The sequence below is a fragment of the Acromyrmex echinatior genome, chromosome 10 (assembly GCF_024713525.1).
Source record: "Acromyrmex echinatior isolate Ae372 chromosome 10, ASM2471352v2, whole genome shotgun sequence".
In the NCBI taxonomy this organism is placed as follows: domain Eukaryota; kingdom Metazoa; phylum Arthropoda; class Insecta; order Hymenoptera; family Formicidae; genus Acromyrmex; species Acromyrmex echinatior.
This window is the reverse complement of record NC_141861.1, coordinates 14,181,738-14,253,826: the sequence shown is the minus strand read 5'-3', so window position 1 is coordinate 14,253,826 and position 72,089 is coordinate 14,181,738. Positions and strand designations below refer to the sequence as shown.

Genomic DNA, 72,089 nt, shown 5'->3' with positions numbered 1-72,089 from the left:
AAGATCAGAATATTGGAGATCTTATGTTCGATTCTGCTTTTTCCTTTTTTCATAATTTTTATTTAATAAATAACGTTATGAATAAACATATTACTTCAAATATACTTTTTATAAAATTTCAGAAATTATATACGTGTACTTCAATGTGCTCGAAATTAGTTGCGCATTTCGAGCCGATTTCTGAAATGCTACTTTTCCTTCACAACCGTTCGACGCTTGACGGCCGAACCGCTCACGCGTGGACGTGTATCTCAAGAGTGTCATAGTATAAGAAACATGCTGCGACCATACATACCTTCCAGCAAATTGTCATGAAAATATTTTCCTTCCTACATAATATTGTATTTTCTTAATAATGGTGATTGAACATCATATTAATAATTTAATGCATTTTACTAAATGTAATGTACTTTTAAAATATTACTTTGTTATTTTTATGATACATTCAATTTCAAAGAGTTACTGATCACGTTTTTGTGTCACAGAATGTAATATAAAATTTTACTTTACTGCATCATACATCTGATCATCTATATGCATTTTTTTTTAGTGAAATAAACCTGGAGAATACACTTAAATGACGTATCAATAATAGAATTTCAAAGATAATAGAGTTTTTTTACAATAACGTGGATTTAGATACGGTGAACGCCTTTTCTTAATTAGTCGCTAAGGAAAAGATAATGTGACCATGATATCGATTATATATCTTTTTTCTTAGAGTGAAAAATAAAAATTTTTTGTATGTATATATATATATATATACAGGGTGATCCAAAAGTATGGAAACGGCCAAATAACAGTGGAGGAATGCACTTTGGGGAAAAAAGTTTCAGACAAAAGTCTTAGGTTTTTTTCCTGGCTATTCAATCGTGACCTGAGATTTGACCTTGATCGTGACCTTGAATGTCATTTCAAAGTCAAATTTACTTTTTTAAATAGGAACACATATTTTTGACCACAGGAATGGAAACAGCGGAAAATTTTACGTCCGCCTGTGACTTTGATCATGACCTTGACCATGCCCTTGAAGGTCAGTTCAACGTCAAGTTGACATTGTCAATGGAAATTCCTGTAAATTGGTATCTAGGAGTTTTCGGGGTCGCTGATTACGATTTTGAAGTCGATTTTCAAAAATTCAAGATGGTGGATCCAATATGGCTGACGAAATTTGAAAAAACTATTGAATTTTTCTGCAAATTGGTATCTGGGGGTTTTCGTGGTCACTGATTACAAATCTGAAGTCCGTTTTCAAAAATTGAAGATGGCGGATCCAATATGGACGAATTAAAAAAAAATTATTGAATTTTTCTTTAATTTGAATCTAGGAATGTTTTGTGTTGCTGATAACGTCTAGGATCTGCTATACCTGAAAAAGTAAGGTACACCCAGGATGTGCCACGGGGAGACTCCTAAGTACGATTTACATCCCATTTTTTTTTAACTTTTTTTATTTTATTGTTTTTTTTTGGTTTTAAAAATTTTTTTGTGTTTTTTCTTTTTATTTTTTATGATGAAGTGAGCACCCAGCCAACTAAGGCAAGATGAATTGAGCACCCAGCCAACTAAGACAAGATGAAGTGAGCACCCAGCCAACTAAGGTAAGTGTTAATGTAGCGGGTTAAGATGATCTTTGAACACAAGCTTTGAAGAGAGTAATTTTAAGATGACACACTTACCAAAATTCAATAATTTTTTTTTAATTCGTCCACCATATTGGATCCGCCATCTTCAATTTTTGAAAACGGACTTCAGATTCGTAATCAGTGACCACGAAAACCCCCAGATACCAATTTGCAGAAAAATTCAATAGTTTTTTCAAATTTCGTCAGCCATATTAGATCCACCATCTTGAATTTTTGAAAATCGACTTCAAAATCGTAATCAGCGACCCTGAAAACCCCTAGATATCAATTTACAGGAATTTCCATTGACAATGTCAACTTGACGTTGAACTGACCTTCAAGAGCATGGTCAAGGTCATGATCAAAGTCACAGGCGGACGTAAAATTTTCCGCTGTTTCCATTCCTGTGGTCAAAAATATGTGTTCCTATTTAAAAAAGTAAATTTGACTTTGAAATGATATTCAAGGTCACGGTCAAGGTCAAATCTCAGGTCACTATTGAATAGCCAGGAAAAAAACCTAAGACTTTTGTCTGAAACTTTTTTCCTCAAAGTGCATTCCTCCACAGTTATTTGGCCGTTTCCATACTTTTGGATCACCCTTATATATATGCATACATATATCGTTTTGCGTGACGCTGTATGTGTAGAAAACAACGGCGTTATACGAGTCAATCATCTGTAACCAGTATGACCCACGTTCATAGTATCATTGCCGTGCAACAGTACTGTCAATGTAGTGTAGTGTAGTAGTGTTCTACACACAACCGTGTGTGTGTGTGTGTGTGTGTGTGTGTGTGTGTGTGTGTGTGTATACATATATATATATATATATATATATATTTATTTATTTATATAGTGTTTTGTGTCCACAAAATAGAAAATTGTAATAGCAGAATATTGTCTGCCTTTGATAAGAGAAGGTTATGGGTGCTTTCTAACAAGCGATTCAGTATAATACAGTACAATATCTCAGCCTTGTATTAGCGAACAAGATTGTAATGATGCACCATGTCGCATTGTATCTCTTGTTGGAAGGCACTTTAGAAAGCCAAAATTGATTATTGTGATGTGTGTTTCTTGTTGGTACCCTGTAAAGCCAGAATGAGAAAGGTTAGCATCTTTATGTTATTCGTGAAAATATCACTTTTATTTATCATAGAAGTGATATAATTAAATTTATTGTTATAACAATAAATTGCGCTTTGCCTAATTATGATCCAATGTCAGAAGCGTTCATCGTGGGCTGACTATTTTTAATTTACTGCCAGAGGCGTTAATCGTGAGCTGGCTAGCTATAATAAAATGTCACAGCCATAAATCATATTTTGACTAGTTATAGACAAATGTCAGAAGCGTTCATCGTGGGCTGACTATTTTTAATTTACTTCCAGAGGCGTTAATTGTGAGCTGGCTAGCTATAACAAAATGCCACAGCCGTAAATCGTGTTTTGGCACGAGATAAATAATTAGTTACAGATAAATGTCAGAGGCGTTTATCGTGGACCGACTATTTTTAATTTATTTATTGGCAGAGGCATTCGATTATCAAATTTGATGAAATACAATTACGGAATCAATTTGTAGAATTTTGCGTCTGCAATTAAAGAAATATGAATAGATGTATTGTCATGATGGAATCAAAAACTGATTGCTTGACATGATCGAAACAAAGAAACTAATGAAGAAAAAAATTGGATATCAGTAAACAGTTTCCTTGAAACTTTACAACTTTTGTCTGAAACGTTTTTTCTAAAAACGTTATGTAATGGCCTTATAGCACAAGAATGGCCGTAATTCAATCATAGAAGAGAACGTGAATCATAGGTCAACGTATTATATTTTGGCGTACTATGCCGATAATTTACATTCCTTTACGATTATAGTTATAGTCACCTTTATGTTCAGCTCCTAAATCCGGGGTCTTTTTGGACATATATATATATATATATATGTCATATATATATATATGTCATATATATATATATATATATATATATATATATATATATATATAAAACATACATTACACAGTCAATAATCACATGCATAATTTTCGTATGATGCTGTACATTTATAAAATGTATATAAGTATATCATATTCAAAGCAAAATGTTTTAGCAAATTTGTACACTTATAGATCAATGTGTACGTTGACTAACAGCAAGTTACAATAAGTATATTTTTACTAAATACATTCTGACTGTGACTTAGATGTATCTTCGGATGTAACCATGTATTTGAAATATATGTGTACACGTGTAATGTAACAGCACTTTTCCTTTATTCTCAATACCATTTTAACTTAGGATGTAACATGTATTGTCAGTATATATATGTAAATACGTTACATATATATATATATATATATTGTATATATGTAGCTATTCCATCTCTTTTTATTATGTTTAATGGGCCTTTTACATTTATAAGCCATAAATCAGCCATAAATAAGAAGTCAAAAAAATTGACTGTGATTGATCAATTTTTAACTTCTGACTGATTTGTAACTAATGCCTTATTGTAGAAGGCCCATAAAAGAGAGATAGAAGTTACTCATACTTAGCTTTTCATGCAGATATAATATAGACACATTAGTGAATATTAAAATTATATTTTATGTGCATTATGATTTACACACATTACATAAAATATATTTCTAATTCATATTCATATACGTGTGTAGCTGCTTCATCTCTTTTTTTTACGTGTAACAAAAAGGTGTACTGATGTCCTCTTTTTTCTAGGTTTAATAAAAAGAGATATGTTTTTTTATGATCAAGTATACAGATATTAGTGATATATGCTTTTATATTTTCAATATCAGACTATACATACAACTAATATAAATCAAAGCTAACGAGAGTCAAACACAGATGATCAGACATAACATCTTTAAAAAAATGATCAAATTACGAATTCTCTAATAAATCCTCATTTTATGTGTACATATATACGCATTATATATATGTGTGTGTGTGTGTGTGTGTGTGTGTGTGTGTGTGTGTGTAATATATGTATACAATTTTAATATTGCATATTTAAACATAGGGAATGCATAAATAGCTTAGCACATAACTTCTATCTGCAACGTATGTATATTCACACATTATAGTATACATATATGCAATATTGTATAATATTGCCTATATGTGTATTATATTTAAGTACATACACCACTAATATTTTAACATGATTAACTTCTACATCTTTTTATTAACGTAGCAAAATATGGTATAGCTATGTATATCATATGTGTAATATATCTATGTATAGCTAATACATATCGCATTTTTTTTTTACTTAAAATGACATTGTAAATGTTATTAGGCTCATGTGTCAATGTACACTCAATATTGAAAATCTATAATTACGTATTTTCAGTACTCGCAGTGAATATCGATATACAGTTGTAGTATCACTTTTTCCTATGATCAATATCATTTAGGGTTTAGTCAAGATGTAACATATATTATTGTCAATATGTGGACACGTGTTTCATATATATATTGTGGGATTGGTGACAGCGCGTGACATATTCGTCGGAGCGCGGCGCTCGCGTGCGCGAATTGAATTGTTCTAGAACTTTCGATTGTCCGTTGCCGGTGCCCGTTTGCGTGTACCGAATTGTTTTAAAAAGACCAAAGGACGACGAATCCCTGACTTTGACGAGGATTAAGGTCAGCTCGAGATGAAATCACGAGCTCACCTTATGCGTGCGTTCAATAACAATTACTGTCGGTCGATCGAAAGAGTTCTTACTTTTTTTTCCGAATTACCGATCTCAAACAATTACACACATTATAATATAAAATTTTAATATTGCATAAAAATTAGACAGAGTAAAAAGAGTTACATTATGTATGTGCAATGTCGTATTCATTTATGATAATATATTATCGTAACCTAAAATGGCATTGGATGTAAGAAAAAAGTGCTATTACGGCTTTGTATCGATATAACTAGTAATTAAAAATCTGTATTTTATGTATATTACAGACTTTTAGTACTGGTGATATATATTGGAACACATTGCATGTGTATATAATACAACTAAATTTCTAAGGTCCGATTCTACAAATATAAGATTAACTTCAATTATGTTTATTTTTTCTCAATTCTAAAATTGGAAAAAAAAAAATTTTCCAAAATAAATCTTACATTTGTGGAACCGACCCTAATACACGTCCCTGTTAAGATGGTAATGTAGGAAATAAAAATATCGATAATTAATCGATCGAATTTCCTGCATGATTATATTAACTCAGAGGGCGTAAGCATCTTATACATTGGAAATGAAAACCTGTAATATCGACCTTGATTAACTTCGGCCTTCGCTCCAGCATTCCTTTAACTATATAATATTTCCATCGTTTTTGTTTACATTGATAATGATCCAACAGGGATCGAAACGTTTGTTGTTTTGTTTGTTACCGACAAATTAAAGTTTATATTTTAACTAGATGACATGTTTTATTTATTAATGTTTAAAAATTTTTTATTTTATAACGATTGTTTTAGGCTCGTAGCCCTTTTTCTTTCTGTTTTTTAAATTTATTGAGCCTTATTACTATTATAGTTTAATATTATTAATTATATAATATTCTTGAGGCCTTCACGGATGCTTTCTATATGAAGATTATGCGTTTCGAATTTCCTCCGTGTCCAGATCTAATCCAAATGTCGAGGGCATTCCAAGAATGGACACGGAGAAAACCCGCGAAATGCATAATCTTCATATATTAATTATATGTTTATTTAGTGACATCTAAAAATCCGATTGCATTATTTTTAAAATTGACAATAAAAGAAAACAGCACTCCAAAAAAAGATGGTAAATTGCTTACAATTAATATGATTTTATTTTAATTAATATATATATATTAATTTGTCTGTTTATTTTAGTAACCTCTTAAAATAGTGCTCGCAAAGATTTGTACATTTCAGGCTAATTCTGGCGAGCGATCCCCACCACCGCTCGAGATTCGGCGGCCAAGCCGCCGAGCGTTCACATAACGTTCTAGCTCAGGAGCGTCTCTATACCAGAAATATACTGGGAGTGCACCTTCCGTCAAATTATTATTTTATTTCTATTAATAAAAAAATTTCTATTGTAATTTATTGATCCTTAATGATGTACATAGTGCGTCACCAAAATCCGGACAAATTGAACAATTTCCTTAAATCAAATGTTTTTAATGAAAAATTAAATATTACCAAAAATTCTTTACTATTTGATACTTGGGAGATCCCTGTGGGAGCACAATTATTCGATATATCCCCCATTAGCTTGAATGATGGCCTCTATTCTCGGTCTGAAGTATTCGTACGTATATTGTAATGTAGCACTGTCCATGCCGACGAGACGGATTTTTAGAGGTCACTAAAATAAACAGAAAATAAATATGTATAAATAAATGAAAATATAATCATAATAGCGCCAACGGTAATTAGACTATTATATTATATATGAGCGTTTCTTTTGCGTTGATTTAGCTCTGAATTCCAAAGGGTCCAAATAATCTTAAAATAAATAATATGCAGAGAATATTAAGATATCTTATTGTAAAAAATAAATATAGTATATGTAAGTATAATATAATACGTGCGTGTTAATAAATAAAATTTTTATCATTATTTTTGTTACGCCTACAGAGCTTTTTGCCGTAATCATTTAATCATCCGAAGATGTATTAGACCCTTCATAAGAATTTACAAAAGCTAAAATGCATAAAAAAAATATTTAAAAACTGTTAGTTAGAAAAAATATTGCATTGAAAACAAAACTGAACAATTATTATTGTAATTAGTAACACTTACAGTCAGTCATTTCACTACAGTCACTGTTGTTATTTGATTCACTGTCTAATGACGGAACATTCAATAGTTTCTTTTCAAGTTCTTTATTGGGTTTCACCGTTTTTAAATGATAGTTTTTTTATCGGCAAGTGACCTTATTTTATTCATGATCACTGCTGATTGAACATGCATACTCTTTCGAAGCATTCTTTAGCAGTTTTAATTTACAGCCGATTAGTAATTCTCTAAAAAAAAAACATTAATTTTCAAATTATTAGTTTTTATACTCGTATGACATATAGGATTAGTCGAAATACAATATGAACTTACTAGCATCACTTACGAGATTTATTTTATATGACGGCCAAGAAGACGATGGATTTGACTTGGATTTAACAAGGCAATAAAGAATCTCAGCTGACTCTGTTGTATACGATGATGGCATAAAGATCGTCATCAAATGATCAGCCATAACATCATATGTTGTCCACGAATTTAGCACGATGTCAATATATCGTTCGTTCTCGTATCCTTCTACAAACTATACGAGTTTGTACACATTCTTATATTTCTCTTCATTCTGCGTAAAAATATATATTATACACATAATAATTATGTATAGCTGAGGAAGTGTATGCTAATGACATTATCATTAGCAAAAATTTCCATTGCGAATAGAAAATCAATTAAGAGAAAAAAAAGTTAAAATTCATCTTTAATAAAATAATAGTTATTATAATAATATTTACAAAATTCTCATACTTTTATACAGCTTTAACGTTTTTTTTTTAGCCGATTTGTCACAATGTAAATTTTTGCTGAAAAGTAATACATAGCTAAACGTATCAATATAGGTTTGTTCACGTCGCATGCTCCAACATGTTCCAATATGCTTCTACCATAATTCTCACTCACTCGGATGTCCTTGTGTGTCAGAGTGAGTAAGAGCTATATATGCTATAATAATAGTGACGTTGGAGCATGTTGAAGCATATTGAAGCATGTTGGAGCATACAATCCCCCTCGTGGATTGCCATCTTGTCGTGATGAGGGGGCTCCCTCCTGGGACGCCTTGCGGCAGCGCAATCATAACGAGGAGCAATCCTGCTCGACGGAAGAATCGAGCAGCGAGATAGAGGACGGTCGCAGTATAGAGAGATCGGACACCGAGTTAGGCTCCGTCCCGCTGGAAAGGGACAGCGAGAGAAAGAACCTTTTGGAGGGTCCCGATAGGGCTATTTACGCCCTGAAGAAACCGGAAAGAGGAAGAGGAATTCCTCTACCATGAAGAGGAGGAGGATTCTGCGCCCGGCATGGACAGTCTGCGACTGAGAGGTGGAATAGGTTCTTTCCCGTCAGAGGACCGACCGGAGAGCTCGTTAGTGCCGGGCCCGTCGGAAGAGGTGGGGCTTCCCTCCCCGAGAATACGACCAACAGTCGTGCGCCCGGGCCTTCGGTTCACCAAGGGACCCGGTACCACGAGGGCCCGCAGTAGGAGCCAAACTAGATCGAGGAAGTACAGCACCTCGGATTCGGGGCGCTCGGAAGAGGAAGGAAGGAGAAGGAACAAGCCATCGGGCTCCTTCTTCCGAAAGCCCGATGTCAATGAGAAGAATGTGCTGGATTCCGAGGAACTCCTCCGACAAAATCTCAATGATAGATAGCGACTGCGATACGCAGGATAGCCAAGCTCCTGCAGAAATCACCAGGAAGAGAAAGGTAGGAAAATCACTCAGTCAAGCTCCACCGACATCAAGCAATACGAGTATTACATAAACAAGAGGGAGGCAATAAGAATGGCCAATGAAGAGAAAGAGAGGAGCCTCCAACTGTCCAGGGAGGAAGAATAAGAGATCTACCGGGTAGTGAGCTCCTCAAAAAGTTGAAACTCGACCTCGACAAGCTGAGGAAGGAGATGAAAGATAAGCCAAACGAGGACTTTTGGCAAAAAGGATACACGACGGTATCAGAGTACCAGACGGAGATCATGAGAATCGCCAAGACATCCTCCAACTTGAAAAGGATCTATCAAAAGTCCTTAAATATGGTAGCCGCGACACTAGGATGCATAGAAGTACTCCGTGCTCGGGTCGAAAAGTTCCTCGGGATAAGCAAATACAAATCCTCAATAAAGAACTTAAAGATTTGAAGGAAAGAACAAGATTGGAAAGAGAGAAAAATCGCATGAAATTAAAGGAGGCAATTGACAAAGCAGATAGATACTTCGCGGAGCTAGATGCCTTAAAAAAAAGGGGCAAAGAGAGAGGCGAAGGCATGGGAAAGATCAGACTAAGATCTAACAAGGAGAATAAAGATAAGCTCTAGGCAACTCCGATGGAGATTGAAAATGAGAATGACGACGGAGATAAGGTAGAAAAGATAGCTCTGCCTCCCAGGGAGGAGTGGCCCCTCCTGCAATCCGATCGGCCATACAGAGAAAGGTCCAGATCCTAGAGGACAGAATGCGTACAGACTAGGAGAAAAGGGAACTGGGTACCAGGATCAGTAAAGATTAGGGATCTAAGAAGAAGAAGGCATCTAGAGCCCCAAATCGGAAGGATGATACTGAGAGTACCACCAAGGAAATTCTCTCGGATATTAGTGTGATCGGGGGGATCTGAAGGAATTAGGGATGGGAATTGAAAAAAATACGACCAATATCCCCCCACCTACAATACCTATCAAAGGGAAAGGGAATCATCGGACCGAAATCAGAGAGGAACCTCCTAGGCCAGCAGGAGCGAAAGGTAAGGGAAAGGAAGTCTCAGTCCTATCTCTAGAAAGAAAGAAAGAGAATGTCTCTTCCCAAACGAAAGAGGATGAGAGAATCCCAGCATCCGCAGCACAGATACTCTGGGCGCAGATACTGGAAAGAAAGGAGAGGAAGAAGGCCTTGCAAAACAACCCGACACCGAAGGGAAACGAAGAGAAAGCCCCGGCTAAAGCACAGAACAGGACGGCCAATGTAACGAAAAGACCGCTACGCATTGCGGTGCAAATATCGAACAGCGGTGATATGAACTCGCGGAGATACTCTGCGCGAAAAAGAATTAATATCGAGGAAATCGGTATTAAGGAGATCCGCCCAAAGAAGGCTCGTATGGGAGCATTCCTGTTGGAAATACCGGACCCAGCAGGAGCTTAGACGGACTCGTTAGCTACTAAACTACAGGAGGTACTGGAGGAGTTCGCATTTCTAGGCCCATAAAAATGGCCGAAATAAGGGTGAGGGACATTGAAGATTCAATATCCCAACAGAATCAGCGTAGTAGCCTGGGAAGGCGGCTGCAACGCTGGAGATATAAACGTAAGTCCTATAAAAAGGGCTCCGAACGGACTGGGCACAATATGGGCCAAATGCCCCTTAGTGGCAGCTATCAAGGTCGCATGGCTAAGGAAAATGTGATGGACGTCCACGAGGGTCGATCTCCTGCCGGATCGGCCCTTACAGTGCTTCAAGTGCCTGGAAAAAGATACGTGAAGGCGAAATGCCGAAGCGAGGTAAACAGGACCTTCAGCTGTTATCGATGTGAATGGACACTGAGCCATTGAGTGTGACGGATTGGTCAACTGCCCACTATGTGCAGATGCTGGCCTACCTTCGAGCCATAGGATTAGGGGAAATGTGTGCAATCCTCCAAAAAGGAAAGGCATAATCAGAGTTAGCGGCTTAGAGGCTACGAGAAGGGACGAGGAAAGGATGGAGGTAAATACGGAGGCGCCGCTCCCACAAAGAAAGAGCAGAAGGAAGTGCCCCTATGGACAAGCTCAGAAGGAGCGCAAGGGCCACATCATCAAAGGTATCTGTGAACGAGGATCTCCTCACGCCCAGCAACGGCAATATCGAGCCTACAGGCCTCGGAACTGGGAAGCCCGTGGAAGGAAGCATATCCCAAATCGAGCAGTTCCATAGCCCGCAGGACACGGTAGCAAATGGAAACGAAAAATGGAAAGAGTCGTTAAATCGGGAGAGGGTCTTGAGAGGAGAGACCTGGAGCAATGATAATGCTTAATAGGCTGCTCCAGGCGAACCTCAACCACATCCGCGTCGCGCACTTAATCCTGCAAACGATGACGGAACGCGACTGCGGGTTGGCCGTTATCTTGAAGCTATATAAAGTTCCAGTGAATCATCCGCGCTGTACTGGGATCAGTGGCCATAACTTGGAGGCAGACGAGGGAGCCCCTATCATGTACCCCTATAGAAGCTAGTGAGGAGTGCATGGCCGTGAAATAGAGAGAAATGTACATAATTGGTACCTACATATTGTCGAGCATCGGCGTCTCTTAATTCGAAGAAAGCCTTGAGCTGCTGGAAGCGTGCCTGGGCAGACTATCCCGCAGATCAATTATTCTCGCAGGGGACTTCAATGCCAAGTTTTCGTTCTGGGGCTCCATCCATATTGATGCCAAAGGAAGAATTCTTGAAAAATGGGCAACAGCGATAGGGCTTTGCTGCCTGAACCAGGGAGGAGTGAATACACTCTTGAGAACGACCGGGAAAATCCGCTATAGACATCACGTGGGCTTCCCCGTTGGCGATCCCCATGATTACGAGCTGGAGGGTACTTCCAGACGAAACACACTCGGATCACCTTTACATAGAGGTAGGTCTGAGGGAGACCCAGGTACAGGCCACAAAGCGCAGTCAAACTAGGCCGCAAAGATGGAGCCTCAAACAGTTGGACGAGAACCTATTGGAAGCGGTAGTCCTTGCCGGACCACAAACGCGCGGAGAAAGATCCGGAGCAAGCGGTAGAAACACAAAACATACTGGTCCGAACGTATGACATGACAATGCTCAGGACCCAACGACCCAAGAAGGCATTGTACTGATGGAGCAACAATGAGACATGGGTCAGGAAAGAAATCAAGAATGACCGCGCGAAGAGACCGAAGCGACCCTGAAGAAGTGGAGGCCAAAGTAGAACAATATAGGCAAGCCAAAAAAGAGCTCAGAATAACCATTAATAAGGCCAAGGATAGGTCGTGAAAGAAATTGATCCTTTCTCTGGACAAGAATCCATGGGACCTATCATACTTACTGGTACGGAATAAGCTCAAGAGATGGACACCACCACGGACAGAGGCCTTGGAGCAGTCCCTTTTGGAGGAGGTTATAGTGACCCTCTTCCCATCGCCCGGCGACGAGGTTCATAACTGGGTTCAGGCTCCATTCCTGCGGATATGGATCCTGGAAAGAAAAGCTTGAGATCTCCAAAGAAGAGCTGAAAAGTGCCATCAAGAGGATGATTTCTCGAAACGCAGTTCTCGGATCAAATGGAGTCCACAGAAAATGGGCGATCGCGGCCTGCAGAGACGACCTAGGGGAAAGTCTCAGAGGGACATTTACGGAATGTCTGAAACAAAGCGATTTCCCAAAAATTTGGAAAAAGGTTAAATTGGTTTTACTGAGGAAGGAGAGCAAACCGGAGGATTGCCCTTCTGGGTATCGCCCAATCTGTCTGCTCGACGACGAGGCTAAGCTCTTGGCCCTCTCGCGGGCTGCCACCTTGTCATGGTGAGAGGGCTGCCCCACGGGTCGCTTGCGACACGTGGGGGTCTAAGAGCAGCCTGTACGGACTCCCTTCTCACGGGGGGAGTCTGTACACCGGGTCCAGCACCCCAAGGGGGTCTCCTCTCCTCGTGGGAGGGACTCCTGGGGGTCTCGTCCTTCGGGACGGGTCCCCAGTGTGCCGGTAGGGGTTGGCGGCCCTGACTTCAATCGCCCGGTGGCACGGCACCGTCAGGGGGAGGATTGCTCCCTTCCCGTGCGTGATGTGGGGTTTCGACCCCCACTGCACGTAGACCCCCGTGGGGCCCTCCCCTCCTTCCTGTGAGGTGGAGTGGTTCCTTTGGGGTTTGCGTGCAAAAGGGTCGACGCGGGTGCTCCCGCAGGCGAGACGGCCCGTATGCTGGGTGCTCCTGGCTGCGGGCTGGCTCATGCCACTGAGGGGGATGGGGTCTCCGAGAGCCTCGGCTCATTGCACCGGGGACTTCTCCCGCCTCGAGAGGTGCGGACTCTGTCCGTAGGGGAGGACGGGGCCGCGCGGACTTCGGTCTGTCGCGGAATCACCCGTCTCTCCTGGTGGGGGGTCGCGCGGCCGCTCGGACGTATTCCGAGGCAGGGCGCGCGGCTCCCGCCCCCTCCGGGCCGCTCGGACGTATTCTGAGGTCGGGGCCGGGGGGGCGTCGAGTATTGTGCCCGGTGTCTCCGCGACGGCGTCCCTTCCGAAGCGGGACACCGGGCGGCGCAAACAACGCTGGTCGCCACGGCGGCTAGGGTCCGGAAGGGGCGCCGCTTCCGTGATCTGAACCGTCCGTGGGGCCGCCCCGGGTGGCGCCACCCGCAGCGGTGCCCTCGACATCGGAGACGAGGGACCCCTGAAACTCGTGAGTGGGCTCGCACCACATCCGCTCAAGGGGCCGGAGGCCAGTATCCCCGATGATACATTCCGGGGACCCGAGCCATATGCTAGCCCCCCGGGGGAACTCGGGGTCCCCTCTCCTGATTCTTCGGGGGAGGGGTGAGGGTACACCCTGGCTGGCGGAGCCGCTGCGGGCCGTGGGCATCAATCTAATGGACAATATAAATTCTCAACATAATGTGGAGGGAGAACGCTCGCTTCAGAGTGTAGAGGCGGACGCTCGCTCAACTATGAGCGATAGTTCGCGCAAACAACGTCCCGGCCCTGCGAGCAGCAAGGCTGGGGCGCGCGCCGAGGCGGTCGCCTACGAGGGAGCGCTGTCGAGGGCCGGTTCTACGGTCTCGCTGAGCTCCCTTGGAGGAGAGAGCCGAAAACGGCCGGCCGAATGTGTTGTCTCCTCCTCGGATTCCGAGGGGGAGTCAACAAAAAGGTCCAGGGGGAGGCCAGCTCTAAATCCCGAACATGTCGGGAAATATACTGCCGAGGCAATGGCAAAGAAGGCTGAAAAGGCTAAAGCCCGGCAGCTAAGAAAGGACCACCGGACGATTTTAGATCCGGAAGTTGAGCCGTCCTCCACATCGGTCAGGAAGGCCAAAGAGAAGGCTGTCGAACTCGCCCTCGAGTTCGACGAACAACCGATTTGCGCAGTCGCCGCGGTCGCAACACGCGAACTGGTGACCATTGCCAAGTCGGTTGAGCGATCAAAGAACATCAGGGGCGACATAGTGAGGGATATGTGGACAGCATACACCAAGCTGTCCGCAGCCCTCACGTCAGTCTTTACGAGGGCGGGTGATAGCAGCCTGGCCGCGAACGTAGACCAGAGGGAGGAATGCTCCAGACCCGCCTGGGCGAAGGAGAGACACCGGCTGAATGAAGAGTTGGTGTTCCTCCGCTCCAGGGTCGCGGTACTGGAACACGGCCGGGGGAGGTCCACCTCCCGCCGCACGTCCGGCAGGGATAGGGTGCCGGGGATGGAATGAGACTCGATCATGGAGTGGTCGGGTCCCGATAGCCTGGCTGGCGACCGCAGTCCAATTAGGACTAGAGGAAGGACTGCTCCCGCGGAGGGGGAGAGGCCGCGCGTGACGGTCACGGAGGAGGACCTGAGATCCCCATATTTCAGGTCTCCTCTGCAGGGGGTTAGCAAGCAGCTGAACCCCCTGGCGGCCGTCGCGGACAGGACCGCCCCTGTCGGCAAGACACCCCCTTCGAAAAATAAAAGGAGGGAGAATGCCGACAGGGTCGATGATGAGGAGGGCCGCATCGAGCGGCTCATCGTGCGGCTCCTGCCACGTCTCCTGCGGGAGATGGGGGTCGCCCCGATGACGGCGCCGTCAACAAAGTCGCGGAGCGGTCTGACCGCTGCCACACCGGCGAAGAGGGCCGCCAAGGCCGCTCCTAAGACGGGAGAGAGCGCAGCCAACGCGCCTCCCCCCGCCGCTAAGGCGAATCTACTGCCCCCGGCTGTCCCCAAAACATTTGTGGACGGGGGGACGGAGACGGACGCGAACGAGGCGACCTGGGCGCAGGTCGTTTCGAGGGGGGCAAAGAGAGCGGCCGCCAAGGCGAAGAAGGCGGAAGCGGAGCCGCCCCGGCCCCTCCCCAAGAGCGCGAAGAGCGCCGTGGCGCCCGTGGCCCCCGCTCCCAATAAAAAGGGGAGCGGTGGGAAAAAGGGCGGGACGGCGATGAAGGAGAGCACTGCCGCGAGGCCTCCAGCCTCCGGCAAGAAGGCTCCCCTCCCGAAATTGAGGCCGCCAAGTTCAGCGGCCATAGTGGTGACCTGCGCCGACCCTACCTCCTACCAAGAGGTGGTAGAGAAGGCAAGATCCTCGATCTCCCTCAAGGACGTGGGGATCGAGGATCTCCGTCCCAGGAGGGCCATCACAGGGGCCCTTATTTGGGAGGTCCGGGGCCCGGAGAGTCGAGTCAAGGCGAACGCGCTGGCCGAGAGGCTGACGGCCGTCTTCGCAAACAGGGACGACGTGAGGGTGTCCCGCCCATCGAAGACGGCCGAGATCCGGGTCACCGGACTCGATGATTCGGCCACCCCCACCGAGGTGGCATAGGATCTGGCGAGGGCCTGCAAGTGACTCCCACCGGAATTTAAGGTGGGAGAAGTCAGCAGGGCCCCCAACGGGCTGGGCACCTGCTGGGTGCCCCGTAGAGGCGGCCAAACAATTAGTGGCCGCCTCACGAGTCAAGGTGGGGTGGTCGAGCTGCAGGGTGGCCCTGCTGCCGGCCCGGAGCCTCCAATGCTTCCGGTGCTTGGAAGCTGGTCATGTCCAGGCCAAATGCAAGCACCGTGGATCGCTCCGGGTGCTGCTACCGGTGTGGGGGCATCGGCCACGCGGCGAGAGAGTGCCGCGCTAAGGTCGATTGCCCCGCGTGCCGCGAGCTCGGCCGCCCCTCGGGGCACCGCATCGGCGACGCCGGATGCGCCGCCGCTAAAGCGAAGGGCAAGAAGGGGGGGCAGAAGCCCAGTGGCCCCCTCACTGCCGTTGCGGGACAGCCCCCCGTGGCGGCAGCGACCACCGCAGAGACAACGTCGGCCGTAACAGTGGCCGACATTGAGATGGCCGTCGTGGAGGAGTCACCCCCCACGGCGGTCGCAGACGTGGCCGACAAATCCAACGTCGGTGGGGGCGAGGAACGAGGTAACAACAATTAATGTCCCTCGTCCTCGCCCAGGTTAACCTCAACCAATCGGCCGGGGCGCAAAGCATGCTAATGCAGTGCCTCGCCGAATGGGGGGGTGAACTGGCCATCGCCGCAGACCCATACCATATCCCGGAGAGTCACCCCAACTGGGCGGGGGACTCCCTGGGACGGGTGGCGGTGGTCAGCCGGCACGCGCGCGACACCCCGCCGATGATTCCAATATCGGCGGCGGAGGGGTTCGCTCTGGTAGAGTGGGGGCCCATCGATGTAGCGGGGTGCTACTTCCCTCCTCGACTAACGAGGAGGGAATATGAGGACGCCCTGGAGTCTCTGGGGGAGCACATCAGACGACGCTCCCCCAGGCCAGTACTGATGGGTTGGGACTTCAACGCCCATGCGTTAGAGTGGGGTTCCCCATCCACCGACTCCAGGGGCGACAGCACCCTGCTGTGGGCGGCGAGGCACGGCTTAGTCTTGTTGAATAGAGGCCGTGCCAGTACCTTCGTGGGGGCTCGGGGGGAGTCCATTGTCGATCTGACGTGGGCGACCCCCGCGGCTGCCGCCAGGATACGTGGTTGGCACGTGGACGCCAGCTTCTTAGGAGAATTGTCGGATCATCGTCTGATCCGCATGGAGCTGGTGTCCACCCCCACGGAGGTGTCGATAAGACGCCGCCTACATGAGAAGGAACGTCGATGGGCCCTGCGCAAGTTGGACCCGAGCGCCCTCGAGGTGAGCCTCCTCTCCTCCACGTGGCCGGAACCCAACCAGGCCCGCTCGGTGGAGGAGGAGGCCGAATGGCTCGGGGACGCCATGTCGCGCGCGTGCGACGCGTCGATGCCCCTCTGCCATCCTGTGGCGAGGAGGGCAGTCTACTGATGGTCCGAGGAGATAGCTGAGCTACGACGGGTCGCCGTAGCTGCCCGACGGAGGTTCACCCGCCGCAGACGACGGGGCACCGACGAGGAGGTGGAAGTGGCCGCCGAGGCGCTCCGTGAAGCTAGGAGCGCCCTTAGAGCGGCCATTAGGAGGACGAAGGCTGACGCTTGGCGCAACCTCGTCTCCTCCCTTGACAGGGATCCGTGGGGGAGGCCCTATAAAATTGTGACGAAGCAATTTCGTCCGTGGGCCCCCCCGATAACGGAAACCCTGGACGCTCAGTTCCTGGAGGATGTGGTGGCCGCCCTCTTTCCCAATAGGGAAAGGGAAATACTGGAGAGGGTCGGCCCCCCCGTCCGAATGGACGGAGGAGCTGGGCGTCACCCGGGAGGAGATGGTGATGGCCTTCGCCCGCCTCAAGGGGAGGCCGCGGGCGCCCGGACCCTCTGGTGTACACGGAAGGGTCTGGCTCGCCGCGGCTACCATAGTGGGCAGCCGTCTGAGGCGGCTCTTCACAAGCTGCCTTAGAGACGGCATATTTCCCAGGCCGTGGAAAAGGGTCAGGCTTGTCCTCCTCCGTAAAGAGGGCAAGCCAGCGGAGAGTCCCTCCGCTTATAGGCCGTTATGCCTGTTGTACGATACGGGGAAATTGCTGGAGCGAGTCATCGCTGCCCGCATCGTCCGGCACCTGTCCCGGGATGGTCCCAATCTATCTCGCGGTCAGTATGGCTTCCGGGAGGGTCTATCGACTATCGACGCCGTCAGGCAAGTCAGGGCCCTCACGGAGCAGATGACCGCGGGAGGGGAGGTGGCGTTGGCGGTATCCCTTGACATCGCCAACGCCTTTAATAGCATCCCATGGGGCCGGGTAGTGGGGGCGATGAGAGGACATCACCTCTTGCCCCCCTACCTGGTCGCTATTATAGAGGACTATTTCCGGAACAGGCAGCTGGAGTTCCATAACAAAACGGGACATAACTCCAGCAGGAGGGACGTGTCGTGCGGCGTTCCACAGGGGTCCGTGTTGGGACCCCTACTCTGGAACGTCGCATATGACTACGTTCTCCGCGCGGCCCTACCCCCCCGGCTGGCACGTCGTTTGTTACGCGGACGACACGTTGGTGGTGATCGGGGCCACGACCTGGGAGAAAGCCGTCGGTACGGCAAACGTCGCAGTGGCGTGCGTGGTCGGCTCCATTAAGGAGTTGGGCCTGAGGGTGGCCCCCGCTAAATCGGAAGCTCTTTTCTTCCACGATGGAAAGAGCGGGGTGCCCCCTCAGGCACATATAGTGGTGGACGATGTCCGCGTCCCGGTGAGGCCAACGATCAAATATCTGGGCCTCACCGTGGATGGTCGCTGGGGCTTCGTCGAACACTTCGACGAGCTAGCCCCGCGGTTGGGCCGCCGAGCAGACGCTCTGCTCGGCCTCATGCCCAACCTCCACGGTCCGAACGGGTCGGTCAGGCGGGCTTATATGCACGCCGTCCTGTCCGGGGCCCTTTACGGGGCCCCGGTATGGAGTGGGAAGGCCCTGGCCAGCCGCCGAATAAAGCAGAAGTTGCACAGCGTGCAACGGCGGCTGGCCTTGCGTATCTGTAGGGCCTACAGGACGGTGTCGTACGCCGCCGCCATGGTCCTCGCGGGGATCCCCCCTGCCGAGTACGTGGCCGACGCCCTGGCGGAAACCTTCGCCGGGGTGAAGGCCATTCGGCTTCGGGGGGGGGATCGTTACCCCGAGGACTACTGACCGACTGAGAAAGAACGCCCGTCGGCGGGTCTTCGAAGAGTGGCGCTCCACTCTCGAAAACGACCCGCCGACAACGGGCGCTCGGACCGTGGAGGCCATCCTCCCCTGCCTCGAGGAATGGGTAGGCAGGGGATGGGGCGGACTATCGTTCCACGCGACGCAGGTGCTCACCGGACACGGATGTTTCGGGGAGTACCTGTGTCGCATAGGTAAGGAGCCGACCACTTGTTGTCACCACTGCGACGGGGACCGGGACATCGCGCAGCATACGCTGGAGACCTGCCCGGCTTGGGCGGGCGAGCGCGGTGTCCTGGTCCGTGAGATAGGGGAGGATCTCTCCCTGCCGGCTGTCGTGAAGGAGATAGTCCGCAGGGAGAGTGCTTGGAGGGCCTTCTCCTCCTTCTGCGATCGGGTGATGTCGCAGAAGGAGGAGGCTGAGAGGCAGAGGGAGAGGGCACCAGGAGGTCGGGGCCTTCTCCCGCCCCCGCCGCCTCCGGGTGGCGGGGCTGACGGGGGGGAAGGAGATGCGAGGGGTGGTGGCGTTGGGGGTCAACGCGGGCGCCGGCTCCAGCCGGATCGCTCGCGCCCCGGGTCACCCCTCGCGCGTACCCGCCGCCGGGACCGCCCCACGGGGCGAGAACGACGGCGACCTCCTTCCCCCATAGATGAGAGGAGTGAAGAGGAGGACGGTGGGGTGGTGTGCGGGAGTGTTGGGGTCAGTGAGCCCTCCACCTCCGCCGCCACCATCATCAGCGACGGTCCCGCGTCTCGGACGCGGGGCGCAGTGAAGCGGCGGCGGATCGCCGACCCTAGGGTCGATCCGCCGCCGGAAACAGGATGACCCTCCGCGCGCGCGAGGTGCAGCGGCTCATCATCCTCCGGCCGCGTCGAATGCGCGACCGGGCCGGGAGCCCTGCACCGCCGCGCGCGGGGGGTGCGCCGCGAGATTTCCTCTCGCGGCGCCGAAGAATGAGGGGCGCCAAACACACGTCTGGCACCCCTAGGGGGGCTGGTGATCGCGGCGGGGGCCGTGATCCCCAACTCCCACCCCCCAACACCATCCGGGGAGGCGGGCGCAGGGGGTGGTGTCCCCCCAACGCCCGAAAAAAGTTGAAGGTGCCAAGCACCGCCCGGAGTCACGTCGTCTTTCAGACGACGCCATAAAAATCCCCGGGCGGGAATAGAAGTCGGCAATAAGCCGACTGGCCTGAGGGACTCCCAGAAGTATGCTGCACGCGTTCCTGGGAGTCCCTCATGCAAGGCCAGGTAAGGACACGCGGAGGGGTTTTAGTGGGTGCAAGCCCCACATAACCCTGGGCTCTCCCTCGAGACCCGTGGTATGCGTTAGGCATTTCCCCTCCGTTATCAAAAAAAAAAGGCTAAGCTCTTGGAAAGAATTGTAGCCAGGAGAGTCGTTCTGCATCTGGATAGGAGGGGCCCGAACCTGCATGTCGAGCAATTTGGATTCTGCCTGGGGTGCAGCACTGTGGATGCTATCCTCCGAATGCGATCCATGGAGGAAACGGTCTCCGGGGTGAGGGAGTGTTGAGTGTTGCGCTAGATATCTCCAACGCATTCAACTCCCTCCCCTGGGACCGCATCGGTAGGCGCAACGTATCCGTACAAGTAATGCAGTTAAAAAAAACAGACCATTAACTCGGTGTCAGGTCAAAAATGTTTTCGAAGTTATGGTGATCATGCTATTATAGATTATATACCTCACAAGTCTTAAGTTCATCATGTTTCAATTCGATTTATTAATCAGCTCGGTAATAATTAACATTCGAAGTATGTACAGAAAAATAAAGTATGAGTTATATTATATATATGTGTGTGTGTGCGCGTGCGTGCGTGCGTGCGTGCGTGCGTGCGTGTGTGTGTGTGTGTGTGTGTGTGTGTATCTAGGAGCAACTTCCGAGACGGAAAATAAAATTAGTTAAGAACAATTTTATAAAGCCTCTTTTATGGTTTTCTACCTTTCGTTCAAGTGAAATTAATTTATTTTTATTCGTTTTCGAAAAAAGAAAACAAATTTGACAGTTTCCAGAACGCTCACAAATTGGCAGATTTCAAGACACATTCTTCCAGGGTATCGACAAATTGGTAGATTCCGGAACAACATATGTTTCCAGAACATTACAGACTGGCAGGTTCTGGGACAATATATTTTTCCAGGACATTTATCGATTGACGCGTTCCGGGAAAATATATGTATACAGAAGAATTGACTAACTGGCAGGATCTGGAACAACACATTTTTCCAAGACATTCACCGAATGGCAGGATCCGGAACAACATATTTTTCAGGACACTAACTAGAACGGCAAATTCTGAATCAGCACTTTCTAAATAATTGACTAGAATGGCAGCTTCCGGGACAAAACATTTTCCAGAATATTGACAAAAACTGCGGCTTCCGAGACAGTACATTTTTAAGGACATCGTTCAGAATGACAATTTCGGAGAGATCTTTTTGTTCATGTACAATGTTTTTAGGACATAAATTGTTTTATTGAGTATACAGGATGTTCCAAAAGCTAGTAACAACGTTTAAGGATAGACCACAGACATAGTCTAAATAGACTGAGCACATAGCGCGAGACATGACAGTCATGTTCGAGAAGGAGACAACACATGGATTCTTTGTTTTCTCTCTAACAGAAGAAAGCAGAGTGACTCATGATCATGTGTCTGCTCTCTATATTATGTCTACGAAGCAAATGCACGATGGCGCACGATGCACCCCCCCCCGTCCCACTTTCTTCTGTTAGAGAGAAAACGAAAGATTCAATTGTGTTCCCTTCTCACGCCAGAAATCGATATCCTTGTCTGACATATGGCAATGCTCGATCTATTTATGTCTATGGGACAATTTAGACACATGAGACAATTTTAAAAGGCTAATATCAAGACGCTAAGGTTATAATTAAAATTTAATTTAATCTTTTCTTCAGACAGCTCTTTCAATAATAAAATTTTAAACTAGTCACAAGAATCCAAAATTAATTAATCCAGAATTACTATTCCATTACGAAACATTTTGTATATACAGACAAGTGATTTAAGTACTGCATTATATGTGAATAAATGAACTTGAAACAATCATTTTTACCGAAGATGTCCTGGAAAGAATTTGTACTGTCTCGGAAGTTGCCGTTCTTGTCAGTATCCTGGAAAATGTGTTGCTCCGGAAGCTGCCATTCTAGTCAGTGTCCTGAAAAATGTTTTGTCCGGAAGCCATTCTAATCTGTGTCCTGAAAAATATGCTGTTTCTTAACCGTTCTAGACGATAATCTGAAGAAATATGCTGTCCTAAAACCTACAGCGCTGTGGAAGTCCTGAAAACTGCAGAATTAGAATTTCCTTTAGAAGAAAGAAGAATAAAAACATTTCATTAAAATGCGTAGAGTTTTGATGTGGAAAGGACAATGAAATTAATAAAAAGGACTTATCCATTGATTTAAATTTTATAAACAGTTGTAAGATAAGTTTATGTAACAGTTTATTCCAACAACTCGATATTTCGAAGTTTAAAAGCCGCATTATAAGCTTTACACTGCTTTGTCTAAAGTAACATCACGTCTAGCGCCGTGTCCTCGGTGTCGAGCAGCTAATCCGTACATCAGCCGATTGAAATCAATATCGCAATAAGATTGTTATTATGATTCGTTACAGTTGGTCACAAACAACGGGACCGATCAGCGAAGATACCAATCGCGATGCGAAAAGTTATCTCCATTCCACGAAAATTATACCAGCAATTTTTGGCAAGAAGTGAGAAAATATTTTTACTTTGAATTTGTCGGTTTTCTAGTAAGACATAAATAAAGAATAATTTATAGTCCACGGCCATATAGTATTACCCGGCAACATATGCTGGCTATTGTTTATCTAAGACAATTAGTATCCTTTTTTTCCTTCAGTAACAAGGAAAAGAAAAATTTTGATCAATTGAATCTTTTATACACTATGCATTACATGTTATGTGAAAGTCTGTGCTACGACTATTAAGCTCATGGTAAATACTTATACTTCGTTTACACAATGATTAACACGATGATTTTTGCCGAAGATACGGATTTGTGCATACAACCGGTCACTAAAAGGTTTTAACACTTTTCCTTTGATGAATTTTGCAATCGTTTTATGATTCGTCATTGGATTAATCAGCGCGACAAATAATAAAATGGTTGCAAGACTGTTGAGTCTGCTGAACGTTAAGTCTGATGAACAATTTCGATGAGCAATCGGAATTCTGAAATGCATCGAAGAAAAAGTGTTATCTTTTAGTAATCAGTTGTATGTACATTTTGATGTACAGACCCGAAATCTGCCGCAGACAAACTGCCGAATCGGGCGCTGGGGGGGGGACACTACCTGCGCCCACTTCCCGGTTGTTGTTGGAGGGCAGGAGTTGGGGATCCCGGACCTCCAGCTCCCAAGGCGCGCCAAACAAAAGTTTGGCCACCACCAGCGTGTCGTCTGCGTAACAGACGACGCAGCCGGGGGGGAGGGCCTCACGGAGAACCGAGTCGTATGCGACGTTCCAGAGTAGGGGATCCAGCACGGATCCCTGTGGAACGCCGCACGATGTGTCCCTCCGCTGCTGGAGTCCCTGTTTATTGTGGAACTCCAGCTGCCTGTCCCGAAATAATTAATAACGCGCCTCTCGGACATAGAAATCGGTGACCTTACAATTTCGTGGTGCTTGTCTCACTCCGTTAATCCTCCTCTCAGGCCTTCGGTTCGCTATCCGGGATATTTGGCATCTCTCCTGTGCTCCTCGCTCACTCGCCACAGCACAAGTGCCGGGCGTTAATCCTTCCGGGAGCACGCATCGCTATTTCCACGAGGGGATCTTATTGCGTAATGGCGTGCGGCTCTGCGGTTCCACGAATCGCGTGAGCCATGTCATCCACATATCCTGTGTCCTGGCGTACAGAATTCCTGGGTCGCAGAGTTTCCTTCGACCGCTAGGAGATTCTCCCAGATCTTTGTTTTGCGGGAAACTTGCATCTCGGTGTCGGCGTCCCAGTAGTCGGTGCTTCCGCTCGACCTTGGATTGGAGGTTCTGACTTCTCAGGGGAAATCTCCGTAAGCTCCGTCATGGGGTCTCTCGCCGACTTGGGCATAGAGTGGCTATTCCCGGCTACTATCCTCGCAATCCCTCCGCCATGTACCTGTAATTTAGTGTGATAGAACATGTTTCGGACCAAAATATCGAAATGTGAAGCGATATCACTTGCGTGCTGCCGTCTTATAGGATGTTGGGTGCCCTGGCCAATTTGTTCTCAATCGCTCCTTTTCTGACTCTCGGCCGTCTTTTCTCTTCATCTATGGTTCGGTGAGATGACGCAAAATTTACAAGGTCGCAAGGAGGGGGGGGGGGTCGCCAATTATCCTGTAAAACTCGCGGTATGTTAGCGCGTGAAAGAACGATAAACTGATGCATAAAATATACGGAATGATAGACTGATGCATAAAATAAACGAGACAAACGCGAAATAGACGAGACAACGCCAAAAGGGTGCGCAGATAAACGTCCGCCCTATAAAGAGTGGAAGGACCCAGGATGCCAGAGTTACGCTGTTCGGTCGAATCTTATGACCCTTGTGACGGACTGAAAACGTCACGTCTCAATACACACACACACACACACACACACACACAACTTATATGATCTTATTTGTCACATATGCAATAAGGACATAACGAAAGATCTTGCTGATTCATTATTATCATTTTCACTATTCTTGTTAGTATTGCCAACATTAATTTTAACATGGACCATTTTACATACAATAAACTATAACGAACATTCCATTTTATTTTCCGTCACAGCTATCTACCACATATTCAATTTGGTGGAATTACGCGGATATGTAAATATTGGTTCTATGATTTTTATAATGGTTCCCCTGTCAAAATAATATCGCTTTCTCTTCTGTTAGATGGAATATATATCGTATCAATTAACATTATTCGTTTATCATTAAGGTATGCTGTATTATTTGGTTTTTTCATCGATAATATGGCTTGCTTGTATTGAATTTTGTAGACAGGAGTTCGTCCAGAAGATCCACAAGACTTGCTTTTTTTATAATTTCTACTACAGGTAGTAGTGTTACCTTTTCGATTTTAAAACACGATGACTCATGTATCCACCGACATAATTGAGCAAGAAGTTGATTTCCACTACGAGTATCTTTTTTATTTTGCCTAATGCGTTTTCGAAGAGAAAGGCTATAAAATTGTTTAAAGAACACTTCATATTTATTATATCATCAGCAAGATGTATTAAGCTATGAAAATTCATATTATAATTAGATTCTGTGTTCCATAATATTGCTTCGTAAGTAATACAAAGCTTTTAAGATAAGCTTTGTCTTGTCGATTGTACTTTTTTGCTACATTATTATTGGAGCACAATATTCTAAAAGCAGCATGAAAAAAATGTTTGAATGTTTTTTTTGCAATATTGGTTTCACAACAATTCAACCAATGTATAATTCAAATAATCGGTATTCAGTACCTATCCATTTTGTAATATCTTGCACTGATCTGGTCGTTCTCTGAAATTCTTCAGGTAATTGCAATTGCAATTCTATTAAATTTTGGCCCTTTTGACACAACTTTGTTGTTAAATTTCCTTCCAACCAAAAAATGCTCTTGGAGCATTTTTTTTAGGGACACTTAGGCATCCAAAGTGCATAAAGTCAAGTACGAACTGTTTCACCATATTAAGAGAGAGTTCTAAGGACAAAGAAGAAATACTCGTATGATATTCAATGTTATCTCGATTTTGAAACAATGCGCCACTTCGTTCTGTGCAATTTGTGGATAAATACACCGTTCGATTCTGTAATCGTTCACTGCATGCTTCTCTCACATGCATAATACCTATTATGACCCTTGATACATTTTAAAAAAGAGCGAGCTGGCCTATCGCACACAAAATTCATAATTTTTATCTCAAAAGTTTGTCCTTCAATTTCGATCCTCTCGCGTGACAGTAAGTTCATTTCTTCAACAAATGACAAATATTGCTGTAAATTATTCGGTATTTCATTTCTTGAAAATACTGCCACCGGAAACAGTTTGTATATCTGGAACAAAATGAATTTTAACTAATAATGGCCAAAATTTCTTACTGCTAGATTTATGTAAAAATAAATCATCGCATTTTATCAATAATGTTTGAGATCGGTAATTCGAAAGAAAAGCAAGAATTCTTTCAGTCGACCGACATTAATTGTCATTGAACGCATGCATAAATTGAGCTCGTGATTTCATCTCGAGCATGATCTTAATCCTCGTTAAAATCATCGAATTCGTCGTTCTTTGTTCTTTTTAAAAACAATTCGTTACACGCAAACAAGTTGTCGTTACCGGCAACGGACAATCGAAAGTTCTAGAACGATTCAATTCGCGCACGCGAGCGCCGCGCTCCAACGAATACGTCACGTGCTGTCACCAATCCCACGCACGGATTTTCTGTCGCGCATGACTGTTACGTTGAACGTCGTTAGAAAAGAATCCAAAGCGCCAATCAATTTTGTACACCTAATGCCACGTAATAATTACGATTGTGGCAAATTTTTATTGGATTTTTCCCAAAAAAGAAAGCTCAGGCCAAAAGCAATAAATGCTTCGATCTCGCCGTCCTCCTTCTTACTTCGAAAAAGTTCTTAGAGTTCTTAGAGTTATAATCTCGCTTCGTAAAATCGCCGTGTTAACCGCTTAGTGAAATCGCTATAAAACGAATCTTTCGAGAAATGCTGAGAAAATCGCCGAGAATCTTCATCACCGTGATTTCAAATTGTATTGGAAAAGGTTATCGAATTTAATATTCTGTTAATCTAATATTTAATTAATTATATTTCTTGACTTTGTAACTGTGCATATTAAAGAAAATTCTTTTGTTAAATTACAAAGAAACGAAGTTCTCTTTACTGTCGCTTATCATATCAACAGTGTGCCTTTTTCTCACTCGAATCTTTCGCGCGGTGCGCTCTCGCACATTTTTTGGTCCTTCGAGCCGGATTCTCACCGGCATCCGCAGTGTCGAGTGCATCGCGTTCAGTGCGCGCATTATCAAGAAAAGCAGAGAGAGAAGAATTCGCAAGTGAAAACATGAGTGACGAAATAGCCGCCTTGCTGACCGCCCAGAGTGACCTCCACGGTCGCATGGCCAGGTCAGTGACCAATTTGAGGAAGATGGGGACAGCCAACATCACCCTCGACGCTGTCGAAATCCGCTTGACGCTTCTTGACAAAATGTGGGCGGAATTCGAAAAGCAACACAAGCTTATTCGAGCGCTTTACAAGGAGGCCTTCGATCTGAGTGAGTACAATATGTCTCAATTTGCCGATTCCACCGAAAACACGTACGTGCAGCAACACAGTCTGCTGAACGAGTACCGGACGAAACTCATGACGAAGGAATCGAGTTCAGCTTCCAAAACAGAAGGTAATGTGTCTTCCGGAAAACCGTCGCTGCCTCGCCTCAAGATTAGTTCTTTCTCGGGCGCATTCGAAGACTGGCCTACATTCCGAGACCTCTTCCAATCCATTGTAGGAAGCAATTCATCACTCTCAGCAATCGAGAAATTTCATTACCTGAAAACTTGTCTGGAGGGTCCTGCTAAGGAACTGATTCAACCATTAGCAATGACCGAAGACAACTATCCACGCGCATGGGAGCTGCTGAGCGAGCAGTACGAAAATAAGAGAGAATTATCTCGTTCCAATTTCTCCAAGTTTACCGCCGTGGCTAAGATGAAGAACGAAAGTGAGGAGGAGCTCAACCGCGTCTTCAACGCCTTGACCAGGGTAGTCAACGGCCAGGACAGCATTGATAGGCCTATCGACTCTCATGGCTTCGATCTACCAACTCATCTTGCCGTCGAGCTCTTCGATCCAAGAACTCGCCTGGAGTGGGAGTCACTCTCAAGCGCCTCGAGCGACATGCCCACTCTTAAAGAGCTTATGAACTTCATAAACCAAAGAGCACGTACTCTCAAAGCCGCCAAACCAAAATCGCTCAAGGTCTCCGACAACCCGTCGCGATCTGCCAAGTCGCATCACGTCAAGAAATACACCGAATCTTCACAATGCGTCCTATGCAAGGGTAAACACAACGTGATGGTGTGTGAAGAATTCAAGAAAAAATCCGCGGTCGACCGCAAGGCCGTCGCCGAAACTCACAAGCTGTGCTTCAACTGCCTCGGCTCTCATACATTCGCGAAGTGCCAGTCGACGAGGACGTGTTCCACGTGTAAGTCTCGTCACCACTCAATGTTACACGACGCGTACGCTTCACCGAAACCTCAAGAGGTCAGCTCACTGTCGGCAGTGCGCCGCGACAACGACCACAAGGCTATTTTGCTCGCAATTGCGCGAGTTTCCGTCGCTGATCGTCACGGCAATCAGCATACCACACGCGTGCTAATCGACCAAGGTTCGGAAATTTCTTTAATTTCCGAGGCTCTGGTCCAGCGCCTACGCCTGCCACGCTCTCAATCCGCAATCGAAGTCATCGGCATCAGCGGCAAAAGCTCCGGGCTCAGTAGGGGAAGGGTAACGCTCAAGGTGACCTCGTTAACAACAGGGACCGACTTCACCGTCGGAGCCTTTATTCTGCCACGTCTTTCGCTTTACCAAGGCCCTCAAGCAAGGAATGGAGTGGCCACACCTAAAGGGACTCCAATTGGCTGATCCAGACTACGCAGCAAACGACCCTATTGAGCTACTTTTTGGAGCGGAAGTATGCTCAATCATTCTCCAGGATGTCCGCAAGGGAAGCCCCCAAGCGCCTATCGCTCAAAAGACACTGCTCGGCTGGATCTTATCGGGAGGTTGCGACCAAGTAACCAACTCAGCACAACGCCACTCGCTTCAGTGCACCGTAGATCATGAGCTAGCCGACCTTGTGCACCGCTTCTGGGAGCAGGAACAAGAAGTGCCTGCTCCCGTCGCACTCACGCCAAAAGAGCAGCAATGCGAGGACATCTTCGCGCTGCAGCATCAACGCACTGCCGAAGGACGATACATCGTGCGACTAACTTTTGCATCTCCGCCGACGACGCTGATTGATACGAGAAGATCTGCTGAACGGTTCTTAATCGCCATGGAGAGACGCTGTGAGAGAGACGCACGATTCGGCGAGCTCTACCGAGCCTTCCTGAAGGATTACGAGGACCAAGGTCACATGGAATTGACGCCAGAACCTCCGAATTCCAGCGAAGATCGATGCTACCTTCCGCATCACGGCGTCCTTCGAGAATCCAGCACCACGACGAAGCTCAGGGTCGTCTTCAACGGATCGCAGCGTACAAGGTCTGGTGAGTCGCTCAATACTCATCTACTAGTTGGGGCTAATTTGCTGCCACCCCTCGCGAACGTACTTCTGCGGTGGCAGTGGTATCGGTACGCGCTAGTGGCCGACATCGAGAAGATGTATCGGCAAATTCTTGTGCACCCCGATGATCATAGGCATCAGTGCATCCTGTGGCGACACCGCGTTGATGAGCCCATACGCGAGTTCACACTGAAAACGGTCACTTACGGTCTCGCGTGCGCGCCATTTCTCGCCATTCGCACGCTGCGTCAACTCGCCGATGACGACGGACCGCGTTTCCCTCGAGGCGCGAGTGCTTTACGACACGACTGCTACGTCGACGATGTCGTAACCGGAGCGCACAACAAAGACGATGCTATTGCTCTCCAAGTCGAGCTTCGCAACCTCTGCATGACGGGCGGGTTTTCTCTCCGAAAGTGGGCCACCAACTGCCAGGAGCTTCTTCGCGACATTCCGCCCGAGTAGTGTCTCACCAGAGACTCGCGGTCGTGGGAATAAGAGAACCACTCAACGCTGGGATTGCGCTGGTATCCAACCAGGGATGAATTCGCCTTCTCGGTTCCTCCTCGCACCGTCGTCGCGTTCACCAAGAGAAGTCTGCTGTCGGAGACCGCTCGACTCTTCGACCTCGGATGACTGGCTCCAGTAACCATTCGAGTTAAAATTCTGATTCAGTCGGCCTGGCTGCAACAGCTAGAGTGGGACACACCATTGCCGTCAACCATCTCTTGGAAAAATGGAAGCGACTCTGGGAAGAACTTCCACTGCTTGAGAAGCTCAGTGTCGGCCGCTGGCTCGGCACCGGCGACACGAGCTCTCAACTCGAATTGCACGGCTTCGCAGACGCGTCCGAAAGAGGTTACGCCGCCGTGGTGTACCTCCGCATCACCGCAAACAAGCAAACGAAGATTCTATTGTTGACAGCCAAAAGCAAGGTCGCGCCGATCAAACTGGTTTCGCTCCCGCGACTCGAACTCTGCGCCGCCGCCTTGCTTTCAAGTGTACTCGTGCACGCGCGCTCCGTGCTAAACCTAGCAACAACGCCAGTGATCTTGTGGTCAGACTCCAAGGTCACGCTACACTGGATTCGAGGTCACGCCTCCCGCTGGAAAATATACGTGGCCTCCCGGGGACTAACACCACGCGAGCTCCTCAGCCATCCCTTATGGTGGATGGGTCCCGCATGGTTGTGCGGGAATCCGACGCAATGGCCAAGCATCAATCTGGAGCCCATCCAGGACGTACCGGAGCAACGGGCCACAACACTCGCAGCAGTCGTCGGGAGCAACCACGAGCCGGAAGAACTGCTCAGATTCTCGTCGCTTCACCAGTTGCTCAGAGTGACTTCCTAGTGCTTGCGTTGGCGTCACCGCAGTCTCTCAGTCGGATCCGTGGACAATGAGCTCCAAGGGTCAGCGCTTCTCCCAGCCGAACTCGACGCAACACTCCTTCAATGGATTCGCGTAGTGCAGTCACGTCATTATCAGGAGGAGATGACTGCGCTCGAAACCAAAAGCGATCTTGCACGATCCAGCCATCTGCGAACCCTCAGCCCGTACCTGGACGAACACGGAGTTCTGCGAGTTGGAGGGCGCCTCAAGCACGCAGCGCTGTCGTTCGACGAGCGACATCCGATCATCGTGCCTCCAAGGTCATGGCTCACTCGCCTGCTGGTGGAAGCCTACCATCGCCGTACTCTCCACGGAGGAGTCCAGATGACCCTGGGATTGCTTCGCCTCCGGTTCTGGATTCCACAAGGCCGAGCGGTGGTCAAGCGATGGCTGTATCAGTGAGTGACATGCACACGGTGGAGGGCTGCCACTCCGCAACCAAAGATAGGAAACCTTCCTCCAGGAAGAGTGACTCCCGCACGACCATTTCTTCACGTGGGCATCGACTACGCCGGGCCTATCTTCATCAGGACGAGCAAAGGGCGTGGGCACAGCGCTCACAAAGCGTTCATCGCCGTCTTTATTTGTTTTAGCTCCAAGGCCGTTCATCTCGAGGCTGTTTCAGCTTACACCACCGACGCTTTCCTGGCTGCTCTCCGTCGATTCACATCTCGCCGAGGACTGTGCACGGACATCTACTCTGATTGCGGCACCAATTTTTTGGGCGCCGACCGGCAACTTCGAGAGATGCTTCGAGCCTCCTCGGCAGAAGGACAAAAGATCGCACACGTAGCTACAACGGAGGGGATCCATTGGCATTTCAATCCTCCTTCGGCACCTCATTTTGGTGGACTCTGGGAGGCGGCCGTGAAATCGGCTAAGTATCACCTGCGCCGAACCATCGGTGAAACCAGGCTCACCTTCGAGGAAATGAGCACCCTGCTTGCACAAGTGAAGGCATGCCTGAACTCCCGGCCCATGCATGCCCTCTCAGACGACTCCGACGACCTCATGGCTCTGACATCTGCTCATAGGGGCACCACTGCTGGCCATTCCTGAGCCGTCCTTGTCGGACGAGAAGGAGAATTTGCTTTCCAGGTGGCAACTTATTCAGCGAATGCGAGACCACTTCTGGCAGAGATGGTCACGCGAGTACTTACACACTCTGACCGAAATGGACCAAGGACGCTTTGCCACCACGCCTTGGATCGCTATGCATCATTCGCTCCGAGCTCTCACCACCAAATAAGTGGCCTCTGGCGCGAATCATGCAGCTACATCCAGGAGACGATGGCGTAGTGCGGGTGGTCACAGTCAAAACCGCCTCATCCGAATTAACTCGTCCTTTGGTCAAATTAGTTTTATTGCCAGAAGAGGTTAACGCGTTTATCTCGCACGCTAATGCATCAAATGTAAAGAAGAGCTTGAATTGATCGCGTGTATTTTCGTGAATCATTTTTTCAATGTTATTTGTCATATAACTCTCGTTTACGGTTCAAGTTCTTCCACGAATTCATTGTATTGTATCGCTTGTCTTATTTATTCGTTTACGGTTTTTTGTAATCTCAATGCGCTCGAGATAACTTCTAGACATACATCGTCACGGAGATGACGAGGCGGGCGGGAATGTTTGAGATCGGTAATTCGAAAGAAAAGCAAGAATTCTTTCAGTCGACCGACATTAATTGTCATTGAATGCATGCATAAATTGAGCTCGTGATTTCATCTCGAGCATGATCTTAATCCTCGTTAAAATCATCGAATTCGTCGTTCTTTGTTCTTTTTAAAAACAATTCGTTACACGCAAACAAGTTGTCGTTACCGGCAACGGACAATCGAAAGTTCTAGAACGATTCAATTCGCGCACGCGAGCGCCGCGCTCCAACGAATACGTCACGCGCTGTCACCAATCCCACGCACGGATTTTCTGTCGCGCATGACTGTTACGTTGAACGTCGTTAGAAAAGAATCCAAAGCGCCAATCAATTTTGTACACCTAATGCCACGTAATAATTACGATTGTGGCAAATTTTTATTGGATTTTTCCCAAAAAAGAAAGCTCAGGCCGAAAGCAATAAATGCTTCGATCTCGCCGTCCTCCTTCTTACTTCGAAAAAGTTCTTAGAGTTCTTAGAGTTATAATCTTGCTTCGTAAAATCGCCGTGCTAACCGCTTAGTGAAATCGCTATAAAACGAATCTTTCGAGAAGTGCCGAGAAAATCGCCGAGAATCTTCATCACCGTGATTCCAAATTGTATTGGAAAAGGTGACCGAATTTAATATTCTGTTAATCTAATATTTAATTAATTATATTTTTTGACTTTGTAACTGTGCATATTAAAGAAAATTCTTTTGTTAAATTACAAAGAAACGAAGTTCTCTTTACTGTCGCTTATCATATCAACAGTGTGCCTTTTTCTTACTCGAATCTTTCGCGCGGTGCGCTCTCGCACAAATAAATAAAGTGTTTTCATCGTGAATGTCTTTATTCACGCATTTTTCAAGTCCTGAAGCTATTCCAAAATAGATATATTTTCCGATAATCTTATAATTGTTTTAAATTGATCTATTTTGTACTCTGATGTAGTTTTCAAAAATATTTTTGACGAAGTTGATAAATTTACGTATTTCCTTTTAAGAATTCTTAACAGAGAATCTAAATGGCATTGAATGAATGCCAAAATTTATTGCCCATTGTCGAAGTTTCACTTCGTCATTAAAATCAGCTTCTTCATCTCTTTCTTCTCCGTTGCTACTGACATCGCTTGTTTCTACTCTACTGTCTTGGCTATCATTTCCATCATCATTTTCATTTATTCCAACTTCATCGACTTCATTTTCATTGTTGCAGTGTTGATTCACCTCGATACATTACCGTTTTCATAATGCGCATTCTCAATTCTACAGTTTTCGTCACTAATAGAATTTTCATTTTTTGTCTTCGTGTTATTGTTCGATGATGTTACATAGTCTGCATTTTCATCTCTCTCTGTTACCAAAATACATATATCAGTAAGTTGCAACGGACAAATTAAAAATTGCCTGATATTATTATATGTACTTTCTTTACTTCCCATCCATCCATCCATCCATTCATTCTATACCTCGACGCGCTATCGTACTCCGTTTAGATAATCACAACCTATCTGTTTTTTTTTGCCGTGTCACGAATCATGTACGTATGTACAGGGTGGGCCATCTATTGGTACGTTTTTAAAAATGCGATCAAATGAGCATACATTGATATTTTTTATTAATTTTTTTTTTGTTGTGAAGCTAAAAGTATCCGCGTCAAGAATGAAAAACGATTTCGTTCATGTGGCTCCCTCTACTGGCCTTACAGTATGCCATTCGGTCACCCCAATTATTAATGACATTTTGGACTACCTCGGCGCCAATTTCACTCAAAACAGTCGTAATATAATGTCATCCACTAACATCCCTTTCTCACGAACTTTCCTCACCAATTTGCGTATAGCTCCTTCGGTGGGTGCTCTATCACGACCCATATTTCTTTTCAAAATTCGTACAGTTTCGGCGACACAGCACTGACTTTGAAAATAAGTTTTTAAAATTTCAAAACGCTCTTCAAGAGAAAACATGTTGTTTCGTGCCGCGGACGGTATGACTAATAAACTGTCAAAATTTCGGGTCTGTAGCTCGTTCGGTGTTGCCATACGACGAAATTCAAAAACGTACCAATAGATGGCCCACCCTGTATGTACGTATGTATGAACATATGTATATATGTACGTATGTACGTATAGCGGATGTGAAGTAATGGATCCATGTTTCGTCCACAGTAATAAATCGACGCAGAAATTCATCTGGATTATATTGAAACATCTCCAAGCATTGTTTTGAAATCGCACATAGTCGCACTTATCGTCCACAGTGAGCAAACGCGGCATCCATCTTGCCGATTTTTCATACCCAATTGTTCGTGCAAAATTGAAATCACCATGCCATGTGATATGCCTGTGGCCTTAACAAGCTCGCGCACTTTCACTCGTCGATCAGTCAAAACAATATCGTGGACTTCATCGATGATTTTTGGCGTAGCAGCTTTAATTGGACGTCCCGAACGAGGTGCATCACATGTACGACCATTCACCCAATTTTATACAGTTTAAATTCATTCACCCAATTGTATACAGTCGCAAATGCTGGTGCAGATGTGCTATGAACATTATCCAACTCGGCTTTGATTTTTTTCGACGTTAAATCTTTCATATATAGATATTTGAGCACGAAACTCGTTTTTTTTTCCATTTTGCAAAAAATACAAAGGTTGTTCGCTTTAATTGTCAGAAATGAAACGCGAATTGAATTCCATTCAAAATTTGACAGTAATCAGTTGAAAACTGCTACTTGTCAAAAAGTAATGTGACATAATACTGCGAGTGCTCTGACAGATTTTCTAAGAACTTATTGACTTGCCTTTGTATGTTTATTAATAACGTTATTAAAAAAAAATTATGAAAAGAAAAAAAAAGCAGGATCGTGTAGGATTTTCAACATTCTGATCTCATACCTAACGCCCGAGACCACGTTCTTACGGATTATCTCTACGAACACGATACATAATCACACTGATTTAAAATTCTTTTATTTTCCATCGTCTCAATACAGTGAGACACAGAATAAACAAAAAGGAATAGAAATTCCGATTGTAATTGTCTGAGTCTCCGCGCGGACATGCCGAGCTGGGCTCGTCTGTCCTTTTCTCTGTGGTCAATTTTTTCTAGTGACCGAAAATACTTTCTCGGCGATCTCGGCCGCTTGGCATAAGGGGGAAAGAGACATTCTAGATGACACATACTAACTTTTATTAAATTATATTAATCCTTTGCCCTACGATTTAAGTTCCGATGGCGCGTATCATAATCAACAGCTTGAAATATGTTGTTTATGTTTGGCCCGATAGACGTACCACGGCTCTCATCAATGATACTTATGTTTGGCCCGATTTCTTTACCACGAATTTCACACGATATTATAAGTAAAAGGATTAATCATATACCTTTCTCATTAACGTATAATAGCAAAAATGATTTCAAAACGTGATAGTTACGAGATACAGTTTATAATTTTCCGTATGCTTTATGTACCACATTCATAGAGGTAATCTGCAAGAATTCAGTGTAGTCTCGGGCGTTAGGTGCGAGATCAGAATGTTGAAGATCCTACTTACGTCCTACAGACGCCACGATTTTTTTTTTCTCTTCGCCGCGACTATGGTTGGCGTCTAGGCGAGACCCGAGCGGCGCCTTCTGATAACGGACTGACAGAATTGATAAAGGGACCGGACAGGCGCCACGAAAATTCGTAAATATCAATCAACCTAGAAAGAATAATAACCTTAATGTAGACCCGAAAAGAGACAAGATTGCAAAGACATTATAAATGTATCGAAGTCACGCAATAGTAAAAATATAGGCTTTATCATCCGAGACTGACTAACAATTTTATCTTAGAAAACAGGCGCCATGTCGCACTTAAAAAAACGTAAACGCATAGAATAACTTCCAATAGGAGCGTTATCTGAAACCAGACTCGCAACTGACAATGGTAGCATGGTAACCATCTGCTTATCTAGTCATATTTTCCGCGAGAATAACAGAATCCGTCTCGGAGCAATCTTGGCTCTTTAAGGAAAACCATACATCACTTTCTCTTCTTCTCAAAACTACTCTATGTACTTTAGATCAACTACGATAAAACGTTATAAAAATCGTAAATCTCGCGTGACATTACAACTAACTTTAGCATCCTAGACAAAGGGCTCAACACCCTTTTTTCGAGGTATAAATAGAGATCCCGCGGAAGCACAGAGCGTCAGTATCAAATTTTGAAGCACCCGGTTCACGTCAATACAGAATTTTAAACCATTCAGTCCACGTCAGTGGAGTTCGCGCTCAATTACTCATTGTCTCGGACAGTCTGAAAATTATTATAACCCGCGCTAATCACGCCAGTTCGCGATCCCGTCCGAGTGTGAACTTGTAATCAAATCGCAACTGAAGTTAGCCATACGCCACGGCGACTGTCCTTCAGACGCTCTTCGCTGACGGATCTCCTTGGCTACTCGCCTAGAACTTACCCGATATCTTGGGGACAGCTACTAAGTAAGTCATAATTATTTACAGTCCACCCCCGCGTTTCCCATGGAAAAATACATTCATTGTACACACACACACACACACACACACACACACACACATACACGCATTCATCCACAAGATAGTATATATTTTTTCTATAGATAATATATATTTTTTATGTAAAGAGAAGTTATAATGTACAAAACGCTTTGTTCATTATTTTATTAATAAATGTAACTTAAGGTATTCCTCTGTCTTTTATTAACATTACCTTCCGCATTCACTTCCCTCGAATACCTGAGATCGCACGAGGTCCAGTCCCGGGTCAAAGGGATTAAGTTCCTTGACCGAAAAAGTAGGACCGACGTTCACACTGTCCAGCGGAACAGGTGTCATAACGTCCCTTCAGACGTTGACCCACATTCCGGAACTTAAAAGATGCGTACGACTCACAGATGTCGCCTCCGCGCGTATACCTGTGAGATTGAGTCTGACCGTCCTTCCATATCCTCTCCATTCTCCCTCATTGTCTCCTTGACCAAATTTTCAAGGGTTTGGACGTAACATTACGCTCGATCCTGCTTTTTTCTTTTTTTCAACAAATTTTTTTTTTAATAAATAAGATTATTAATAAACATATTATTCCAAAAATATTTTTTATAAAATTATAGAAATTATACACGTATTTTAGTATACTCGGAATTAATTGCGCATTTCGGGCTGATTTCTGAAGTGCTGCCTACTTTTCCTATACAACCGCTCAACGTTTGATGGCCGAACCGTTGGATCGCGCGCGGATGTGCATCTCAAGAATGTACATTATATATGCGCATATATATTAACACTGCGTCAAGGACAAGCAAAATTGAAGCAGAAAGATTTAGATATATCGTACGAAACTATTCGAACCTATATATATATAAATATATACAATATATAAATATATAGGTTCGAATAGTTTCGTACGATATATCTAAATCTTTCTGCTTCAATTTTGCTTGTCCTTGACGCAGTGTTAAGCCAGGATTCCGCAAAAACAGATTCACTATTTTTTTATCGTCTTTTTTGTCCACTTTGCATATCGAGCCACGTTCTGGTAAATCATCGACATTTTTTGCCACATATCGCTGCATCCACTTCTGTATGAATGATTTCGATTCTTTCATATATTTAGCAGCCGCTAATTGTGACAGTTGGGTGAGTGCAGAGGAACACAGCTTCATAGCATGATGCGTATTTGGTACTCATGATGCTTAATGTGATTCTCTTAAGAAAGTTCAATGACAACTGAATCTTCCTTGATAGTGCATCAAGGACAAAGCCCTCTATGAATTCATGATATTATAGATTTAGGGCGATATTTTATTAGCTTTGAATAAGGCCGACCACGATCTTGATACTTGATCTTGATACTTGACTTACATATATTGACTTATATATATATATATATATATATATACAGAGTGGCATGAATATACGATCCCACTCGTCCCGAGTAGATAGAGTAGACTAAACTGAGTAGAAAAGTCCTCTACTATTTTACAATGCTTGCAATAATTAACGAGATATTAACGTTTAAAGATAGCCGAAATGCGCGTCCGCCCGACGGGTGTGTGTAGAACACTACACTACACTGAATTGACAATAATAATACTGTTGCGCGGCAATGATACTGTGAACGTGGGTCATATTGGTTACAGCTGATTGACTTATACACGTATAATGCCGTTGTTTTCTACGCGTACAGCGTCACGCAAAACGGTATATGTATGCATGTATTATACATATACACACATACAAAATACATATACATACATACAAAAAATTTTCACTTTTCACGTTTTCACTTTAAGAAAAAAGATACATAATTGATACCATGGTCACGTTATTTTCTTCTTAATAACTAACTAAGAAAAGGCGTTCAGCGTATCTAAATCCACGTTATTGCAAAAACTCTATTATCTTTGAAATTCTATTATTGATGCATCATTTAAATGCATTCTCCAGGATTATTCCACTAAAAAAAAAAAATACAAACAGATGGCCAGATATATGACGCAGTAAAATAAAATTCTATATTACATTCTGTCGCACAAAAGCATGATCAATTAAGCTCTTTAAAAGTACGATCAAGCTCTTTAAAAGAAATCGAATGTATCATAAAAATAATAAAGTAATATTTTAAAATTACATTCAGTAAAATGCATTTACTTTTTAATATGATGTTCAGTCACTACATTATTAAGAAAATAAAAATTATGTAGGAAGGAAAATATTTTCATGATAATTTGCTGGAAGATATAGTCGCAATATGTTTCTTATACTGCGTTTATATATATATATATATATATATATATATATATATATATATATGTACATATATATTATATATATATGTATATATATTTATTTATTTATTTATTTATACAGTGTTTTGTGTCCACAAAATAGAAAAAATATAGTTGCAGAAAATTATCTGCCTTTGGTAAGAGAAGATTATGGATGTTTTCTAACAAGCGACTCACTCAGTACAACACCGTGATTATTTCATCCTTGTATATTGACGAACAACAAGACTGTAATGATGCACCGTGTCACATTGTGTCTCATTGTATCTCTTGTTAGAAGGCACCTTATAAAGCCAAAATTAGTTAAAATTGGTTATTGTCATATGTATTTCTTGTTGGAAGGCACCCTGTAAAGCCAGAATGAGAAAAGTTAGTATCTTCATGTGATTCGTGAAAATATCACTTTTATTTATCATACAAGATATGATTAAATGTTATAACAATAAATTGTGCTTTGCTTAATTATGATCCAATATCAGAGGTTTTCATCGTGGCTGGCGAGCTATAACAAAATGCCACAACCATAAATGCTTTGGCTAGTTATAGATAAACGTCCATCGTGAGCTGATCATTTTTAATTTACTGCCAGAGGCATTTCGATTATCAAATTTGGTGAAATACGATTGCGGAATCAATTTGTAGAATTTTGCATCTACAATTAAAGAAGATGTGAATGGGTGCATTGTCATGATGGAATCAAAAACTGACTGCTTGACACGATCGAAACAAAGAAACTAATGAACACATCCGTCTGAAATTTGAACAGTAATCTTGAAAAGGATCAAATTTTTCTAAAATTATAGCAGTTTGATATTTGTGGAATAATTTTTGTATTAGACCGAGAACTTTTCGAACTTATATCCTCGTATAAGTCGACATATTAATAATAACTGTATATTAAAGTCTACAATAAAAATAGCATCATTTCATTAAAAAAACATGGATGTGATCTTGATCTGATCTTGCAGACGCCACCCAAGTCGAACTAAATATCAGTAAATAACTTCTTTGAAACAACTTCCTTACAACTTTTGTCTGCAGCGTTTCTTCGTTATGTAAGAATCTTAGCACAAGGATGGTCGTAATTGAATCGTAGAACGTGAATCACAGTCATAGGTCAACGCACTATATTTTGGCGTACTATGTATGCCGATACAAGTCCAATTCACATTCCTTCGCGATTAGTTATAGTCATCTTTATGTTCAGCTCATAAATCCGAGGATCTTTTTGGACACCCTATATAATATATATGCTATACATATATATATATATATATATATATGCTCTATATATATATATATATAAAACATATGTATATCACATACATTACATGTCAATAATTATATGCATAATTTTCATACAATGCTGTACATTTAGGAAACGTATATAAGTATATCATATTCAAAGTATTTTAGTAAATGACTAATGGCTAATGATTGATGTCTAATACATCAGTACATCGTTGGTAATGAAAATCCATTTACGTTATGTATATTAGATTTTCGGTACTAGCAGTATATAGCAGTATAATAGTAAATACTTTTCCTTACATCCAAGGCCTACTTTACCTCTTTTTTCTACATTTAATAAAAAGAGATATGTTTTTTATGGTTAAATGTACAGATATTAGTGATATATGCTTTTATATTTTCAATATCAGGATACAATCAGGATATATACAACTAACATAAATCAAAGCTAATAAAAGTCAAACCCTGATGATCAAACGTAACTAAAAAAAAATAATCAAATTATAAATCCTCTGATAAATGATATCTTCTTTGTACATTTCAACTTTGGAGTCTTCTTTAGCAATATAGATATATTACGAAAAGCTCACAAATACGAAAAGATTTTCACTCACAAATTATCAGAGATGAAGTCATATAATAAAATTCATATATAAAATTTTAATAGATAGAGAGCGTGTCAAAAAGCTTTAACATACATAATCACAAAATTACATTTATACAAATCTGTCTACTAAAATTTTACATCACTTCATCTTTGGCAAGCATCTTTTTTCAATTTGTGAGTGTGACACAATCTTTTTGGATGTGTGAATTTTTCATTATATATCTGTATTGTCTCATTAGCCTTGATTTATGTTAATTATACGCATATTTTATAGGTTTAAAGTCCCCTATACAATAATTGTTTTTCTCAAAATTAGAATATTGCATGTGTGTAAGTACAATATGTGTATTATGATGTGTAAATATTTACACAAATTACTAGAAATAATTTGTGCAGATATTTCCTATGTTTATTTACAAAATATTGCAATTAAATTTTATGTGTATACACATTATATTTTATATGTATACATACAATTTTAATATTGCATATTTAAACATAGAGAATGCATAAATAACTTAGCATAAATAATTTCTATCTGTAACATGTGTATATTCACACATTATAGTATACATATATGCAATATTATATAATATTGCCTATATGTGTATTATATTTAAATACACATACCACTAATATATGTATATATTTAACATGAGTAACTTTTACATCTTTTTATTATATAGTAAAAATAGAGTAGTTATATTATAATGTATATATACTACGTATATTATAATACATGTGTAATATATCTATGTATTGCTAATACATGTTATATCTTGATCTAAAATGACATTGTACGAAAGGAAAGATGTTATTACGGCTATGTGTCAATGTACATTGTCAATACTAAAAATCTATAGGTACATATATTACATATTTTCATTCGCAATCTATATCGGTACAGTCGTAGTATCACCTTTCCTATAACCAATATCATTTTAGGTTAAGATGTAATATGTATTATGTCAATATATGGATACGTGTTACATATACATGTATATATATGTATGTATATATGTAGCTACTTCATTTTTTGCTATCAAAAAGAGAGATAGAAGTTATCTATGCTCAAATATAGAGATAATGATCTGGAGACACGGTAGTGTCTTGGCGCTAAGACAAGCCCAATGTCATATTATATTACGTGTAATATGTTAAATTGTATGTGTATTATAATATGTCAGTAATCACACATTATTAAAAATTACTCATGCTGGGATATTCATGCAGATATTCTCTATGTCCATTTTTATGCAATATTAGAATTTTATATTATACTATAATAATAAATTTTATTATTATTATATATTTCATATTATATTATTGGGTGGATCCATATATTCGTTCGGTTTTTGTTAGTAGTGCAAAAATGAGAATCATATCATTGATTAAAATTCATTCTTTGTATGAAAAAAACTTGTTTCATTTTACCTTCAAAAACCGAACGAATATATGGATCCACCAATAATATATAATGTGTATAATGATACATATAAAATTTAATTCTAACGTTGTATTTAAAAAGACATTCATGAATACGAATTACAATTACATTTTATGTGTATTATAATATATGTGTACACACACAATGACACAAAATATTATCCTATTATTGCATATAGACATATTAGTGAATTAATGCAATATTAAAATTATATTTTGAGTACATTATTGTGTATATGTACGTTATAATACATATAAAATATAATTATAATTTATATTCTCTAATAATGTGTATTCTCTAATAATTTATAATTTCTAATAATGTGTTTTTTTATACACGTGTTTTTGTTACAACAATGTTAGAATTATAAATGTTATGTTTGTGCGATGTGAATATACATACATTATATGTACAATGTATGTACATAAAATTCTAATATTGCGTATAAATAAATAATATTTGCATGATTGTTTCAATATGAGAAATCTGTTTATATAATGTGTGCGTGCGTGTGTGTGTGTGTGTGTGTGTGTGTGTGTGTGTGTGTGTGTGTGTTCACATAGTATATACATACAATTTTTTATATTGGATATATGAGTCGATATGTTAATAATGTATGTACTATAAGTATTTTATTGTACTATAACTATTTCTTTTTATTAGACAGAACAAAGAGAGTTACATCATGTATGTGCAATATTGTATTCATTTATTGATAATATATTATCCTAATCTAAAATAGCATTGGACATAAAATATAGTGCTACTACAGCTTCGTACTGTTATAACTATTAAAAATCTGTACTTTATGTATAGATATTTAGTACTGGTGGAATATATTGGAACGCTGTCTACATTGCCTGTGTACATAATACAACTGTATTTCTAAGGTCCGATTTCACAAATATAAGATTAATTTCAATCCCGGTTTATTTTTTTCTCAATTCTAAAATTAGAAAATTTTCCAAAATAAAATAAATCTTACATTTGTGGGATCGAGTCTAATACATGTTTTTCCTGAGCTCAGATGGTTATGTACGAATAAAAATATAATTAATATAGTCGATAATTAATTGATCGAATTTCCTGCATGATCATTAATTCAGAGGGCATAAGCATCTTATACGTTGGAAATGAAAACCTGTAATATCGACTTTGATTAAATTTTGCTGTCGCTCCAGCATCTCCTTAAATAAAGCTCTTTAAATAAGAAGCTAATTTAAATTCTTATTTTTTTCTATAATACTGTATTTGAGTATGACATATATACATCATATATGGATAATTAAATTTTTCCTTAATTATTTATCTTAATTAAATTCTGCTGTTCTTTAGAACTGAAACAAAAAATATGAATATATTATACGTAGATAGCAAAATGAATAAATAATTTATAATATAAATAAGTACATAGTATCATTATGATTAAGAAAGAAAAAATATTTGTGCTAAAATATTTATTGTACAAGAAACAGAAAACGTACTTTGTTTTTATTTCATTTTTAGAAACAGAAGTGCGAACGAGTATGACTGATTCAAGATCTATAAGAAACAAAATGTTTAGGAAAAAATAAGTGTCAATAACATATTGAAATTATATGGTTCAATGTAAATAATTTCTACAAGAAAATTATTTACGAAAATGGCATAATCATATGTGCTGAATACAATACTAGTACATTAAGTCTTACCGTCATAAATGAAGGCAAAGATAGATTAAATCTTTCAGAGACTGACAGTTTGCACTCTAAATTATTAGTTATTATCATCATCCTAAGTATGTGTTTTAATGATGGCCCAAACTGATACCATTTCTCATGAAATGCTTTATCTGTTATTTCTACACTCTAAATTTTAGAGAAAATGGCAACATAGAATCGACTTTATGCAATATATAATTAACATTTTAATAAATTATGTAATTTATATACATGCTATGTTCAAAATTTTTACTTTTATATAGCATACAAAATTATAAATAAAGTTATATTCTAAATTCTAACCTAGATTATAGATTGTCTAATAAGCTTAAGAGATATAGTTATTAATTATACACAGATAACTTTCAACATTGTTCTATTATTTACTTCGTAAATATTATATATTATTTATACAGGATAGCATTAAATTTCGATCTCACCTGTCCTGAGCAGGTAGAGTTAACGAGAAAAATAATTATTGCCGAAGATATGGTCCATCACGCCGTTTAGAGTCTAAAGGGGTTCGCACAAAAGGAGCAGTAAACAGAGAACAGAGAATATAAGAATTTCAACCTATCAGAAATCATGTATTGTGAAATACACAGTTTTTGATAGATTGAAATTTTTATTCATTGTTCTCTGTTCCCTGTTCCTTTTATTGTCCGGAGCCCCTAATTTTAAACGGCGCGGCGTGCCTGCTAGGCCATCCCCATGGCCTGCGATTAGTGAGCTATATCTTTAGCAATAGTAGATTGGGCGGATGCGTGTATTCGATTATCTTTAAACGTTTATATCTCATTAACTATTGTTAACTATTATGCAAACTGTAAAATGATAGAAAATTTTTTTATTTAGTTTAGTCTGCTCTACCTGCTCAGGATAGGTTGGGCCGAAATTTGATGCCCTCTATATTTGTATGTAATATATCTATTAATGTTAATCCGTTTTCAGAATCCTTTTAAATAAAAAATAAAAAATTAAATTTGATAAATATGTAACTACTCTTCTTAAGTATTAATAAATTTAACATTAGATTACAATCAAAAATTGTACCACAATTTAAAACTTTTTTAAAATTATTACGAAATAAAATATACTGCAAGATAGAAAGAATGAAGGTAATAAATGTATTGATAAATATTAAAATAAAGCTTACCGCATCTAGTAATTGATTAACGCATGAGCATAAAATATAAAGCTGTACTAAGCCACCGGATATATACATAATAATCATAATTCCTTCAACAGGAGCCTTCGATAATACCTAGGTTTGACATCATTATCATTAACATCACCTTCAATTATCTAAAAAACATTTTTGATATTATTATTATTATTAAATGTTACTCACTGCACTTATCAGCATAACATCAAGAAAACAAAAAAGAAAAACATTTGTCAAATACATTAGACTCATATTCAAAGAAAGTAATTCCTTTAGCATTAGCGTTATCCTGAAAAAAGAACACACATAAAGAAATAAGCACAGTTGGGATCGAATAATATAAATTAAAAAATATTTTTAAGATACGAAAGTAGTAATGTTGTGGGAATTCTAACTCGGGAACTCGGAGAATGCGGGGCGCGGAGGATTTTTCAGAGATGGGGGTATGATATCATCGGGACAGTAAGACATTACAGATTTTGAGGACTGCAGTCACGTACAAGACAACAAAAAACATCACAAAAAAGAAAATATTGCCATGAACAAAAAACAATACAAAAAACAAATGATTGTAAATCAAAAAGTGTTACAAAGGCTATTCGCTGATATATGCTCCAACCGTTTTTTGGCCAAGATATGGCGTAATTATTCTAGAAACAATATTTATTAATTATTTTAAATAAATACGACTAAGTTTCATAATTAATCGATTGAGTGCTAACATCTGGTTGCTATCGAAATCGATGATATTGAAACGCAATGTCTCCCTCCCTTGAAAAGAACCTCGATTGTTTATCCTTTTTTTGGAAGGGAACATGACAATCGAACATGTTTTTGCAATATGTTTCAAAGTTAGTAGAAGTGTAAATGTAAATGAAACTCGATAGAATTGTATTTTCATAAATTTTTATGAGGGTAGAGCGTTTTTTTGAAGCATACTTTGAAAATGAGCGCATAATGCTCTACTCTGAAAAGAGGGAGTTACAGATGAATATAAATTCAGTCTAGAAATGTACCAGATTATAGTACGTTGAAATCTATGAGAGCGGACTCATCTTGTCAATAAATTGTTGTAAACAATTCGGATCGAGATTTCAGTCAAGTAGAGCGCGATCTGTTGAAGCGATTCCACCAAGTTGCTACCTTGAAGGAGTGTTTCGCGTGGACAGAAGAATAATGAATTTATTAAACAGCTTGAAGAACGCAATCATGTCAAGCGTCCACGGCTTTCCATTGGATACAGACACAATCTCTAATCACTACAATTGCACGACTCGAGGGTACAAAGACTCAATTAGAAAGCCGATTTCTGCATTTTGGTGGTGATTACGTAAGCAGTGACAATAATGTGGAAAGATCTTTTGGCGAGAGATCAATGCAGCGTTTGAAAATCGAATTTTAACTGGTGCAATAATTAACATGGACTATCAAGCCGCGTCGATTTTTAGAAGATATTAGCAGTGTAGTGCTCGAGCGAGTACAAGACACAATAGAAAAACACAACTGTATAAAAGTGAACACGATATTTAACGGTGAATTTGCGACGGGTGATAAACGTGCCAATAAAAATATTAATACTAAAAACTATAAACTCTTTCAAACATCGAACTTATGTGAGTGTTACGAAATCAGCATGTCATCGAACTCACGTTGCATCTCTTGAGAAGTTTCAAGAACGTGACAGTGGATGGGCGTTGTCGCGAATCATGAATCTTACAATAAACATCAGTGTAATCCAATATCATCAAGTGTAATCCAAACACGTGGGATATCACTTCGAAGTGCCGCGAGAGATAATGACAAAGAGAATGGTGATTAACACGTGCGATCGACCATGCTTCACGTGGTCGCCGCTCTGTACTCAGCCGAAAAAAACGCGGATCGTGAATCTTTCTACCCACACTATACGATGATGCTGAATTTGCATATAGAATTTCCTATAATGTTAAAAAACGTAACGAAATTTAAACGTCTCAACGACGTGTCTATTATATGTATACAGTATCGAGGGACAGAAAACACTAAATGTTTTCCCGACTTGCTGACGACAAAAAGAAATATGTTAATTTATTATATTTACAAGATCCGCGAGACGACAATGTGAGTCATTTCCTATGGATCAAGAATCTGTCCCGGCTCATGAATTCGCAATTGAGTAAACATCATAATCAAAAGTACATTTGCGATCGGTAAGTATATGATTAATAAAATTGAATTCTTCTTTAAAAAAAAATTAACATTATTTATTTTTATTTGCAGCTGTTTACATTTCCATTCCAATGAGAGATTGTAATCACGCATGGTAGATTGCTGACAGATAAACGACTACCGAACGACGACGACAAGTGGTTGAGTTTTAACCACTGTAATAGAAAGGAACGAGTTTCATTTGTCATTTACGCTGATTTAGAATGCATCCTTGAGAAAACTGACAGCGATCAGGAAGCATCTACGCGCACGTATCAACATCATCATCAAGTATTTAGTATAGGATACGCGCTGTTCGTACGACGATTCGCTATCAAAATATCGAATTTCATAGCGATCCGGATTGCGTTTCATGGTTCGCCGAAAAACTGAGAAGTTTAACACATCGCATAAAAAAAATTTTAGCAGCTAATGTTCCCATGGAAACTTTGTCGAGTGAACAGTGGGAGACATTGCGCAGCGCGACGCATTGTCACGTGTGCGAGAAGCCTTTCGCGCTAGACGATAATCGAGTAAGCAATCATTGCCATTTAACTGATGGTTGGGGTAATGATCCTGCGCATTCAAATTGCAATTAAATTATAGAAATTCACATTTTATTATCAAAGAAATAGCTACAACATATGAAGGCAGTATAGAATTATGACCAATAACAAAGGAAAAATATACATAAAATTGAAATAACATAAAATTACGATTCATCGATTCTTATAAATTTTTAAGTACCAGTCTCGACAAATTAGCATCCTTTCTCAATAAAAATGAACTTCAAATTTTACAATGCGAATTTCAAAATTTGTTTGAAGAAGACTTTAAGTTACTGACACGAAAAGGAATTTTTCCATATGAATGCATTGATTGTGCTAACAAGCTGCAAGATACCATCGCGCGAATCTATAATTCCTTGACCCGTGATGACACTGATCATATAAAGCGATTACGCGCATGCCGTGAACATGTATGGCAATTGAACAGTTCTCTGTTCAAACCTTGAGTGAATATAACGTTCTATATTTAAAAACGGATGTGTTGCTGTTAGCCGACATATTTGAAAATTTTCGCGATAAATGTATTGAATCGAATTACGATCTCGACCCTGCGTATTATTATATTTATCAGGTATAATTTTGCAAAGAAAAAATAATTTAACAAAGGGGACTCCCTAACTCTCCTCCTTTCACGATGATGCGGTTTATTATGTCACACGATTCTCTCTATCTCTCCCTTCTAATATATCATACTCGTGATGTTATTTGGAATGCTGATGACTGTGACACACTGCGTTGCTAAAGCTGCTGTCATCTATCAGCGTGATCTCTTTAGTGAGTTTCAAAATTGATCAATAAAAACAAGTTATGATAAGAATTTTCTTAATAATCCTTTTATCAAACATTTCAATAACACATGTATGAAATAATAATGCGTGTAATTATAATTCTTTGTGAAATGTCTTTTGTATGATTAAAAATTAAATTTATTTATTAGATTAATGCTGCGACATATTATTTGGCAGTAGCCACTACCATGTGTAACTATTTCAAGTTCTATGTACACATATTTCTTCGAATTTAGTGGACATCCATTTGTGTAGGTACTCTGGTAAAAATAGTAAACTTGATGGAATTAGTTGCGTATCCTTCATAACGGAACAGCTTTTTACAAAATATTGCTACATAATTGATGCAACTTAAAAATATCTCTCTGCGACATATATATTTTTCTCAATGGAGAAAATTTCTATAATATTAACTCGCAAGTAAAATAGTAGATTGGCAGCTTTTAAGGTTTTTAAAACTTTTATAGTGTTAAATTATATTTATCCAACAATAATAACATGGAACTTAAAGAATCTTGACTACTTAATCATCAGACAGCTTCTCGTAACACGTGAATGATAAGCCAGCTTTAATATCAAAAGTTTGAAACTAACAATGCAAACTGACTTTGCGGATTATCTTCGCAAAGTCGTATTAAAACAACGATAGATCTAAAGCCACTGTAGCAATTCTAATCCCGTGAAAGTAATCCACTAGAATGAAACAGCATGATAGAAGGCTATATGGTTCAACAAAAGGAGAGGAACGGAGATGGATAGACAGCAGAATCTTGAAGAAAGAAACAAGAAACAAGCGACGAGGCATTCCGACCAGAAATAGAAAAGCGGTACAAGAGGAGAGTCGCTAAGCATCAGCTAAGGTGATGTTCCCATGTGAGTCTTTTCGTCGGATCGAACTTGGTAGTTCGAAGCATGCCACGCGGCATCTCAATGAAATCCTCTCTGAGGAATCATGATTCATCCTCGTTATCGATCGACGGGGTCAATCCTCAGGAACGTATCAAGGATTGCTGCCGACTGGTAGCTTTTATGTGCACTCAAATCGGAGTGGACGATCTGATAGTAGGCTATGCCATTGTGGATGCTTTGGCATCTATATCAATCGAATCAATCGAATTTCAGGTCGATCCAACAGTGACAGTGTGTGCAGAATGATATATGTCGGGAGTACGCCAACGAACTGTGGCTACGCTAGCAATCAGTCGATGAACGTATTCAAATGTCTTTTATGTGATGTCCAATAGTATTCTACAACGTTATCAAGAAAATATTACTGACAGAAGCTAAACTGCAATGGTCTAACATCTCAAGATGTCTGGACATTCCCAGCGGCGTTGATGTTCTGCCTCTCGGTGTTCACTATGATCGGCTATGGCAGCCTAGTGCCGAACACTCAGAAGGATAAAGGCGCCACTGTAATTTACGCTATATTAGGCATTCCATTATACGTGATCTATTTCTTGAACATGGGCAAGGTACTTGCATAGACTATTAGATGACCGTATACGCAATTGCACGAGTGCACCGGCCAGCGGAAGCCTGGACAGAGAATTATCGTGCCCTCGACTGCTTATCTCTGGGTGATATTCGGCTACATAATCATTGGTTTCATCATATTTGCTGAGTGGGAAAGATGGGACTATCTGGACAATACTTATTTCTGCGTCACCTCATCTGTAACATCGGTATGGGTGACTTAGTTCCAGGCTGGAGCCACTCTACGGAGGACAGTCAGGCAAGACTTATCATTAACTTTGTGTACATGTTGTTGGGCATAGGCCTAATAGCCATGTGCTATAATCTGATGAAAGAGGAGGTATACGTGAAGGCTCGAGAACTCAAGGAACAGCTAAATCAAATGATGGATACAATTCATTATAAATTAATAACATGTTGTAAATCGGAACTTACGGATTAAGGGGTCAAAAATGATTCACAGGATGAATCATAAAAGTTATAAATAATGCTAAAATATATCATAAGAGAGTTCAAAAGCGATAATCGATATGAATTTGAACTATTTAAAGCCTTATCGATAAAAATTCTCTACAAATAAGAAGTTCCACAAATATAAAGAAAATACAAGATATTATAAAACAATATCCATATTTTAATTTTAATATCTTGAAGAGAGATATTAAGAGACTCTAAAAAATAAATTGAAAATTCCATTTTCGATACATTATTAAATAATTACTGAAAATTATAGAGATAAATAAAAATTATGAAATAAATGTAATTTTCGAATACATTGTTCAACTAATTATAAAATTTATAATTTTTGTTATGTTATTGTATTAATTATTAATATTATTGCAAAAATAATAAGATCGTTAGTTTTCATGTTTAGTAGACTTAAATACAAATAGATTATAAACGTATAATCGCCACTTAGAATAGTTTGCTCACAAAACATGAATTATGATTTACTGTGATAGCTGTCAATAATATTTTTAATATTATCATGAAATCGACATGTCATCTATATTATAAATAGTATATGACGCGAATGACGATACAAGTTTACATATTGATCACTAGAGATATCAGTCATTCTGTGAGTAGTGTGAGAACATTCTTGCAACAGATTATTTGCGTTCCCTGATATTGAAAACGTTAAAATATATATTAGCATTAATCTTATATTTAGCATCACAGAATTATCAACATTTTTCTGCAAATAAAAATTGTGAAACATTAAATATCTTAGTTATATTGAAACAAAATAAAGAGAATTTTTAATAAATCTTAAAATTGCATTTAATTCGTAACATAGTATTTTCATTTAAATATTAATAAAAAATAATTTTATCTTTTTTAAAATAACATTATTAATTTTATTTTTTATTAATTGCATAAATGTATATGTTTGATGCGAGAATGAGCTTTACTCAATAATTTAATTATAAGAGTTAATTATTAAGTGTACAACTTTGCTTCCGCCGTTTTTTTTCCGAAATTCGAGGCTTCATTGTAAAAAACTGGTATACATTTATGATTCAAAGTATTGTCCATCGCTGGCCACTACTTTCTCCCATCTTTCGGGCGTACGAATCCCGCGACGAAAAAACTGGTCATCTTTTGAGGCGATCCACGAATCGATCCAATTTTTTACTTCTTCATAAGACCGGAAGTGCTGGTTAGCCAAGCCGTGTGCCTTTGATAGAAACAAGTGATAGTCAGAGGAAGCAACATCTGGAGAATACGGCGGATGGGGTAGGACTTCCCATTTCAATGTTTCCAAGTATGTCTTGACTACTTTCGCAACATGAGATCGAGCATTGTCATGCTGCAACTTTATCATGTTTCTCGTTGTATTGCGTCCGTTTATCTTTTAATGCTCGGCTTAAACGCATCAATTGGATGCTAATCGCCTGTGATTGTTTCAGTCGGTTTTAACAGCTCATAATACACTACGCCGAGCTGTTTCCACCAAATACAGAGCATGACCTTGAAGCCGTGAATATTCGATTTGGCCGACGTGGAAGCATGGCCGGAAACTCCCCATGATTTTCTGCGCTTGGGGTTATCGTAATGAACCCATTTTTCGTCCTCAGGCATAATGCGATGCAGAAATCCCTTTCGTCTTTGCCTTTCAAGCAGCTGTTCACAAGCAAACAAACGCCGTTCAACATCTCTCGGCTTCAACTCGTACGGCACCCAATTTCCTTGCTTCTGAATCATTCCCATGACTTTGAGGCGTTTTGAAATGGCTTGTTGAGTCACTCCCATCGTGTCAATTCTTCTTGATTTTAACACGAGTCTTGATCAAGTAATGCCTCCAATTCTGCATCTTCAAAAACCTTCTCTCTTCTACCGCCGGTCTTCGACGTCAAAATCACCGTTCTTGAAGCATTGAAACCACTCATGACACGTTCTTTCACTAATAGCGGCCTCACCGCAGATTTCTTCATATTGAAGCAGAAAATTAAAACCTCCTGCAAATGACGAGAATTTGGCTCTGACATTTTCAATCGAGAATAACTTTATGATGCAGACACAAATCGAATAATGTTTCTATAGGGTTATGTTGACAGATGCCCAAGTTTATTGTATGACGTCTATGATCTATTTATTTCGACCACCACTTACCGCTAAAGGAAAACGGCGAAAGCAAAGTTGTATACCTAATAAAAAGCGCGAAAAGTTATAATTCTCTCATTCGTAAAACTTTATTATATTCTAACGATAAATATGCCGTGGATTAATGCGACTATATATGGTTTTTACTTACAGTTAATTTACTACAAATTTGAAGAGACAGAGATTTATTAAGTTACCGAAATGTCTATTATAATGGCTATATGAGAATATATTGATCTGACACAGAACATGTCAACCACAAAATACTATGCTACCGATCGTATAATGTATTGTATGAATAATGTATTGTATTATTGAAATATATTATATTATCGAAATATATAACTCTAAATAATTATTATACAATAGTATTACATTTATATAGTATTTATATACAATAATAAATCATAGTAAAAAATAAAGATTTTTTTGAAAAATAAAGATTAAATTGAAAAGATAGATAAATAATAAACATTTTATACTTATGTATTTCATGTACTTTTTATATATATTTTTATATTTAAAATAAATACATTTTTATTGAAAATACAGTTTATATGAATTAAACTATATTATCTTGTATCCAAGAATTGTGCGATGCATCGAATCCCAACCATTTTACGTAAACCTCGTTTCCTCTCCTGCGCAATACTTTCTTTAGATACACGTCCAGATAAGCCGCGCGATTTAACTCATGTTCATAGAACGCTCCAGAGATAGATTTTCCGCGATAGTCATCCAGTAGATAGGTTACGGGATCAGTATGCTGCACTTTAGTGATTTTAAACACTTCGATAGTCTAATTTGATGTATAACCTTTCTCGAAGACGATTTTATATTTGTTCACACGTACCTATTTTGAATTTCGCCGGACCCACGATCTTTACGTTACTGTATACCGTGGTCAAGAGTTTTTTAGCGATCGCGGGGATAATGTCGCGGGTCGCATATCGATCGTTCGATGCTTGCGCGTGTTATAATCTGATACAAATTGCGACAGCGCATTGATCAACTTATAATTTCCGTTAAGTGTAAACATCTTCCACATATCGATTTTTAATGTGCGATTGAATCGCTCGACGACCGATGCCTTCATTACGGAGTACGTTGAATAATGATTGATGTTATTTTTTCAAGAGCCGTTGCATATCAACATTGTAAAATTCTTTTCCCATATCGGTCTGTAGATTTTTTAGACATCTCTTGCTCTTTCGAATTAGTTCAACTAGCTTCAGCTGTCTCTCTTCCATCTTTACTCTTGAATGGTATGACCCATGCATACTTGCTCAATACATCTATGACGGTGAGTATGTAGTAATGGCCTCTGAAACACGAGTATGGATGTATCTCGACTATGTCTGTCACAGATCATCATATCCCCGGACTATGACACGCCTTTGCGGAAAATTTCTTATCGCCGGAGCGTGCAATTCTTCGATGAGTTAAATTTTTTAAAACAATGTGATTAAAAAGGCATACACCACGAGCGCAAGATGTTAGTAACGATATATTTATATTCTAATAGATTACCATAGAATAAAAACAATACAATAAAATAGACGTTTCAGCATTATATCAGGCCATCTTCAATATTACAAAATTAATATGTGTTATAATTTTCATATATGTTGAACACCTAATTTCGAATAAATTTTATTCACGTTAAATTTACGTTAAATTTTTTAAATCTTTGGGATTCACGCAACTTTCGAAATGACTGATATCCTAAACATTAAGAACGATCTGATCTTCGACGATCGCATCGTAAAGTTTGAGACTCACACGTACAATCCATTTGCCAATATAATGTTTGGGTACAGCGACGAGATAGAATACCCATATAGCAACAAGATTTATACACATTGCTGTGCGAAAACTTTGTATATATTAAGGGAAATCTAATGAGGAACAGAGAGATCCAAAGTGCTGTCGCGGTATTGATAAATAATTGCGTCGCGTTCATGTTTGATGAAATTCGATACGAACTTAACGGTGTGAAATTGATCGTAACAGAAACGTCGGAATTATTAGTATCATCAAGAACTACGTGTCGCTGACATATGATAAATCTTTGATTGCGCTGAATGCTGGATGGAACACTAGATCCGATACAGAGGATGGACACTTTAATTTTTGCGTACCACTCAACATGCTATTGGATTTTTGTGAGGATTACAAACGCGTGGTTATCAATGCTTATTACGAGTTGATATTGATCGCGCAATAACAATTGTCTGATTGGAGATCCGGCGACAGACCCGCCGCTTGAATTATTCAAAGTGCAGTGGCGAATGCTACACGTGTTATTGAGCGAGATAAATAAGTTGTCGATGTTACGAGCATTGGAAAGCGGTCGTTATCTGAGCATGAGTTTTCGCTCGTGGGATTTGTACGAATATCCTTTGCTACAAAATACGACCAAACATACATAGGCCGTCAAAACGGCTGCTCAGTTTGAGAAGCCGATACGTTATCTTTGCTCTACAGATCGGTCGAAAGAACAACTACTTCAAAATGCAAGCGTGTTCGACGCTTGTAGTTGGAGTAACGTGAAACTCTATCTAAATTCAAACTTTTATCCTTACGATGATTTAAATTTGGATTTTGATAAAAAGAAATACGCCATCCTGCTTGATATGTAGGCGCATTTTCGTAAAGCATATTACGGAATCGACTGTTTCGAAACGCTACTCAATGTGCTCTCGTTTGTCGAAAAAGAATCTTTTGCGGTCATTGAGTGCTCACGACAAAACGAATCCGATCGCCATGAACGCATAGAATTTGACTGTAAGGAGAATTTGTAAATACTATAGCCTATTGTCTCATCATACTCGATCGCGTGATTCAGTATAATCCGTTAACCAACGTTGTGCGCAAAATCATCTGCATTAAGTGCATTCTCCGACACGATATAAAATATACGATTCATCAAAATCGCCATGACCGTACCAACGTTTGTGAATCTGCAAGGATTTATTATTGGAAAGAAATTTATCGTGAAGGAAGTGGCGGTGTTAAGAAAAGGAGCCATTTTTTCTCATTACATTTTTACGTGTCCCATGCCAAGGAATTTCTTGACAAAGCAGAAAAGTACTACGCTTCTTGGCTGAGTGCTTATCACCATAGGAAGACGGGATGATCCCGTACAGCATGGCGAAACACCTAATTACAATGGCTGTAATTGATGCGAAAGAGAGTGACGACAATAAGGTTCTCATATACGTTAAAAGACATGAAAAACACGAATGACTGGCTAATACTACTCGATAGCGACAACTTGATCATTGAGACCTTGGATGCTGATTACGAAGATATAGATTCTTTAAATAAATAAATAAATAGATATAAATTCTAAAAATCTAGATGTTACTAATACTATGCGATGTGTAAAACATATTAAGAATGATGCATTACACTATTTAAGATATATAATTTAATATTTAAGATATACGGTGGTCGTAACGCCAAAAAGGAATATATCAAGTTTAAAATAAAATATGAAACTTTTTAAAAATACGTTTTAAATTTCTTTACCCTTTCCTCTCCTTGTAGTTAAGAATTAGTTAATAATAGCTATTGAGTGGCGGCGGCGGTGGCGGCGGTGGCGGCGGCGGCGGCGGTGGCAGCGCCGGTAGTGGTGGTGGTGGTGATGGCGATGGTGGTAATGGTGATGGTGATACGATTTAATATGTGCTTGTGTGTTATTTGTATTACATTAATAAAAATATCATAATTATTATAGCTACTATGTTATGTATTACATTCGTAAAAAATATTATCATAATTAATTACTAAATCATATGATTAAATATCACATCTATTTAATTAAGTCGCATGCGAGAAGAAAACGTGGGAAAGAGCACAACGGGAAGAAGAGAGAGAGAGAATAATATAAATATAGGACCGCAACGGGAGAGAAAGAACAAAACATCCTTCTACTTCAGATCCCGGTACTTCAGACGCACTCCTCTCCCTCGGACCCTGTGTGACATCCCTCGCACACACGCGCACACATGCGCACACACGCGCCCACACACACACCTTATATGTATATGCACTAACACATAGTTTTTTAGAATCCGCCTATCTATTCTACTTTCTTGCAAAAACTATTCCCTCCCTTGCAATTTGTTTATAGTTAGAACTGTACATATATAATCTTTACACGTTCAGTATTGCTGTAGTCGTTTGTACGAAAAGTTCAACAACAGCAGCAATGTACTCCGCTGTAGGAAGCAACAAAAAAAAAATTATTATGTTCCACTTCAGAATAGTGATGAAACTCTATTATTTATGAAAAGATGTGTCATGTAAATTTAAAAATTCCCCACTTTATACTTTTTCAAATTAACTATTTAATTAATTATTTAATGTTTCTTTTATATTTTTTTATAGCGCGCCCATGCATCGTGCGGTTCATATACTAGGCATTACATAGACATGTACGGGATACAAATTTCTAGAAGTTGGTATCAACATCGGCCCACCGAGTTACGTGGAGATTGCGAGGAAATAATCGTGGAAACGAATTAATACTATCTATCGAAACATGGAAAGGACTCTATGAACAACGTTAGAACATTCAAAACTGTCTTCGAAATTATCATAAGGATAATTCTATTAGCGTCGGACTGCTGACTGTGTGATTCAGTACGACTGAAAATGCTAAAATTATATTCTTGGAATCATCCGATGTACGTTTAATGTCTGAATCAACAATATTGTTTATGTTCAATTTAGATCAATGCATTGAATTAGCATTCGATCAATTGGTTGATATCGTCGAGAAAGTCGATATAAAGTTTACATGATTCTCGAATATCGCATCCACTGTATTAGATGCTAATGATGTATCAAATGTAATATGCGCTACCGATTACTTTGATAAAAATCAACTCCTGCGAATTGTTAGCTGTAGTTTTTTGTGCGAAAAAAAAATTATGTAAAAGAAAAAAATTATGTAAAAGAAATATAAATAAAAAAATTTTTAATCTAAAATTATGATGTATTGCGAGTACAAATTAGTTCGGTCCGTTTTTTTGTGTTCAAAAGTGCATTTATTTCAAAACAAAATGAATGAACAGATTAATTAAAGTATTGCCATCGCTGGCTACTACTTTTTCCCATCTCTCAGGCAATTTTCGAATTCCATCTCGAAAAAATGACTCGTCTTTGGAGGCGATCCAATTTTCGATTTCTGCAAAAGAAGTGAACCGGTGACTTGCCAAATCGTGCTGCATCCTTCGGAACAATTAGTAATCAGAAGGAGTAATGTCCGGAGAATACGGCGGGTGCGATAAAATCCCATTTGAGCGTCTCCAAATATTTTTTTACGACTTTTGCGACATGAAGCCTAGCGTTGTCATGAAGAAAAATAACTTTATCATGTCTTTGCTCGTATTTCGACCGTTTTTCTCGCAATGCACGGCTCAAACGAATCAATTGTAGCCGATGGAATTGTCAGGTTTCAGTAGTTCATAGTAAATAACACCCTTTTGGTCCCACCAGATACAGAGCATGATCTTCGAACCATGAATGTTCGGCTTTGGTGTTGATGTTGAGGTCGATGGCAACGATTGATCGAGCTTAGCGTAATATTTTTTCTTCTTGGAGTTGTCGTAGAATATCCACTTCCCATCTCCAGTCACAATCCGATGCAAAAAACCTTTTCTTTGTTGTCTTTGAATCAGCTGTTCGTAAGTGAAAAATCGCTTTTCAACGTCTCTCGGTTTCAGTTCATAAAGCACCCAATTCCTTGTTTTTGAATTATTCCCATGGCTCTCAATCGTGCAGAAACGGCTTGTTGAGTTACTCCCAATGATTCTGCAAGCTCCTCTTGCGTTTGACTCTGATCTTCTTCGATTAATGCTTCTAATTTTTTGTCTTCGAATTTTTTTGGCTGTCCAGAGCGAGGCTTGTCTTCAACGTTGAAATCTCCATCCTTGAAACGTCGAAACCATTCCCTATATGATTTATCAGTTGGAGCAGTGTCACCATAAATTTCGACAAGCATTCGATGGGCTTCAGCTGCACTTTTCTTCCAATTAAAGTAGAAAATTAGAACCTCCCGCAAATACTGCTTGGTTAACACAAAATTCGTCATTTCAAACACAGTAAAAATCAAGGTTTTTGAATGAAACTCAAAGCGATATAACTGAATATTATTAGCAGATGTCTAACCTCTCTGAAAACGTCAAAATCAGCTATCACTACGAACCATTCACAACAGCCGGAGCCATCTTTTGGAAAACGAACTAATTTGTACTCCCATTAATTTTTAATCTTCAAACATATATAAAATAAATTTTTTTTTAGGATTGCTTCAAAATGATATCCTTATAAATTTAAGAAATTTTAAAATTCTAGAGTTTCACTTAAAGTGTTCCACTTAAAATGTTTCAATTCCTTTTGTCTCATATATGTATAAAAACACAATTAGTAATTTTTAATAACAGATGTTGGCGCTCAAAATATCAATTATTTCTATCGCGACCAATCTTTATATACTTATCTTAGACAAGCTTCTACTCTCATAAAAATTTATGAAACATACAATTCTATTGAGTTTCACTTACATTTATACTTCTACTAACCTTGAAACATATTGCAAAACCATGTTCGATTGTCGTGTCCCCTTCTAGAAAAAAGATAAATAATTGAGGCTCTTTTATCAAGGGAGGGAGACATTGCGTTTCAATATCATCGATTTTGATAGCAGTCAGATGTTGGCACTCAATCGATTAATTATGAAACTTGGTCGTATTTATTTGAAATAATTAATAAATGTTGTTTCTAGAAAAATTACATTACACCATATCTTGGCCGAAAAACGGTTGAAGCATATTCGCACTGGCGAATAGTACCTTTGTAACATTTTTTAGTACAACCTTTGTAATATTTTTCATTTTACAACCATTTGTTTTTTGTATTGTTTTTTTCATGGCAATATTCTCTTTTTTGTGATGTTTTTTCTGTCTTGTACGTGACTGCAGTTCTCTTGGTGTTTCTGAGTTAGAACTCCCGCAGCATTACTACTGACGAGTAACAATAATTCGAAAAAATAGTATATGGTAAAATAATGAACTAATTGAAAAACAGGCAAATGTTCACCAATTATACTTACTGAACCACAGCGTTATGATGTCGACATAACGCTTTCATCTTCGTCAAGACTGTCAAAGAATCAACAGTAGAATATTTCTTTTCGTATTTATTACTCTGATTCTGTGGAACATTTTCTCGAAATATTGTTGTGAGCTTCACAGCAATATAACGATATTGTGCTGTTACTAGCAAGACGAGATTTATCATATAGACATCCAAAGCAACCTTCTTTATAAACATATATACACTGGCAATAGTTGCAATGCAGTTTCCCAACAGAAACATTTCCATCGAGAATGGTTGTTTTGAAAGAACTATTGGGAGTCTGTAATCTTCATAGAGAAAATAGTTTTTCTTGAAGATTATCGTGAAAGACATGCAGCACCACACGAATATGGATCCAGTACCAACAATACAGTAAAATTTCAACGGAATCTTTACTGGCTTCAAGGTTGACCTTACAATGATTTTCATCGTCTTATCCTCAGAGCATAGAATTTCATTCAATTTTTGAATCAATTGAGTTACAAGGTCTCTGTGCACATGCATTTGCCTTAATAAGAAAAATACTTCTATGGTGACAATTAAGCCAACCGTTGCATCCTGCAAAGCCTTATTTCTTGGCACAATCAAGATTCCGGTAACTACTGCGCTAGTTTGAATTATTTCGATCAACCATATAATGGCACTATATATTCTCCACGCTACAGGAAATAGAGAATCGTCGCTAGTCATTGGTAACAAGTTGCCTGAGAATCTGTTTAATTTAACATTTAATGGATTTACATTTTGAAAATCCATGTTCTAGTGAACACTTTTTCCTAATTAATGAAATTTTGTACAAGATGTAGCTTGTTTTCGAATTCCTTTTTTTCTTTCTGGTCATAAAGTATATGGAATAATGTTTTACCTTGAAGTTAATTTAACTCCTACGCTAATTAAGGGACAATTTAATTAGTTATAGCTGCATGATCCTTTCTGTTTTAGCATATACAATAATTTTTATTTTAAATATGCGTATCAGATTTACATTCATGTATTTGTACTTACCTCCATCTGATATTTTCATTATTGCACATTTCTATTTTTTTTTTAACAGTAATATGGAACAATCACTATTGAAAGTTGATAGCAACTGTTCGTCATTTTTGAATATGTTATTCCTCTTAAATATCTATTTCTTTGTAGTTTGTATTATAATATGTATTGTCATTGGTGGGACATATCATTTCTCTTTTACCACAATTATAAATATTTATTCTATGATGACAGATCAGAAACATGGTAAATTAACTATCATCAAGCTTTTGTAATGAAGGCCGTAAAGAAATAGAGAAATTTGTAATCGTCTCAAGAAATTTGTGATATATCAACGAACTGATCATTTCATTTGTACAGGTTGAACGTGACTCCAAGTTACATTATAATTATTCTAGGACTATGAAGCAACGATTATCTTATGGTATTCCAGTACTTCATTGCAGGGATACTTCATCGCAAGATGTGGAAAAACCAGTAGATAGTACTAGTCTAGTATACGCTCCTTCAGATAGCAATTGAGGATTTATGTTATAGTGAACATGTCAATACTTTTTTATAAATTATTTTAAAAAGAAACATATTCATTTTATTAGTAGTAAAACGACAATTAAAGTAAGTGTTTCCATTACAAATATATTTTAGAAAAATTAGTTAAAAAAACCTTAGTTATTTTTTTGTTTTAAATTAATTAATAAGATTGGAAACAAGACCGTTTATGTTAAATAACATTACTTTAAATACGAAGCGCCACTACGGTCTGAATGTCGAGATATTGAACTAATATATTACATATATTCATATAAATGAATTAATTTCAGAAATAAAAATTGCGTGCCGATATGGTTGTCGGACTTTCAATGCAATCAATCTGAAGAATTAATAATTCCCCCAAATTTCCCAAATTAATCTTAAAAACTTTAATAAACTTATTGTGAAAAATATTGCCTCAGCCGGGAGTCAATTATTAACACAATCGGCACGCAATTATTCTGAAATTAATTCATTTATATGAATATATATATTAGTTCAACATCTCAACATTCAGATCGTAGTGGCGCTTCGTATTTAAAGTAATGTTATTTAAATTAATTACTTTTAATTCTTTGCATTCTTTAATGTGTGTTAGAACATAAAAGATTTCAACATTTTCAAAAAATTTTTCAATAAATTTTGATTTAATCTCTTTTAAAATTAGATCTTTATAGACTTTACTTTTTATTTATCGTATATTTCATATTATATTGTCACAATAAATCATTTATTATTCTTTATCCATTAAAAAATATTAAATATCTAAATTATTGTATTAATTTATTTTGCAATAAATTTTGTAAAAAAAGGTTACATATAAACAAATGATAATTTCAGCAATATTATACAGTGGCATAAATATCCACTCGTTCCGAGCAGGTAGAGTGGACTAAACTGAGTAGGAAAGTTCTGTTTTTATAATGCTCGCAATAATTAACGAGATATTAACGTTTAAAGATAGTCGAATACGTGCGTCCGTTCGATTTACTATTGTCGAAGGTACGGCCCACCGAGCGCACGGCGCGCGGGCCGCGAGGAATGGGAATGACCTAGCAGGCGCGCCGCGCCGTTTGAGCTTAGATGCTCGCGACAGTAAGCCCCGCTCCTCGCGGCCCGCGCGCTGTGCGGGCACTAATAAGTCGTGCATATTCGGCTATCTAATTATTGCGAGCATTACAAAATTGTAGAGGACTTTTCTACTCAGTTTAATCCACTCTACCTGCTCGGGACGAGTGGGGCCGTATATACATGCCCTGTATATCTTGTCAAAATTCAAAATATTATTCTTTTATCGTTAATATTATTTTAATGACGTTTGTTTGTACATTTTATTTTCACTATTAATCCTAAAGATAAATATTTACTAATTTTTCAAACAAATTCAATGTTATAATTATTATAAATGAATTTTATCTATAGTTTATTACTAGTTATAATTTGCTATATATTTATTTATATATTTACTACAATTTGTTTACAATTAATTTAATTTCTTTTAATTCATTTAAAAAATAAAAGAACAGAGTGAGACAACAAAAGATGAAATTTATTGTTAGTAGCTCAATTTCAAAGTATGTAAAAATGCATATTGTGACTGTACTTTGAATTGTCACCCAAAATAGATTTGTTCATGCTGTTTTCAAATTATCTTTTGTTGATCTCTTATAATCATTCTCTATCCCCTGTAATTACCATATTTGAAATGCTTCTACTCTCATTTTCAGTTCGTTTTTAAAAATAAAAGGGCAATCGAATATGATTGATCTGAAAAATTATCAAATAACTAGAAAATTTTTCAAAAAAAAGTTGAAAAAGCTAACAATTTCCTAATACATAAAATATAGGTAAAAGCTATCTTATATTTTACCGCTATGAATGAAGGCAAAGTTACATTGAACTTTTCAATTACTGAAATTTTGCATTCTAGATTAGACATTATTAGGAACAAGAACGTGCGTTGCATTGATGGTTTAAATTGATACCAGTCTTCGTGAAACGCTTCATCTATCATTTCTGTACTCTATACATTTTTTAAAGAAAAGAAATACACGATTATTAACATAACTGATCAAACATTATTTTCAGTTTAAGGGGGTATAACACCTTTGCGGCTTCAAAAAATAAAAAAAATTTTTTATTTGCTTAAATGATACTTTAAGATGTCTAGAATATGATCCCATTAACGCCTAAGCGATCTTGAATTTATTTCACGTCGAAAATAGCTATGCTTGTGTGTTACCTCTAGCGCGGGGAGAGGGCCTCGGGGCGCTCACCGAGCTTGCTGCCTTTCTCTTGTGTTTGTCAAGTATTTCAGGATGAAGTTTTCAAAGCAGTCAAGCCTATCTACGAAGAATTAAGTTCTGACGATTTATTATCCCGCTGTCTTGGCGGGTATATTCAAAATAACAACGAGAGCTTCAACTCTGTGCTGTGGTCTATAGCGCCGAAAGGGGTCCACAGCAGCAAGGCGATCGTTGATATTGCTGCAAATATTGCTGTTTGCAATTTCAACGATGGCCTAAAAAGTGTATTGGAAATTATGCAAGTTCTTAACTTAACGATCGGTATCACCTGCTACAACTTTTGCATAAAAACCGATGAACGGCGGATCCGCGCAGCCGAGCGCGCCATGACTGCGGAAGCTAAAGCAGCTCGGAGACTTGACATGTCCAATAAAAAGGCCAAAGATGATGAGGACCTTAATTTGGAAGGACAATTGTATGGGCCAGGCATTGCCGATTAAGGTAATAAGCTAATAATTGCAAGATTTCTCGTACCAAAACTTAAAACGCGTTTTCTGAAAAACACTATTTTTCAAGCTGGTGTACATCACAACGCCCAACAATTTTTATCCGATCGACAAAAATCAAATATCTTTATACTCAGCATGGGTGCCTTTATGGTACTACCTAGCCTTTTTTAAAAAGAATCACTAGATTTTTTTGGCAATCGATTTTATGTCAGATTTTTAGGCGAAAATTCGATTTTTTTTTTCAAAGTTGCGCCATTTTCTCAAAAATTGATATTTTTTAAAATCCACCGGTACTACCTTAGCCAAACTATCACAGATTAAGAACCAATTTGTATTTTTGCTTTAGGTCCAGTCAGCCACAATCGTGTACACCAGCAAGACATACGCGACGCTAGCGGCCTCTTTTGACGGCGTTTATTTTATAAACCATGATGATTTTTCAAAAACAAAAAAATATGTTCAGTGTCTTTAATATGTAAATAAAAAAGACCAAAGACCCGATTTTGAATTGCGCACTTCTTTGTATGTAAAAAAAAAAATCTTGAAAATGAGGTCGATTTTGGCCGTAAAAGGTGTTATACCCCTTTAATTCTTTAAATCATTTTTACATTAGATCTTATACATAAGATCATAATAAGAGATCATAGAATTCTTTTTCAATTCTTTTATAATGTATAATTTATTGTTATTCAATATTTCTGTTTTTAATATTATTTAGTAATATTTTTACATCTTATTTTGATTATTACATTTATGAATTGATATGTTGAAATGAATTGATACAAACACAACAAGATTTTTATTAATGATAATTAATAATGTCTTTTATACATGAATAAGAAATAATGTGCACGCGTAAAACAATAAATCTTACTGCATCTGATAGTGTTTGTAAAACATAATAAGAAGAAATGTGTTAATGAGTTAATCGCAAACAACATAACCAATGTTCTTTCTAAGGTAATAATGGCACCTAAAAATAAATAATAATATGTTTAAAAATTTCAAAGTTTTGATAAAAATTGCTTGTTCTGTATATTTTGATATACACATCAGAACTTATTTTATTATAAAATTGATAATTTTTCAATGATTATTCATGTTGATAAGTAATTGTGTTTGAAAATGATATGCAACAAACAATTTTGTGTAAAACATAAAAGAAACGTGTAGATGTACTGTAATTTAATTATTACGTTAAAAAATATTGACAATAATGTTTAGACAATAATATTCATTATTCAGTTTGTATACTTGTTTTTTAGTTATTTAATATCATTTTAATTGTTTTAAATTTATTTAATTATTATAATCGTCAAATACATATTACTGGTTAATATCTGTTATATCTGTTAATTCATAATTGTTTAGAAAATATTTTTCAGAACCTTAACATTTATATTTATATTACTCACTGTAATCATCTAAAGCTCTATAAAGCAGAACCGCTATTTAGATAATGTTTACAGATTGAAGTTTATAGATAGCAATTTTTTTATCATTAACAATATGCTGAAAAATAAAAGAATATGTATACAAAATAAATAAAATATATAATATTAAGTGCAAATATACAATAATAAATGTACAATATTAAATGCATCAAAATAACATTAATATGGTATTAAAAATTAAAGTTTAATAAATCCATTTAGCTGATATATTTCAAGAACATTGCCATCAATTTTTAAAAACTAATTATTTAGTTAATTATTTAATTTGGAAGCTATATAATAATTTAAGCATTTTTAATATAAGAATATCTTGTAACTATAATATATACATATTGAATCAGAAAAAAAGTTCTGCAATATTTTTAAGCACAAAATTGTACATACAATATCTTCGTCAAAAATGATCAAAATTTAAATTGAAAAAGAATTTGAAACCTCTACTTTCGAATGGTTGCTATATTTTTGGAATTTATGTGAGTTTTGTAATTTTTATATATAGAAAACTACCAGCTGAAAAAAAAATTTTTTTATGCACTTTGTAGGTCTGTAGCGCACCCAAAAAAAGCTATACCCAAAAAAATTTAAGCAAATTTTCGACTATCTATCGTGAAAGCTTAAAGCTTTCTCTACAAAATTGTCTTTTAAAAATCTTCCTACGATTTTTTGTTCTTGAATTATTCGCGGATCGCAAAAAGGAGCATACTGACTTTGATTGCTACAACTCTATTAAAAATCATCATACTGTACCAAAAAAAACAAATTTTTAAAATTGAAACATTGCTCTATCGAGAGATATAATTGCCAATTTAAGAAAAATAGAATATATATAAATTTGAGATAAAAATATGGCATTACTTTTCTTTTAATCATTGCGGAATGATTATATAAGGACAGTAATATCACATTTTTAACTGAAATTTATATATATTTTACATTTAAAAAATTATCATGATATCATTCGGTAGAGCAAAATTTCAACTATCAGAATCTGTTTTATTAATTTAAACGGTACGATAATTTTTAACGGAGTTTTGAATTATATATTTATCAAAATAATATCAGAATGCTTTTTATTTAATCCGTATATAAATTGGTAACAAAAACTCGTAAGAACATTTTTTAAAAACAAACTTTTAGACAAAATTTTAAGATAGATTTCATAATAGATCAGACAGTCAAAAATTTCAAACCGAATATTTTCTGTATATAATTTTAAGCTAATGAAATATCGCAGAATTTTTCTTCCGATCCAATGTACATATACATATAATGTCTACTTTAACAATCGCATTACCACAAAATAGTTTCTTGATGGCACAAAACTCTTAATTCTTTTTCGGCTCATTTATTTGTCAAAAAGACGACTTTTTTAATTTTATCGATCCCGAAATAACATCGTACGCTTTGTTGCTATATATCGATACTACGCAGTTAGTAACAATACAAAGTGTATATGTCATGTATACGTATATATCAAGACTGAGTTTCTTCAAGACTCAATATGTACTACCGATCGTCAAAATAATGATTGATGAGATCAAGACGGTCGTTGAAAACAGTTCGATTGTGAAAACTGCTGATAAATTGTAGTCAGCATAGTAAAAAGTATTTCTTTCGAAAGTCAACGTGATCGGCTGTATCCATTCAATAATAGATATCACATACACGCTAACACTACTCCATATATAATAACTTGAACGGTATCACTATTGGTTTCAAAACCTATGTTACATATTCTGCATGATCTCATCTGCGCCTTGCAAGATATTCATCTTTCCAATCATTTGAATCATCACCTCCTTATGTACATAAAGACATGCCATCATAATGATCACTTCCACAGTAACCGCGACAGCAACAGTGCCATCTTTTAAAATTTTTTCTTTCGGTACTAGAATAATCCCGGAAATCAATGCTATCGTATGAGTAATGTCAATTAATAATACAATGGCACAGTATATTCGCCAGAATATCAGAAATTGTCGTGATAATATTTTTTCTCATAATTTTTCATAAAAGTTCTCATATTTTCTTCATATTTATATAATCTTTCACATTTAGCGAATATTTATTAGTATTTATGAGAAAGCGATCGTTCTATGAGAACTCATAAATACTCATCAAATGCAAGGAGAAAATATAACCTTTCTACCAGGTGTATGCGTAAGTTTTTTCCGGTTTTTTGGTAAAAAAAAAACACGTAATTTTCAAGGGAAATTAATTTTTTTTTATTCAAAATATTGGCCATCGGCTTCTACACATTTCGCCCATCTTTCAGATAATTTATGAATACCATGCCAGAAAAACTGCTTGTCTTTTGCGGCAAATCATTCGTCGAGTCATTTTCCAACTTCCTCGAAATTGCTGAAGTGCTGCTCTGCGAGCGCGTGCCCCATTGATGCGAAGAGGTGATAGTCAGATGGCGCCAGATCTGGGGAGTACGGCGGGTGCGGAAAGATGTCCCATCCAAGCGATTTCAAGGTGTCTTTCACTGGTTTTGCTGAGAGACGGCGCATTGTGTAACAAAATCTCTTTGCCATGTCTTCTGGCCCATTCCGGTCGTCTTTCGATTAATGCGTGGTTTAAATTAATCATTTGTTGGCGATAGCGTTGTGTATTAACGGTTTCGCCGGGCTTCAAGAGTTCATAATACACAATACCGCTCTGGTACCACCAGACACAGAGCATAGTCTTCTTGCCGAAGCGATTTGGCCTTGGTGTTGATGGACCGGCTTCGCCAGATGAAAGCCACGATTTTTTCCGCTTCGGGTTTTCAAAATAAATCCATTTTTCGTCACCCGTCACAATTCGATGCAAAAATGATTTCCTTTCGTAGCGTTGAAGCAGCATTTCACAAGTGACTTTGCGATTTTCCATTTGACGTTCATTCAAATTGTGTGGGACCCATTTACCGAGTTTATTGATCTTTCCCATTGCTCGTAAACGTTTGCTGATTGTTTCTTATGATACATGTAATGCTTCTGCTAATTGCCGTTGAGTTTGAGTTGGGTCTTCATCCAATAACTCCTGCAATTGCTCGTCTTCGCATTTTTGTGGTCTACCAGAGCGCTCACTGTCTTTCACATTGAAATCACCATTTTTAAATTGTCGAAACCATGTCTCACATATTCTAATCGATGAAGCGTGTTCACCATATGTTTCTACCAGCAAATGATGACTTTCAACAGCCTTTTTCTTTTGATTAAATAAAAAAAGTAATGCGTGCCGCAAATGTTCTTTTTCAGGCACAAAACTCGACATGATCACTGAACGATAAAACAAAGACGCTAGTTTTTGGCGGACTCAACTTGTGTGTGTTTGTAGTTAAATGTCAGACGAACAAAATGGTGTCAAATTAATACGCTGCGTACTTTTCGCTGGCGCCATCTCTTAGTTAAACCGGAAAAAACTTATGCATACACTTGGTATATATTTTATTATCATGGATAATCATGTTAGATTTTCTTCTTTCAAATAATTCATATTTTTTCATATTTCATGTACGAAATATTTTGTTTTTCATATTTTCTCACTTGATAACAATTTTTTTCATAATTTCTCATAAATTCTCATAATTTTTCCGACAATGTGTGTATGTGTGTGTGTGTGCGTGTACGTGAGCGTGAGCGTGAGAGAGAGAGAGAGAGAGAGAGAGAGAGTGTGTGTGTATGTGTGTGTGTGTGTCATTCATATTCATAGAATAATTGCTTTTTGATATTTTCTCATGTAAAGTATTTCATTTTTTATATTTTCTCACACACCTGATAATTTTGAAAAATTGATTTTCTCATAATTATTTCCAGAAATTTATCCAAAATAATATTGTATTTAAAAGAATATCATAAAATCTTTTTCTTTAAATTTATTATTTTTTTATCATTACCTAAACCTAAGACAATTTTTATTAGTTAATTGCAATTTTATAGTACATCTTAATTTTTTCTTACTTATCGGGTTTTGAACTTAAGCTGTCAGGATTATAGATACTGTACCTTATCTGGTATTAGGATGTATTGTTGCGCTCCTTTCTTTTTGTCTATATATATCCTGCTCAAAATTTTTCTTATGTCTCATAAAATTTTACATAATTTCTTATATTAACGATTTGTAAGTAATATCTTTTGTGACAGTAGAGAAATTTTCCAGTTTTTAAAATATTTTTTTATATTCTTTTCCAACAATAAAAAATTAGAAATCTCATAAATTCTTAAAAGGATCCTATGAGAAACTATGACAGACTTTCAGATTTCCCAATATCTTCTCATATTTTTTTCCAACAACAAGGAATCAAGAATATCATACTTTCTCAGAACTTTCCCATAAGAAATTATGAAAAATTTTCATTTTTTCCAAAAATATAATGGCGTAAATATCTTAAAATTTATTACCATTATATAATTTCTGATTTCTTATTGTTAAAAAATTAGAAGAAAATACTTGTATTAAGAAATTTGAACGTTTCTTATTGTTAAAAAATTAGAAGAAAATATCAAGAAATTTGAACGTTTTCTTATAATTTCTTATCGGATTATCCTCAGAAAATATAAAGTTTCCTTTTTCTTATTGTCGAAAAAGTAAGAAAATATTAAAAAATATAAAAATTTTTTTGTAATTTCTCAATTATGAAAAATTATATTATTTCTTATTTCTTGTTACTGAAAAAAAATGAGAAAGATCTGAAAATCTGAAAAATGTTTCATAATTTCTCATTGAATTGTTATGAAAAATTATGATATTTCTTATTCCGTGTTGAAGAAAAAAAATGAAATAGTATTAGAAAATCTAAAAAATTTTCAGATTTTATAATATTTATTCCTTATATTTTTTTTAACAGCAAGGAATCGGAAATAACATAATTTCTCGTAACAATCCAAAGAGAAATCATGAATCATTTTTCAAATTTTTTAATGCTATTTCATTTTTTTCCTTACAAACATAAACTGATTTTTCTATTAGACCTTTAAGGGGATGCTGGAGTGTCCTGTTTTATCATTAAATTTTAAAAACGCCTTTCTCGTAACTGAGTTTATGGATTGAAAAATCCTTCTCCACAATTAAAGTATCGACAACAACGCAAGTCGCCAGCTACATTTGAATACGAAAAACGAAAGAAAATTAAAGACTTACAGTTTTGTTATCGGCTTCTGTAGTCAACACATCACAATATGTATTGCATATAAGAGTTTCAGATCTTGCACGTTCATGAAAAGTAGCTGGCGAATTGCGGAAAACCGAAACGAACAATCCTATGCTTTTAGAAACGCGATAGGAGTTTTAGTATAAGAGAAAGGCGTGTACAAAAATTTCGTTTGTATATTACGAGTGAAATTGACGTGTAGCCATGAAACTGAGCAGTATTTTAGTTCCGCGATATTCCGACAGCGGAGCTGTCATGAAAAGTGCGTCGCTGAACCATAGAAATGATCTGAATTATCGATCTACTCAGGCCCATATCAATCAAAACGTGCACTGGTCAAAGTTTTTTCTTTTGAGAGGAAAAATAATAAAATAAATATGATATTAGTTATTTCAATTTTGTTGAAATAATTTCTTCCTAAATAAGAAACATACCATATTATTTACATATGAATACAAATGAAGATAATTATTTTAATTACACTGTTCTGTCTTTTACATACCTTTTATTTAGTAAATTATTGATGCATATATATAAAATAACATATACATATATATATATGTATGTATATGTATGTATGTGTATATATATGTGTATATATATATATATATGCATATATAATAGCATACATACATACGCGTGTGCGTATGTATGCGTGTGCGCGCGCGCGCATGTGTGTGCGTGTACATATATACAACACATGTTTAAACTTTATTTACTGAATTATTTACACATGCATATATCAAGGTTCGGAACGTGATGTGTTTCGGTTGAGCTTTCTTTCTGCTCGGATGTCGGAACGACAAGCGGCAATCTCGTAACAGACGTAGCATATAAATGAAATTTTCGAATACACTTTGTTCTTATACTAAAGCTCGTAACTCGTTTCTGCAAGCATAGTATTGTTCTTTGAGGTTTTCTGTAAATCGCC

At 39.2% G+C, this 72,089-nt stretch overlaps 3 protein-coding genes, 1 long non-coding RNA gene and 2 pseudogenes across 11 annotated transcripts; 4 read left to right on the top strand and 2 right to left on the bottom strand.

Annotated features, from left to right (window-relative positions):
* The first annotated feature begins 16,575 nt into the window (after nt 1–16,575).
* LOC147908428 (uncharacterized) lies at nt 16,576–17,391 on the top strand. Its single transcript, XM_087410116.1, has one exon. It carries the CDS (start codon nt 16,576–16,578, stop codon nt 17,389–17,391), a length of 816 nt encoding a protein of 271 aa, XP_087266242.1.
* Nucleotides 17,392–27,272: 9,881 nt separating this feature from the next.
* On the top strand, nt 27,273–30,851 carry LOC147908427 (uncharacterized). The gene is made up of 3 exons (XM_087410115.1): nt 27,273–28,718; nt 28,804–29,896; nt 30,175–30,851. The coding sequence occupies exons 1-3, from the start codon at nt 27,273–27,275 to the stop codon at nt 30,849–30,851; spliced, it is 3,216 nt and encodes a 1,071-aa protein (XP_087266241.1).
* A 12,484-nt stretch (nt 30,852–43,335) lies between these two features.
* On the bottom strand, nt 43,336–61,440 carry LOC105145131 (uncharacterized). 8 transcript variants are annotated; one of them, XM_087410390.1, is made up of 8 exons: nt 61,294–61,440; nt 61,154–61,177; nt 60,263–61,000; nt 45,699–45,801; nt 45,504–45,611; nt 44,339–44,494; nt 44,132–44,189; nt 43,336–43,984 (listed from the first exon to the last, which is right to left on the bottom strand). In XM_087410390.1, the coding sequence occupies exons 1-7, from the start codon at nt 61,320–61,322 to the stop codon at nt 44,139–44,141; spliced, it is 1,209 nt and encodes a 402-aa protein (XP_087266516.1). In that variant the 5' UTR covers nt 61,323–61,440; the 3' UTR covers nt 43,336–43,984; nt 44,132–44,138. The 8 variants fall into 8 exon arrangements, with proteins under 8 accessions (XP_087266516.1, XP_087266520.1, XP_087266523.1 ...); XM_087410394.1 differs by having other exon boundaries at nt 61,154–61,172; XM_087410397.1 differs by having other exon boundaries at nt 61,154–61,221; nt 61,294–61,386.
* LOC147908426 (TWiK family of potassium channels protein 18-like) lies at nt 47,163–58,137 on the top strand (annotated as a pseudogene).
* Nucleotides 61,441–62,942: 1,502 nt separating the features above from the next.
* LOC147908425 (uncharacterized) lies at nt 62,943–65,066 on the top strand. Its single transcript, XR_015546401.1, has 2 exons — nt 62,943–64,559; nt 64,914–65,066. It is a non-coding gene; the product is annotated as an uncharacterized LOC147908425 (long non-coding RNA).
* A 2,284-nt stretch (nt 65,067–67,350) lies between these two features.
* Nucleotides 67,351–69,282, bottom strand: LOC147908424 (uncharacterized; annotated as a pseudogene).
* Between the last annotated feature and the right edge of the window lie 2,807 nt (nt 69,283–72,089).

Coding starts and splice junctions, on each gene's coding strand:
- LOC105145131 (XM_087410390.1), bottom strand. CDS start 61,322: ATGTGCAATAATGAAAATATCAGATGGAG. Junction 61,178..61,293: donor AATGAAAATATCAGATGGAG/GTAAGTACAAAT, acceptor TCCCTTAATTAG/CGTAGGAGTTAAATTAACTT. Junction 44,190..44,338: donor CTTTGCCTTCATTTATGACG/GTAAGACTTAAT, acceptor TGTTTCTTATAG/ATCTTGAATCAGTCATACTC.
- LOC147908427 (XM_087410115.1), top strand. CDS start 27,273: ATGAGTGACGAAATAGCCGCCTTGCTGACCGCCCAGAGTGACCTCCAC. Junction 28,719..28,803: donor CCGGGCTCAGTAGGGGAAGG/GTAACGCTCAAG, acceptor CGCTTTACCAAG/GCCCTCAAGCAAGGAATGGA. Junction 29,897..30,174: donor TCGCAACCTCTGCATGACGG/GCGGGTTTTCTC, acceptor ATTCTGATTCAG/TCGGCCTGGCTGCAACAGCT.
- LOC147908428 (XM_087410116.1), top strand. CDS start 16,576: ATGCTAATGCAGTGCCTCGCCGAATGGGGGGGTGAACTGGCCATCGCC.